This window comes from Pollicipes pollicipes, unplaced genomic scaffold (genome assembly GCF_011947565.3).
Source record: "Pollicipes pollicipes isolate AB1234 unplaced genomic scaffold, Ppol_2.1 Scaffold_2555;HRSCAF=2994_pilon_pilon_pilon, whole genome shotgun sequence".
Taxonomy (NCBI): Eukaryota; Metazoa; Arthropoda; class Thecostraca; order Pollicipedomorpha; family Pollicipedidae; genus Pollicipes; species Pollicipes pollicipes.
This window is the reverse complement of record NW_023596136.1, coordinates 40937851-41007850: the sequence shown is the minus strand read 5'-3', so window position 1 is coordinate 41007850 and position 70000 is coordinate 40937851. Positions and strand designations below refer to the sequence as shown.

At 51.0% G+C, this 70000-nt stretch overlaps 3 protein-coding genes across 4 annotated transcripts in view; all 3 read left to right on the top strand.

The window, feature by feature from the left end:
• The window catches only part of LOC119101281 (thioredoxin domain-containing protein 16-like), a 16236-nt gene extending 2093 nt beyond the window's left edge, over positions 1 to 14143 (top strand). Inside the window, exons 3-14 of the mRNA XM_037224579.1 lie at positions 3336 to 3487; positions 4896 to 5062; positions 5649 to 5739; positions 6044 to 6191; positions 8076 to 8216; positions 9105 to 9318; positions 9605 to 9805; positions 10114 to 10225; positions 11816 to 11979; positions 12545 to 12717; positions 13142 to 13267; positions 13849 to 14143. Coding sequence (XP_037080474.1) covers positions 3336 to 3487; positions 4896 to 5062; positions 5649 to 5739; positions 6044 to 6191; positions 8076 to 8216; positions 9105 to 9318; positions 9605 to 9805; positions 10114 to 10225; positions 11816 to 11979; positions 12545 to 12717; positions 13142 to 13267; positions 13849 to 13877 — 1718 coding nt within the window. The 3' untranslated portion in view covers positions 13878 to 14143. The remainder of the gene's footprint in view (positions 1 to 3335; positions 3488 to 4895; positions 5063 to 5648; positions 5740 to 6043; positions 6192 to 8075; positions 8217 to 9104; positions 9319 to 9604; positions 9806 to 10113; positions 10226 to 11815; positions 11980 to 12544; positions 12718 to 13141; positions 13268 to 13848) is intronic.
• Positions 14144 to 24926: 10783 nt separating this feature from the next.
• On the top strand, positions 24927 to 48878 carry LOC119101271 (brain tumor protein). Its single transcript, XM_037224573.1, has 5 exons — positions 24927 to 25029; positions 31038 to 31184; positions 41805 to 42158; positions 42390 to 42503; positions 48870 to 48878. The coding sequence occupies exons 2-5, from the start codon at positions 31095 to 31097 to the stop codon at positions 48876 to 48878; spliced, it is 567 nt and encodes a 188-aa protein (XP_037080468.1). The 5' UTR covers positions 24927 to 25029; positions 31038 to 31094.
• A 3292-nt stretch (positions 48879 to 52170) lies between these two features.
• Positions 52171 to 59876, top strand: LOC119109504 (zinc finger C2HC domain-containing protein 1C). Of its 2 annotated transcripts, none has more exons than XM_037233149.1 (4): positions 52171 to 52194; positions 52830 to 52991; positions 55952 to 56179; positions 58397 to 59876. In XM_037233149.1, exons 1-4 carry the CDS (start codon positions 52180 to 52182, stop codon positions 58685 to 58687), a joined length of 696 nt encoding a protein of 231 aa, XP_037089044.1. In that variant the 5' UTR covers positions 52171 to 52179; the 3' UTR covers positions 58688 to 59876. The 2 variants fall into 2 exon arrangements, with proteins under 2 accessions (XP_037089044.1, XP_037089036.1); XM_037233141.1 differs by having other exon boundaries at positions 55952 to 56197.
• The last annotated feature ends 10124 nt before the right edge of the window (positions 59877 to 70000 follow it).

Genomic DNA, 70000 nt, shown 5'->3' with positions numbered 1-70000 from the left:
TTGAATATACTGAACCAAGTATCGGATATGATGAAATAAGCCCACTATGGGTACGACTTTATGCTTTTGACTAATAAAGACAGCTTTAAACAATAAAAGTTCTCCATTTAGTACAAATGCTTTTTAATACGTCATTGTGGACGAATCGACAGTTGTATTTTTCTTGGCTTTGATCGCCGCATGGCCAATGAAATGACTGTATTTGAATGACGTTATTATAGCGTCATGGATGCCGGGGTGCCCTGAAAATAGTCTGCACGAATTAGTCTGCACATCTTTGCGGGTGTGTAGCTCGGAAGCTTTTACCTCTGTATGGGGTTTTACAGCGAGAGACGGCCATAGTGTAATACACTGTGACATGTCTTGGGATGTAGGTCCCAAAACCCTCCACTCCCTGAGCCTGATTGCAACTGAGTTGCTTTATTTCGTTTGAGACAGCGTCCAGTGCGACAGCAATAGCAATCTTGATGCACAAGGATGTCATAACATCACTTAGAGCTAGAGCGGCACTTTGAGTGAATTGAAAGGTAGAAAACAAAACGTGATAAAGTTTGACCTTGCATACACAATTTGATGTCACCCACGCCAGAGTCGAATACAGTCGCGTATTACTTAAGAATGTAGAGACGTGGCGTTGTATTGCAAAATAATGGGGCTAAATCTTCTCCTAGCTTTCCTTTCCAATGTTCGCGTTTTCTCACAAGAAATAGCCGAATCATTGTCAGTACAGTCGTGTTGTTTTGTAACGTGTTGTGCGCTGCTGCTAGGAGCTACGTTGCAACATTTTCACGTTACTCAGACTTAAGAATGCTAGTCCCTGGGTGAAATCCCCGAAGACCGTTTAAACGCAGTTCACTTTACCCGCAAACACCTCCAATTCTAGTTCAACATTTTTACTTGGCAGTTCTGCAGCACGGGGCTTTTTAAATCACCGAGCTTATGAGTATGCTATTCCGACGATTTTCATTCCATTTCCTGGAAAACTATAGCTTTATCTGCAGTACAAAGAGTACATGGAGTTTCAATTTGAGCTTAAAAGCACATCTACATCAATAGAATTGAAACTGTTCCGCTTTTATCGACATTGACACCAACAGCGGCACGGGAAGGTCTAAAAACATCACTTATTTTTATCAGCTAAAGCCGATGGATGGAAGACGGTAGCCCCACGCAGCGAGATGGTGCGATTTTTATATTTCTTTTTTTCGTCTGCCATGCTTTTTTATGAAGTATGAGGTCAACAGTTATGGCGTGGCAAATGAGGGTGTTTGCAGTTTGCACAACACATTTCCTTACCGCGCCATTATCCCGTTGTCTAAAGCCTGTTGGTCGGAGTTGTTCGAGCGGGCACCTTGACATGCTGTCCAAAACGCAGCCTGCAGGGGCATGCCACACTGGTACGCCACAGCTGGTATGCCACACTGGTACGCCACAGCTGGTATGTCACACTGGTACGTCACAGCTGGCATGCCACACTGGTACGCCACAGCTGGCATGCCACACTGGTATGTCACACTGGTACGCCACAGCTGGTATGCCACACTGGTAGGCCACAGCTATAGGCACGGTCTACCGTAACTATCGCATCGTTTTGTATCGTATACCGTATATCGTATATCGCATATCGTATATCGTATCGCATTACATGGACAAAGCCGTGAAAAATGTCTGTCTTGCTTTTTTGCCTGCATAGCACACGCTTCCCGTTCCATGTATACTTCATGCCATGAGACACAAGGAAAACGGCAAGGCCTGCTGTCTCGCGCAATCTTACCAGTCGTTATTTTGCCGATAGTGCTATCGATGTTTTATCGATCAGCGGCGGATAATCCCTCGATTGGAATCCGACATATTTGAGGAAATGTTCGAGGGGAATGAGGAAAAAAGGGAAAGAAAGGAAAACGGACAGGAAAAAAGGAAAGGGAATGTTTGAGTCATCTGAAGGTATCGAAGCAAGCATCAGATATGATGAAATCAGCTTAAAAGACTGCTCTAGACAAACAAAAATTATCTAGTAAACATGCTCCTCAATACGTTATTTTATTGCGTTATGGAACACTTGTTGCTGTTAAACTGGCCGTGCGAAATCTCACCCTAGCACGCACTTTCATCACTTCAATCTTCCGAGAGGTGGCCGTGGCGACGCTGGAGGTGTTTGCTGAACCAAAATATTCGTGTGCTCGTGTTTTGAACGCCCTTTCTAGTGGCGTTCTTGCATTTTTATCTGTGAGTCTGAGGTGTTTACCTGCATTCATACGCTCGGTTGGGGCGCAGTTCTTAAATAATTCGACGGTATGTTTATTTCCATAATATCTAGCTTCCATGTCCAACTTCTCGTATTCTGTGACACAAAACGTGATCCCTGATATGATCCGACACTCTGATCCTCATTCTTGCTTTGTCCTGAATCCTCGCGAGTCCCCGTTTGTCCGGAGCAGACCGCGTGGTCCGGCCACGAGAGGGCTGAGAGGCCCCCGGGAAGGGGGCCCCGACCGGGCGCCCAGCGCACACTTCGAGGGGCCCCTGCGCGGACTGAGTCTCGGTGGTTAAACCCCCAGGCGCATGTAGTCCTACCCCACCGCTATCCATCCTCCTTCATCCCATAGCCCTGAAATGATCATTTCCGGCCGAAAGGCCTCTAATCCAAGCAACCAAACAACTAAATCGTGTTTAAATCTGGCAGTGCTCGCCCAACGTTGATCAAGAGCCAATTGAATTGCATATTACTTGTAAGCCGCGCTCACGAACGCCAGGCATGAGCGACTCGACGATTAAATCATTGTTGGCCTTGAATGCCGCATGACCAATGTGCTGACAGGAATCGAATGACCTTTCTATGGCGTCATGCATGCCTGATGTACCTTGAAATAATCTGCACATCTTCGCGGGCGTGTGGCTCAGAAAGTAGACGGTTTTAGGTCGTGAGGTCGGCAGGGCTGTGAACTGTTCCGAATGGTCTTCAAGTTAGCTATTTCAGTTCAAACCCCAATAAAAATGTGGAACATCCCCTTTAAATGGCATCAATGCCTGAAATGACTGAATGTCATGCGTCACGAGTTCGCAATGTGCCGCGTGGCACCGGGGTCGGGGCCCAGCCCCAGTTAAGCAGCCCTAGTCCAGAGAAAACGAGACATTAGATCGGGCCATGAACTTAGCGCATAGAGACGTACTGATTCCTAGATTTAACTGCCGACATTGACAACCGCAAATGGAAGGCCGAGCCGGCGTCAGCGCCATCTAGCTTCCACCGCGCGGCCCCGGATCTGTATCCCATCCGGCTGCTGACGGGCGGTGGCAGGTGCCGACAGATGGTGACCCCTGACCTCTGCGTGCAGATCAGACGGAGCTGGTGCAGCCTCGACTTTGGATGCTTCTGTGCCTGGAGACGGAGCCGCCGGCCGAGCAGTGCCGCCGAGCCAGCTTCCACGAGGAGATGGAGGCGGTGGAGCTGCGTCGCTTTCTGGCGGCGCAGACCCGGCCTGGATGGGTGAGCAGGTGTTTGGACCTGGCCTGGAGGGACGAGAGTGGGGTTCAGGCCGAGCCTGGAGCCAGTCCCATAAAGCAAAACAGCACTTGATTCACTTGCAATCGCAGGTTGTGGATATCCGTATCGCCATACTCATCAATGACTCATACAACCTTACGGAAGTGATGCTCTTCCCCTGCCGTTGTTTTGTGAATGTTTATTCTTACGTCGGAGGTCCCGCACCCGCTTAAGAAAGGGGCGCGCACTCGTGATACCTCCTTCCCTAGTTTTGCTACTTATCCGCCGTCAGTTTTTGTAAATTATCCGGGGGGGGGGGGGCAAACCAAAGGCCCGACAGCCTACCCCTTCCCCACCCCCATTTCTTCTCACAGGACTTAGCCCACTTTATTTTTATCAAAAGTAATATTCTTTTGCAAGGGCAGGGCCCTCACAAAAGAATAGAAATCGACACCCGTGTGCGTTTTTCCGTTGAGTAGCAGGAGGCTGAGCAACAGCTGGTCGCAGTAAGGAATTGCAACGCATTTTCAGCGAAAGAATCATGAAGGCACGGTTATAGGACAATCACTATTAAAAACGCAAGTGGATCGAGAACTAGCGTAATGTGTACGAGCAAAAATTAGAGTTTTGTCCTCATCTGCCTCAAAATGAGTGGCCAGCTGAACCCTTATTGCTTACCACACCAGTCAAAACATAACAGCGAGAACCCAGATCGCAGACAAGAACGTTATTATGAGAACCCTGTAGCAGCTGATCCATGAGAGTATTTTATCAGTGTCGGCCTCGAGATCGGCCTCTCTCCCTCCAACCGTTGTGCGTACAGGCCTGTAAGGGGTGCCTAGGAGCCCATGACACAAGCACCTCAAAGATTTCCAAATGCTTAAGCACATTTCATGTAATATGCATGCCCTAAGACTACGCTTGTAATATTATGAAATGCAATCGGTTTTATGCTTAATACATTTGACACACTTTGTAATAAGCCATAGTTTTGGCTGCGAAGTCGTACTATTTTCGTCCTTACCTATCCTTAAGATACGACAGTTGGAAAATTTGACCGCGTTTTTCGCGAAAAAGTTTCATCGCATCCACAATGCTACTGTATCCCCCAGTCGCCCCCAGTGGCGCTACAAGCGCGTTCCCAGCGTCCCTAGTTCTCCTGGTCGCTCCAGGTGGTGAACCCACCGTGTTCCCCGCGTCCCTGTATTCTCCAGTCACCCAGAGATACTGTAAGTGTATTTCCGGTGTCCCCGTCTACCCTAGTCGCACGCAGTGGTGCTGCAAGCGTGCTCCCAGCGTCCCTGTTTCCCCTAGTCGCCCCAATGACGCCCCTTGAAGCGTGCTCCCAGCGTCCCTGTTCTCTCTAGTCGCCCCCAGTGACGCCCCTTGAAGCGTGTCCCGTGTGCCGCAGACGATTGCGCCGCCGCACCCCTCCGCCATCGAGGTGCCGTTCGACCTGTGGGAGACGCACGTGACGCTGCTGCTGACTGGGTCGGCCGACCTGGCTCGGGTCACGGCCATCGCGCCCACCCTCGCTCAGCTCTTCCGCGGTTCGGTCGGCTTCGTTGTCGTCAATCTGTGAGTCATTGTGCTGCATGCGGGATAGCCTCACATAGGTGCGTTTCGAAGCGCCCCGGGACATCACGCACGCGAAATATCGCCTGGCTTGATTGATGATTCTTCGAAATATTTATAGAAAAAGGAACACCGCGGCCTCACGCCATATATCTACCAACAGCAAGGGCTGCTACCGCATGATGCAGCAGTCAATACTTTACGCCACGAGCGCTCATAGGTCAAGTTATCGTGGCAGTCAAGGAATAGGTTACCGAACTCGTTTGCCCTTTGATTTCGAGTTGGCTAGCCTCCATTCATTTTTCAACAGGACATTCGTCATATGGATCATCAAATACGATCATCGGCAGCTGTTATTTTGGTCCGAGACGAGTACGCCGTGTCTGTAGAGCTATTTTTGTATGATGCTCACGAACTATTTGGCGCGGCATGGAATAGCCTCAGACACAATCAGAAAGGCCCTTGCGCCGCAGCGCACCAATTGTGTGCTGGTCAATTGCTTCCAACTTAGATTATCGTCGACTGATTTATCTGCCTTTTACGTGCCCTGATAACTGGCCACTTCACTGAGTGAAGCTTTGGATTGCAGGGCCGTCGTACCCCATGCATCATTGAACCAGTTTGGGTTGGATGTGAATCGACTGTACCTGCCATCTCTTGCGTTCATCACCAAAGGCACGGTAAGCCGGCTCTCTTAAATCACCACATTTTGGGTCGGACAGTGATGCTAATGCCTGGTTCAGCGCTTGGTCGGTACGCACTGCCAATTAGGAGCCGGGCAAACATCTGCGTTATTACCGCCGCGTCGCGAAATTCGCAGCATTGAATTACAACGCTCTATGTAGCATGCCAGTTCATTTCAGTTCCGGTCCGCGCAAATGGAGCCTTCCATTGTGGCTGTGTGTCAAGTCATCTGGGTATGTTGGTGGTGACGTTTGCGAAGTGTCGACTATCGCATACACCTCATGGTGCTTCCACTTCCAGACGACAGTCTCGGCGCTGCTTAACCAGTATGATGATGTCGTCGGCTTTATCAACGATCAGCTGATTAAGTATATGAAGGCGATGGAGAGGCACCAGAGAGAAGAGGTGGACTGGGAGGATCTCGAGGTGGAGATGGACAGTGTTCCCGGTTAGTAGGCTCTTGACTGTTTGAGCGATATTGGTACACTCCAGTGTTTTGCCGCAACTCATACCAAGTGTTATTCCGGACAAACGGTTTTCGCTGAATTCGCGAGCGTCGTTAGAAAAACAACGTTCATCATTCCCGCTACATATTTCCACTATTTCCTATGGTATGTAGCATTACCATTTTTATCGCCGACATATTTTGCAGACCTTGTTCTCCCCGTGTGTTGTTGCGATTCTGGTGTGTGTCAACACGTAATCGGAAGGGTACGGGCCAATTTGATCCCCTCCCCCAAAGGTTTATATTTCAGAAAGGCGTGGCGTGCGCCAAACTAAACGAAGAGCTGAAGGTAGTTAAAAAGTGAATATTTTGGTGTAAAAATTAGATGTACGGGGTAAGGTCGCTAACCCATGGCAGGTCAGTTAGGCCGTCGCTGTCAGCGAAGGGTATTTCTGGGAAATCGTCCAATCTGATGCAAAAAAATAGAATGTTAGACGAAGCAACACATCTGGGATATTTTCACAGGCGACAAAATAATTGAATTTAGGATTAACACAATTGCAGCAGCCTTGGAAAAGGTATCAAGGCTAGGCTGAGGTCAAAACCACCTGCTTTTTTACTTGATAATTTGCCTGTAGGTCAGAATTGGTTATTGACCTAACATGATCATGTCAACATTTCCTTTTTAGGAACAAACCGCCCAGCGGAGCCCTTCTTGACGCTTATTCAAATACAAAACACAAAGCAGCTTCGTAATAGTTTGGTCACCATGACATCATTAAGGACAATTAGGGTCGCTGACCTCGAATGACATCCCTTTTTCTTATATTTTTCCTTAGAGCAGGTATCTAGGTTCAAGGCAGTTGCATGGCTTGGTCTGGGTGCGCTTGGGACACCGATCTGGAGATACAGCTTTTTATCTGTCTGACTTCAAGTTGATTGCACCTATGTGCCTCAGATTTTAACACAGATGAGTTCACATATAGTTTGGCCCATTCTGTAAATTTGGTGTTTCTAAAGTTATTGGTTTTTGAGATATCAGAGGATCAACCTAACTCTATCCCCACCTGAGCAAAGGGCACTCAGCTGGTCACCTGGGCGCGTGTTAATACAGCTTTGCGTGACCCATGAACAGGTTCAGGGGCGCTCCCACAGCCATGTGTTCACGGGTGGTAACGTACCCCATGCGTCACTGGAGGGATATTACTTACTCATATCCCTTTCTCCAGTGACTTATGGTTTGACTTCTGGGAGAATTGCACCAGCATCCGGAAGCTTTCAGTAACCGTAAATGAGTGTCAGGACTGTTGTGGGCCAAAATAGGGTTGATCATGCCATGTAGGTTATGCGGAAATAACGTCAAAGTCAGTATCGAAGATACCAGATTTAAAGTCTAATTGCCCTGCAGGCATTGTTTTGCACGCGACCAATTCCTCATTACGCTGGATTTGTTTACGCGTTAAACGACCATTAGAGATCAAGTGGGGCAGACATGATCTGCTGGGCTATCATCAATTGATATATTGTTTCAGCGGCTTCAGAATGTTTCGCTGTAGTGCCATGAAAAATATGCTTGATGCAACGGGAAAACGACGTTTATGGTTTCTGAGGAATAGTAGCGAAGTTCATGAATGACCATCCTCAAAGCCCACGCAAAGATAATTAAATGTCAGGCCAACAAAGCTTAGCTTCATTAGTAGGCATAGGTTTGCTTGATATCAGAGATCGAGGGCGGAAGAAGATGAAGGATGCGTACACTGCAGAAGTCTTGGGTGGAGGATTAGCCCAGCCGCCACCGGTCTGAAAAGGACCTCCGCTTTGACCGGCACATCTTCCAGTGTCAGCCGACTGGCAGCTTGTGAAGTGAGATGTATTGTAACGTTTCAGATGTTCTGAAGCAAGACGATGAGCTGGAACTATCACTACCCGAGGGAGACAACTTCGAATCCATTCAGGATTTATCTGCTGACGATTACACATCATCTACCAAGTCTCGGGACTTCTTCGCTGTGATTGCCTATCTACCTTGTGAGTCACTGTTCCCTGAAGCGTACACGTAATCACGAGCACTTCAAACATTTCTGATCGCCGCTCTTTCCTGTAAGCTGAGTATTTATTGTACTTAGTGATGTACCTAGTGTACTTCTTTCCTGAGTACTAAGTGTCCTGCTATGTGCTTCACGGGGTCGTTTCACATCTCTTTCACCGCATTCTACTCCATAGCCCGATGACCCGGGGCTCCCGGCGCATCCCATCTGACTAATGGTCCCGACAACGTCATCTCATCCGACTTGAAAAGTCGTCCCATCCGACTTGTGATGCTGTCAAAGTTATTCCGTCCCAATAATGGTCCTGACGACGTCACCCCGTCCGACCAATTGCCCTTACCACATTTGGTACATTGCGGTTGGCTTTTGAAAGTTCAAAAACCGATTGACTGCGCACATCAAACACCGAACGTCAAATCGTACGCCAAGAAGATAAGGGTCGTTCTGGCCGCCGGTGGTGAAGCATTCCATAATGCATCTACCTTTCCCCCCCCCCCCCCGCCCCCTCCCTGTGATCTTGCTAAATGAAACGCGCATGGAAACAGGTGCGTGTCAGTTGTAAATTAAATTCAGACCAGAGCCGCAGAGATGCTTCGTTGAAATTGTTGTTCCAATCGAAGACACCAAATCCTGGAAGATTATTACAGCAATTATATTTCATCGGGAAGTGATGTCTGCACAACGCGAATCGCGATGATACAATTTCTTCAATTTCCAGTCCTCCTACACTAAATCTTTAAATCACAATGAGTGGTTATTGACAACGCAAAAGCAGTGGGCTCTTCGCTGCCTGTACTTCGCATACGCGGCGAACAAAGCTGCCGCCGCGGATGGCCTCGCAGTGAGCCGCGACGGGCCTGTTCTGCAGGGGACCCGGCCAGTCGTGCGCTTCTGTGGGAGCTGGTGACGCTGCCGTCGCCCCTGCGCCGCCACCTCGGGCGGCTCAACTGCCTGGACTGGACGGACCTGTGCGACGAGCTGGGCGTACGGTCGCACCCGCAGCTCATCACCACCGCCGCCGGCCACGCCCGCCTCCACAGCACCAGTCCGACCCGGGCCCGCCTGCGGGAGCTGCTGTCCGTGTGAGCTTAGACGCTCGGCGGCGGCTGGTCGCGCGGCCTGTGCGCACGCCAGCCGCTGGCCGTCTCGGCGCTGGCTGGAGCTGCTGCACGCCGCGAGAGCACACAGCCAAAGCAGGTCACGCTCGATGTGCTGAGAGTCGTTGGCAGGAGGGAGTTTTGGCATGGCGGCCGCGGTCGGTGGTCGGCGGTCTTTTATTAAATCGACGAACGTATACCGAGAACGCGTGGGTTTGGAGAGTTTTGGCATCCGCGACATTTTCTTTATCACTCGCTGTTTTCACTGCAGAGGCCCGGCACCAGTGCCTTTGGTCGTGGAGGACACTCAGATCGAACTCTGGACGACCGGGCAAGTAACCGGATCACCACTAGATGGCACCAGCAGAGCTCTGGTGCTTCCCACCAGCTTGCGGCTACCACCCAACGCCTTGACTCGCCTGAGAGGCACGATTCTGGTTGCCTCGCTGGAAGACAGCCACGTTTTCTCAAGGTGGGAAGCAACTCACTTTTCCGTCCTCCACTGCGTCATATACGTGATTCGCTGAACGTAGTCTATCAATGAGCCAACAGTAATTTACTGCGTCTGTCGGACCAAACGCGTGCCCATCCCGTATTGCGACGCAATGTGATCTTGGCATTCTAAGACCTATCGCCACGCCTCACATTGCACATAACAGCGTATTCGACCGTTTTTAGGGCTACGTGGCTCGCTGAAAACGTCATTTGACGTCAAATCTGTTCAGAGATTGACTTACGACATCAACGGAGCTTTGAAGTTTGGTCTCGTCTCGCTTCCAGGTTTGGCAAGAACGCTGCACACTGTCTGAAGAGAAACGACCCTTTTCAACCGGCATTCGAAGTCGACTTGATCAAACTGGAGGAGTCGATAAGCCGATGCGAACCAGTACTGGTGAGCGGTTCATGTCCCATTCGCATCACATCCACAAACACCATCAGCATTCGGTCACAAAGTCCTCTCTTTGGGAAATAGCACTAGTACGGAGTTTTTCGGCGTGGTATAAACGAGACGTTCACAGACGTGACATTTGCCAGGTGTCATCATGTGGATAATGCACAAAACTGAGCTAGTGCGGCCATACACCTTTGGTAGAGGACATCAATGGGTTTCATCAGTGTGTTATTTTTCAGGAGTAGATCAATCGACTCACGCAGCATTCGCGCATCCACTCACAACTAACGTTGCTTCAAAATTTACAAGATATGGGACCAGTCAACCTTGACAATTTCCTTAACACCAAATCGGTGGCGAGACAATTCATAGCTTGTCAATGTAATCCAAATCATCGTAAAAAACGCAAATATTTGGGGTGGACGCTGGTCACGGCACAACCATTCCCAGTTTAGGATATAGTGTCTTGTATTCGAGATGGGTTTCAAGGAAGGTAAAACCAGCTGCTCTCCGGTCCAATGTTGCCACACCTAAAAGCCGCGCCGTTTTGAGTTACGACGGGTCGCGCAGCCGAGTTACCGGTCGTCGAGAATCGGACCCAACTTCGGTCGGTGGTCCTCAGCTTTTCTGCAATTTGAAAATGTTTTCTGTTCCGTGTGTTTCGTGTATGTGTTTCCAGGCGTATTTGGATGCTAGTTGAGTGGGAAATGCTTAATTGTGGTGGCATTAAAGTTTTGCAGGAAACGCCGCTCTTGTCAACAAGTGCGCACGCAGAGAAGCAGGGCAAAATGTTGCGCCTGCAGAACGTGACATGCAGCGTATGCGCGCTTAAAATTCTCGCCAAATGAAGAGTTACACAGATCTGATATGGTGCGAAAAGATTAAACACCCCCGAACCTAATCCCGAAAAAAGACTTAAAGGGGGTGACGGACAGAGTCAGACAGATACCGTGCTGTGTTTGGAAAATGAAAAGGACGTCACTCCATCCTCCTGCAAAGGGCACACGATACATTCGATTCCCTTCACGTACAATTTTGGGTGACATACAGATAAGTTTTGATTGCAAGGGCTGCAAGTTTCCTTAACTAGCTGTGTTCAAAATTTGCGAGTTGTAACAGCCACTTAAATAGGTATGTCTAGTATTACGGCTTGCCGGTTTTATTTCCAAGAGAGGAGTTGATAAGCTGTGTACGGAGACCGATTTTCAATGCGCAAGTTCTGGTCTCGTGGGGTGATCTCGGTGTCATTAATGACATGAGTAGTGAAAGATAAGTTTCTAAAGTCTCACGGCATCGACGCTACCATTTCATATGTCGTAAGCAAACATGGTCATACATTGTAAGAGACATGTCCCCCTGCAGCCGTTCCTGTCAGTGATTTGCCAGCGGCAGCACCGCGCGCTATCAGATCAGCGCCGACGTTAGTGTGATCAGCGCCGACGTTAGTGTGATCAGCGCCGACGTTAGTGTGATCAGCGCAGAACTTTCACAGAGAGCCCATCGGCAGGGACTCGCTTGGGCAGTTCAGCTTTTCTAGTACATCCGCAGAGCCTCTTCTGGCTGCGTCGTTCAGGCGCGCCGCGCTTTCAGTCCCAACTGACGGAGGAAAACTTCGATCGTCTCCGACCGACGCAGTGGACATTCGTTCTGTTCTGTACGCCCCCGGCCTGTCCGCGACCGGACGTCACGGAGGCGCTGGTGCAAGCGGCCGGGCACGTGGCGCTCTCAGAATCCGACTTCTACTGGATGAACAGGTGGGAGGATGAACAGGTGCTCATGACTCAAGTCACGAGCTGCGCATCTCTGGCGGGCTGGTTTGGTGGGCATTTCCAGCTGTCCGTGCGTTGTGTAATGTGTTCCACGCCCTGTTGTATGGCGCCATCAATGTGATGTATATGTTCTACGCGTCTGAGTCGCCGCATCTGTCAAAGTGCCCATGCTGGTGAAATGCCTTCGCTTTTCCCGCCCAATATTGGATGAATCACAATGACCTTAAGGTGGTGCTATCGGGTACTGCTTCGAATCTAACAGCCTTTTTCACGTCCCGCTGCGCTCTGCATAGGTCGCGGTGACGTCTTGTCAGATGGCTCGCTTTGTGCTCGGCTGCGCAGCATCATCAACGTAGCGCGAACAGGCGTACTTAATACCTTCTTCTGGAAACGATTTGAAGAAGTCAGTGATGACCAGGGAAGACCATACAAACGGAAAAGCACACCTCCGAAGCTGCACGCGAGCCATTTCGCCTGTTGTATCCTTCATCCTATCCCACACGGCGACAAGTCTCTACAATCAGTTTAGCGGCTGTCTTTTTGGCTGCAGCTCCAACCCGGTGGCCCGGCTGGCGCGGCAGCAGTACGAGGTCACCGCCGCGGTCGCCCTGGTGGCCGTCAACATGACCTCGGGTGAGGTGGTGCAGTTTTCGGGGCGGCCACAGCTGGACGAGCTGCAGCAGTGGGTGACCGCCGTCCGCGCCGGCCTCATCACCGGGAAAGGTCAGGACTGAGCCTCTCTCGGGTCAGCGAGAGCGCTGCACCGGGAGAGGAGAGGGCGTAACTTTACGGTACGAAACGGCCGCTGGTGGTGAGTAGTTTCAGATATCAATTTACGGCAAGAACTGCTCTTCACGTCACAGGCTACCGCGACAAATGTCCTCCTGCACAGATGTTGCAAGAGCCCACGCAAAAACCATACGCATGAAAGGTCAACTCTGATATTAAAAATGACTTAATCATGCTCTTTTGTTTCCTTGGTTTTGACACTTTCATGAATCCGCGAGCTCATCAGGTGTTGGTGGGTACCACTTAAACGTCAGTTACCCTGTCAGAAAACAATGACGTCCAAGTAGACACCGGAGCTGATGGCACATTGTCATGTGATGTCCTGTGTTTCAAGTCCCGTCTGTTCTCCGGCTTTCAGTGCTTCTGAAGCCAGAGCAGTGGCATCCGGTGCTGCCACCTATCGACTTTGGTTTTCCGGCAGCGACTCTGGCTCCAGGGGGCGACACTGCCGAGACGCTCGCTGGCTTTCAGGGTGCTTCCGATGGTGAGTGCCGCAGAACCTGCTGGCCGCGGAAGTCATGGCAGGCGTTGGTGTCGGTGGTGAGTGCTGCAGAACCTGGCAGGCGTTGGTGTTGGTGATGAGTGCTGCAGAACCTGGCAGGCGTTGGTGTTGGTGGTGAGTGTTGCAGAACCTGGCAGGCGTTGGTGTCGGTGGTGAGTGCTGCAGAGCCTGGCAGGAGTTGGTGTTGGTGGTGAGTGCTGCTGAGCCTGACAGGCGTTGGTGTCGGTGGTGAGTGCTTCAGAACCTGCAGGTCGCTGCAGTCATGGCAGGTGTTAGTGTCGACAGTGATGCGAAAATATGATTGAGCAATCTTTGCGGTACAATAATCAGACATGACAAACCAAACCACCTATGCATGCACATGCTGGGTGCAGGGAAGGAACAGCAAATGTAGGATGGCGCGCATGAAGAACGTGAAGTACACCACCATACAAGAATGATGATATGACTGAGGCACAGGACGACCAACTGATGTGTTCTGCGCTTGCTTTGTTTCATTAGCTGAACATAAGAACAGGCTGTGGTTGAGGACACATGTTCTAAACGCATGCCATCTTTCTCAGGCTCTCACGGCCGCCGGGGGGAGCTGTAGCGACGGCACATGTCCTCCGCGGCGTCGTGGTGCAGCAGCCTGCCGCTCCGGTCAGAGATCAGAACAGAACAGAGATCCGTGTACAGAGGTCTCCAGCATCCGAGTGTGGCTTTCATGTGGCCGACAGTTTCCTTGGCAATGTGGATCTCCTTGGATTATAATTAGACAGACAAGTATGTGCATTGCGATGTGCTCTTATGTGAAGATGTTTTCTTCGCAGGTTTGCGTCAATACATGAACGCACATACGTCTGCTAAATACTTATGTCCAATATATGCAGTCTGCCGGCTTTAGCTTGTCATTTCCACAGAAGAACCAAGTCTATCTCCGAATCCACCCGTTGATTGACTTCTATTCTAAACGTGTTCGTGCGACTCTTGATCAGTGTATTTTTAAGCATCTGGAAAAGACTCCGCTCGTACCTCTGGAATACTCGCCAGTCGGGGTTGCTTACCACGTTTGTCACGCTGGGGAATGTGGTAAATGTAGGTTTGCGTGTGGCTTAGTGTCGAATCGAATTCACATAACCATTGCAAATATCGTACTCACTTACGTGACCCTCAGAACTAGAGGACCTCACGGGATGGGCAAAGCCATGGGTACCCATGTGGGCGGGTAGCGGGTACATCGGTAGATCGCTATACGACACATGGATAGATTTTGGGTACATTGCGGACACGGGTATGGTACTGGTAAAACGTTTACAAAATATCAGATAGATACTTCAGGAAATACTGCACAATATTACTGGTTACGCTTCTTTTAGTCACGGATAGGTCCGACCCTCAGGGGCGAGGCAAGAATTTTTAGTGTGGGGAGGCGGAACTGGATGAGAACGCATCACGCTGATTTTGAACTGTTATTTTCTGCTAGCTGCTATTTAACCGCTATTTTATGATTATTTAACTCTTATTTTCCCACTGGGGCTATTTATGGCGAAAAAAGAAAATGCAGGCCTAGGGGTGACGCCTCCCACGCCTTCCACCTGCCCACCTCCCCCTTTGACTGCGGCCTGTGTGCCACACCATGTTTGCAATCATTAGTGCAAGAGGATGAGTTTGGATGTAAAACTTTCTGGCAGCATTTTTTAATTCAGAGCTGAAGACCTCGGAGAATGCAAATGGGTGGGTCATGGGCAAACTTCACTGATTTGGAATGAGTGCGGGTGGATATGGGAACCGCGTCATGGGCAGTGGATCGACTGGGTAAAGGAAATAGAAGAAAGCAAAGGAAATTGAAGGAAGCGTAGAAAGTGGAAGGAAGCAACGGAAGACCTCTAAGGCCTCAAATCCAAGCCATCATAAGTTGAGAGTTCTCACACTGACGGTGAGCAAACAAAGCTACGGCTTGGTGAAATGGCCTGAAAGCTAGTTGAAAATAGCATGCCCAGCGAATAAACTTTGCCAAGTGAGATATCTAAAATGGGTTGCAATCTAAAAATGCATATTAAGTCCAAAAGTCCAAATTTAGTTATCATTCCGAAAAGTCCAGCAATCGCCCTCAAACCATTATCTTAGGCCAAAAACACAAATATAATGTATCATGACGAGCACAACTGTAGTTTCCGAAGACGCACATTGAAAAACATAGCGTACGTTGCTGCATCCTTTGCATCCATGAGCACTTCAATGAGATTTATCTGCTGCTACATTAATAACGCCGTCTTGCTTCTGTTTGGCATGACATACAAGCATATAAATTCACTTTATGTGTTGGCGTCGAAAGAGACATCTATGACAGAGAGAGGCATTAATGCTGGTATCTATGGCAGCGTTAATTTTGTTCTCATTCCGCACATCGATGATCATAGCAAAGGTTTTTGGACATTTCTGGTTTCGAATTGCTGAAAGTTAGTGAAAGGAACCGATCCTACGGTACGGTCCTATCCTACTATCCTACTACTATCCTACGACAAAATTGTATGCATTGAATCGAGGATCCCACTCTTCAGTACCTCCTCCGAAATCTGAAATCAAGCGCGGGCTGGTTGTCCTAGCGTTGCGTTTGCTGCACATATCGCTCACGTTCTTCAAACACGCATCACAGATTATTACGTGCAGGGGTACAACGCGAACGAACCTGGTCCTTCCAAACTGTGACGTAAGCGGCTCACGCCATCCCGATTGGTTGAAGTCCAAGTTCATTGCCCTGAAGGCAGTATTTGTTTGAAGTGTTTAAGCCGTGCAGATTGACGCCGAAAGTGCAAAGTGGTTGTAGAACAGTCCATGGGTTTATTTCCCAGCCTGGCACTGAGCTGCATCTTTCCCGCGCTGCAACATGTAGTGTAACATTGCGTTCACCCTTGGTTCGCATGCGACCTTGCCGTTGATGCCCTACTTAATCTGCAGTCATTAATCTGTGTTAGGTACCAGCCGTGCAAGCAAATGCAGCGCACATAGTCTTGATTCTAATGACACCTGTCTTTTGTTTTTCGCATCGTTAATATCAGCAGCCATAACTAAAAAATATTGATCACGCTGGCTAATGGCGAGCAAATCACCTTCTGAACGTCGTGACCAAGATTGTGCTGCTTGAACGGCCCGGCCAGACCAGTAACCCCTTTTTCAGGCCAGCAGCGTGCTGTACTGTGTTTGTTACTTGCATCACTCGTCCCATCCCGCATCGCTGTCATTAACCCAGCCGTTCAGCCGCGCTTGGTGCCTTGTGCCCTGTGGCTGCCGGCTCCTCAACCAGCAGCCTCTCACTACCCGCGAGCCCAGTCCTGCCTTCTTTGCCTGCGTTTCTTCCGCATGCTTATCCTAAATAACCCGCCTCCATGCCACGCATTGAATTATTACGACGGGCCGGTCGTCGCCTTGCGTGCTGGCTTGAACGCATGAATTGTAAACGTAAGGTTAGTATCTCCATCCAAATGATCACATATTGGCGGAGAGAGCTTTTATGTCTCCTTGATACACTTTGATCGTGGTATGAATACATTTTCCAAGGTATGGCTGTACCTAGATAGTTTGCATGCTCTGGATCCGGTCTTATGGATCCAACCGCGAGAAAGCCTCCAACTTGATCATCCCGGTTGAGCCGTCACCTGTTTCAAGAGTTCGCCTGTTGCAGCCACATAATCATAACTTTCTATAACAAGCCACTCAATGCTTAAAGGGAATGTGTCACAGTTGCATATATTGAGGCAAGCATCAGATATGATGAAACAAGGTCACTTATAGCTATTGGTATACTTTGCAAGTAGAAAAGACTGCTCTAGGCAGCACAATTATTCGTTTTCATCGTACCTTGCGCAACATTGGTTGAGAGCCAATTGACGGCCGTTATGACTAGAAATCGTGCTCACAAACGTCAGATGTGAACGCCTCGGCAATTTCATTTTTCTTGGCCTTGATCGCCACATGCCTTATGGAACGGCAGGATTTGAATGACGCAATTATGATGTCATGAATGCCAAGTTGACTTAAAATGCTCCTTCCGAAATACACTTCCCATTTTCTTGGGCGTGTAGCTTAGAAACTAGAGGGCTTAGGTCTTAAGAAAGGCTGGGTTGTGAACAGCACCGCAAGGTTTTCAAGATGGCCATTTTATCTCAAAATCCCAATAACGTGATACGCTCCTTTTGAACATTAGACTGCAATGCGTTCGCATACGGACTTTTCAAAGCGTGACTTTTCTGGAGTATTGCAATGTTAACCAAATCCACCTTGAGAACATCTTAAGTAAAATCGCTTTATAGCCAAATAACGAAATTATCAGCACGATACACGGGAACCTGTTCGCTACTAACAAGTCGTATAACACGGATCTAAACCTGTGCCTGATCTCGAAAGCCCTGCATCGCAGCGACCTGAAAGCAGCACGGCTCGAAGAGAAGACAGCGGCCAATGATGCCGGCTAGGTGCGGGATGGTGTGTCCAGCCAGCCAGGCGCACTCGACATCACGCCATTGATGGGGCTTTTAACGTATTTAAATGAATGCCAGATTTTGACAACTGGAGCAAACATGTGAACCCAACTGAGCAGTGTAGGCAACTGTGCTGCATAGGGCTGTTGGACTCATGAACCCTCCATTGATCATGCTGGGAGCGGCCACCATCACGCTTTCGAAACCTCCAGCGTGTCTGGAAGCTTTTTACTCACCCGGCGCTGACCGGTTGGTGACCACCGGAGGCATATTTCGAGATTTTGGAGAAGGTTGGCTGAATCACCCACCCAAGAATTCATGAGACGATAGAATATAAACCTTTCTACTGGGTCATTTCGCAACAACACAACAACACACCGGCGCTGAGGCACCCCCCAGATCGACATCGTTTGTTGGAAGGTCAGCGTCATGATCCGAGGTCACCAGAAAACTTGGGCTCATCCGTCCGTCCGAGGGGGGCATGAAGCTGACCACGACATGCCGAGGGTCGGACCGGACGTCACGGACGAGGTTTTGGTCCGTTGCAACATGCTCATCAGCCACGAATGTTGAAATCCTTCGTCTTCGCCTTCAGATGGGAGAGTTTAACAAAGAAAGGAAGCAAAGGACAACCAGCCATGAATGGTTGGAGGGAAAGCCACAATCAATGCAAGCACATCTAAGTAGCACCTCAACTCGTCCAATGATATATACAGTATGCCTCCCCTCAGCCTCCTCTAAGAGGCATACTTTGGTGACAGGGCGCAGGGAAGTGCCTCCTCCCGCAGACCTCAACTCCACAGAACGAGCGACGCCGTCCGTACCCGGAAAAACTCTCACGACTCGAGCCAATGGCCAAAATCCTCGCGGGCATCTGATTCATCATCAGTACAACGTCCCCCACTCGAAGGTGTCTGATGTCATGGAGCGACTTCTGACGATGCATCAATGTAGGCACATATTCTCGTCTCCACCTCTTCCAAAAGTGGTTTGCCAGGACTTGGGCTTGACGCCAGCGGCGTCTGCTGTTGATCTCCTTGGGCTGGAAAACTCCTGGAGACTTGTTGACGCCGGCACATCCGAGCAGGAGGTGACCCAGCGTCAGCGACTCAGTATCAGTGGCGTCAGAGCTGACGCATGTGAGGGGTCGTCCGTTCGCCACGGACTGCACTTTTCTGTATGCTGTTGCTTTCTGTGGTTGGCGCAGCAGGCTCTTTTCCAGGGATCGAAGTCGGCTGATTGCCACTGAATTGTTGTTCGACAAGGTGACGCCGTCACTCTTTGATGAAAGTCTCGTCTCGTGTCTATTGTCCAGCCTTCACGAGGTGCTTTCTATGATTTGTACTGCTCTGATGTCGTCTTGTGATCTGAAGTCTTCATCATCGAACTCACTCCCAAATGCTTCAATGCTCCACCATTCTTGGAGCATTGCTGACATCTCATTATCAGCTGCCATCTTGTTGGAGAACATCATTTGGTGCGTTCTCTCTGGTACGAAGTCCTTTACAAAACCAATTATGGTCCATCCAAAAGCGGTTCTGAAGCCCACTGGTTGACCGGCTTTGCCCTTTCTTACCTCAAACTGAAGAACAGCTTCAATCACGTTGGCACCGAGCAGAAGCTGCACTTTCTTCCCTGCACAGTCTAGGAGATCAAGCTTCTGAAGGTGCTTCCATTCGGGTTTCTTTTTCTGGAGTCGGGGGACTGTGACATTAATATCGTTCACCGAGAAGACCTCGGGAACATCATTTAACATCACACTATCACAATGGAACATCACACTATGGTCAAACAAATCCTGGTACCATCGTCTCCTGATGAAATCCTGGCACCATCGTCTCCTGATGTCGCAATCTCCAGCTTCAGTTTCGTCGAGCTCTGTCCAAAACCATGTCCTTCAACAGTTTGCAGACGCAGTGTTTGCCGTTCTCCACGAAGATCAAGTTGTGTCATCACATCCTCTGACATCAGGGATGTTTGAGAACCAGGGTCACGTAAAGCACAGACTTTCATGGACTTGCCGTGACTGCCGATGATGGTGACCTGTACAACCTGCAGAAGAGTTGTTACAGCATCGCTTTTCAGTGAGGCTGCAGCCACCACGCGACTGTCTTCAGGTTTTGGACACAAAACCTTACGGTGGGTCCGAATGGTCACCCTTGTGTTTCAATGCAGCACATGGTGGTGCCTCATCTTGCAGTCATCGATACTACATAGCTTTTTGAAGTGGCAATTTCGAACACCATGTCCATTTTTCAGGCAAAAAAAGCAGCAGCCAGAGCTGGCAATGAATCATCATCCACCGTCATCTGCACGACGGCAGGACACACGCTTACTCCATGCTACCCGTTGCAGCTTGCACAGATCCTGCCAGCGGCCATGGCCTCCGTGACCAGAGCAGTTCGCTCGACTGCCTTCTTCCCACTCTGGCACCGCCGCATGTGTCTCATTGGCTTCCTCTCAGCTCAGCATTAAGCTCTTCCAACTTTTCTAAAGCGTGATCAAGTTCAGAACTGATGGAAATTACCTGCGGTCTACTACCTCTACTGTCGATCAGCACGGAAGCTCTTCTACGAGCTCTTGTCAGGACACTGAGCAGCCTACCACGTTTCTGTTTCAGCTCCGTAACCGACATTGTGGCCAGAAGACAAACAATAAGTAGAGTGCAGAAACAATGGAAGTAACGTAACAGTAATTCACTTCACCATCAAACTTCAACGTCCGAATTGCGTGCTTCAGGAACGTTTTGTTCAACACGGAAGCATGGAGACTAACTGAACCGCACTGCTGCACTGTGAACCCCTACCAAGGTCCTGTGACGGACTGTTGCTAGCAGGCTTACAAAACTGAAACAATCCAGCGAATCGAAAACCCTGAGAAACCGATTTGCACGACAGCATTGGCGGAAGCGACAATATCATGCGACCTGTGCCACAGAAACATAGAAAGCAGTGAAACAGCAGACTATGATCAAAAACCCTCACACTCGAGTCTTACACTCTCTCACATGCGGGTCTTAACCGTTTCGTTAATTTTGAACATGCATGTTTGCACTTTATGAGCTTTCATCATACCTTGGGTACATGTGTTGCATTGAATGTGAAAGGAAATGGCAAATTAACATGGTCCATGGGAGATAGTTATTGAGGGCAGAAATACAGGTGGACACAGGTAGCAAGTTTGAAACTGTCATCGACGGCGGAAAAAAAGACATAAAGACATTTGTCTTTTCTCTTAAATACTTCTTTTTCTTTTTGTTTCTGAAACAAACACAACATTGTCATCCAATGAAGTAAGCACGCTGGCATACGGAGCCAGAACACAGTAGATCTAGAAGTGACAGCAAAGTTATCGTTCCATATCACTTGTAAACACATCGAATACTAAATTATGACAATGTATCTTGACCTAAGTAAATGCACACATAAGATGATACATTAACTAAATACAGCTCTCTTACCAAAGCTGTTCCTACTATCGTCGTTACCGAAACAGGCGGCTTCCAGCGACGCATCTCAAACCTCGCGCTACTCGCCACGTCATCTGACCCCGGAGCAAAAGGGTTCGCTTAACTACACTAACGGCCGCGCAGCGAGGCAGCGCCACCTGCCGGTAGTCCTCGTCGCTGCACCATCTATCGTCCCTGCTCGGATGTCATCTACGGAGCACGCAGACGCAACCCTTGTGCACGCAACAAACAGGGTGATAACTCCGCAACCATAGCACATGTGTCAATAAGAAACGGCACTAAGTAGGCAATGCAATGATGCTCTACGTGGGACATGAAAAGGAAAGTTGAATTAAAGGTACATTCATTGAATAACTATGATGATGTCTAGGATATTTGATTTGTTCGACCGCAGCAACGTAATTCGTTCCTAAGTTGACGTCTCTTTCGAACCATCAGAACCTGCAATGTTCCAAATCAACCTTCAATTCTACACCGAACACCACCAAAAGAAAGCGGAACTTTCTATAATTAATGAGGCATATAAAATAATACATCACAATACATAAATTAATAATGTATTTTATGATATTTGATATATAATAAGTAATATATAATAATAATATAAATTAGTAATATAAAATATATAAACTAATTGATATATATCAAATATAAAATAAAACACGCACAGGGCGGACGTGATTACACTCGGACGGGCCGGCGGGGCGCGGCGCCCTCGGCCGGCCGAACAGCGATCTAACCTGCCCCCTGTATGCCGGCTGGCTCAGCTCACGCTACCAGTACCAGTGCACGCTAACACGCTACCACCTTCTTGCTACCAGTAATTGTCTGCCCCTCCCGCGCTGGTCCAGAGAGGTGATTCCAGCATCTGGTGTGATTGAAAGATGATGGTGTCGCGGCTATCAGCTTGCTCTCTCACATTCAATGGCGTCGGTCGTCCCAACTGTGGTTCAGTTCGAGGCATGAGCTTTGTCCGGATGGACGGTCTAACGTAAACAGCGATTATGAAGTGCTCGTACAATTTAAAAGACGGGGTTTGTGTTGAGCCGTTTTACCTGGAGCACAAAGCGCCAATTAGGGAATGAAACCTGTGACTACTGTGTCCGATGTTGACCACCGTTCGCGTCTGGGACCTATATTAATTCGCTCCAGAAGCATACAACGGCAAACAATGATCCTTCTTGCTCAAGTAAAGTGCGCACCCTGTGTGCACCATTGCGCACCCTCCTGGCGACAGGCTACAGCCCGTGTTTGGTCGATTTAATCCTCGGACTAAACGGGTTAACACAAACGATGCCTGTTTCTAAAATCTGTACTATCCAGGCGAAGCCCACTCCGCTCACTGAACCGCAGCTGAGACGACTCATCGGGTACGAGGGAGACGGCTGATGACAGCGACGCAGTCATCTCTCGAACAATGACTGCTGCCGTCTGAGTCGTCTTTCTAGACTAGCACGGGAAAGGGGCCGACTGCTGCCGGTTCCATCAGTGCGGGAAGGGCTGACCGGCAGGTGGCCGGGTACCGCGCGAGGCCCGCCGGCCGGGAGCGCCGCACCGCACCGTCCGGCTGTAGTCGCAGTCGCGCTGCGCACGTGAATAGCGGGTCCTCATTTTTCTGTTCATTTTTTCCGATGTTTAATGAGATGGCAATTTCAAAAGTCTAGGGCTCTAGCGAATCGAAAATGTCATTAAAATTGGAAATTGAATTGTTTGTGGCGGAAAATCCTTCTTATCCAATGATCGTGCTACTAATCTAACATTCTAGTCTCGCCACCCAGAGCGTGGTAATATCTAAAAAATGTCGTTTTTATTGAAAAATATGCTATGGCTGCTGAGCTATCATCACTTTAATATGCCATTTCCGTCATCACCTCATTTTCTGATGCCACCAATGAGGGTCAACGTTTAGGCGCAAAAGTACTGAAAGCTTCAGAATCATGATGAAATGCGTTATAATCATAAAATCACGATCAAAACCAAGTTTCGTTTAGTTCTAAGATCGAATACGTAAAATTACACGTTAGAGGTTGAGTTGACGTGTAATGACCCTATTCCTTCACTTCGTTTTTAAGGGAGACCTCTAGAACCCTTCACGGGTTAGATAAGCTCAAGTGCGCGCACTATGCATATATGATAGCTAATGACCTTGATCACCTGCATAAGTTTTGTGGCATGTATATCGAACCGAAAGTCTCATGTGTTTCTTAGAATTGGAACCCCCAAAAATGATGAACTAAAGGGATAATGGGAGGGTAGCTTTCATTCGCAATGGGCACTTGTCGGGCGCACCTAGGACCCCCACGGGTGCTGGTGGGATGGGTGAAGAGGATTCCACTCCTGCAGGCACCAGGGACCACTGGGCTCTTACCAACACAACGTGGCTTCCATGGAACTTGCCCACACGACACCCAGCGCAGCAGCAATATTAATTCATTCCCGGGGCGTAAGGCCTGACTCCGTTGCTATTTCATTTGCCGATGGGTGCTACGGTGTGCGCAGACGCTGCCCTGCGCTGACGTGCTCGGAGTCTATCATCGCGCCGGTCACGAGCTCTTTGAAGGTGACCGCGGGGGTCGATGCGGTGTGCAGTGCGAATGCGCCTTCATTTTCTCATTACCGTTCGTCAGGGTTACTGACTTAGATACATTCATTGCGGCCTTGGCCACTATTGAAGGCCAACTGTGCTGGTAGCTGTAATGTGTTAATCTGTGGTCACAGGCTGGCTTCAGGATTTTGAATATCTAACTCATTGGTAAATAAACTGTTCCAAATGAAACTGAAAGTAAAACCAAGCATCTTATCGGGCTAACATTATATTTAACTTCGAGGACCGATGGCTGGCGGATATTATGGCGTAAGCCGCTGGACAGCCATGGCAATGGACCCGCATATGGGATTCCGCTACGTGCGATCGCACAGTCGCGCGGGACGCATGACTCGTTCGCACACTTTGGGCGGCTCGTGGCTGGTACTACCCGTCCACCGATACAGCAGGATGGACACTCCGTTTTAGAGAATGCTTCACCTTCGGGCTGTGGGGCGAAGGAAGCAGCACGGCTCAACATATTATCGCGGAAACGGTTGGCATTTGTGTTTTGGATTGCCGCAAAAATGGAATTCAACAAACGAATCCAAGATTTTTGCGCTGTAAGCACAAAAAGGACAAACGGCGCACGGCGTCATCCAAGTGTAACACACGACCGCGCCGCGCGGCTGGTAAGACTGTGCACCAGCCCATCTTAGAGCTAGCTATCCGTCAGACAAACCCTCATTGTTCAATGGTAAATACAATAGCTGATTTTGGCATGTGGAATGTGAATCCCTCTTTAAGGCGACATGGCCATGTCGCTCTACCGCACCAGACGCCCAACAATTCCGCGCCTTACTGGTGTGGCCGACAGGGAGCTTCGGTAAGCCTGGTGCGAGAATTGGGTGCCCTTGTGTATAAACTTCACAGCTATGCTGTCCCCCCCCCCCCCCCTTCTTCTATCACCCCAATCGGCAGGCGCACCGGAGTCACGACCTCTCTACCCCTATTCCCCGGGCCAACCCCCCGGACTGCGACGGCGTCATCAGGCGGCGTGACGTCACGATCACGTGACGGCGGCCAGACCGACGCCACCTGTCCGTTCTCCTTCCCAGGAGCGGTGCTGACGGGAGGCGTCGCCGACGCCGGGTGTCCGCGATCAGTCGGCCCTGCGTCTGCCTGAAGTCAGCACACAGCGACCCGCCGACGCAGGTGTGGGTCGATTTGGGCGCCGAAATCGCAGGTTACGCCGCGCCGCGCGGTTGTCGTCGTTACGACCCCACTGCAGGTACGACAGTGTGCCGTGCTGGTGACGTCACGGGCGGTAACGATCGGCGTGCCGCGAGGAATGTTGTGAAAACAGGTCAGCGCCCACCGCTTTGTTACAGGCGGCCGCCGGCGCAATGGGCCGCGGCTTATCAGTGGACTTGTAGGTTGTTTTCGACGAGGACACTGTCCCGCTATGGGCGTACTGCAGGCTCGATGGCGTTGAAACGGCATTCGTTAAACTGTGAAACGTGTTTCCCAGGAGAGTCTCCTCGCGTGTTTTGGAAGGTTTCAAGTGCCCGCTGCAGTGAAATTAGAGCGGAAACTAAATGTTTCAATAGTGGCACATTACAACAGGGGGCCACATTTCTGGAGCAATAGGCCTTTCATGCATGCGATGGCTACGGTTACAGATCATGTTGCCTTGCGTTGGCATACAAAGGCCCCTTGGCTGAATTTGGAAGCGTCCTTCGTAAATCGGAAGCATCCTGCTTTGGATTAGGAGGACCCTCTATGCATCGGGAGACCCCTTTTTGGAACAGGGGCCCTGTTTTAGGATAGCGAAGCCCTTTCTGCATAATCAGAAAGCGCCATTCTGGATCTTTTAACCAATATTTATTTACGTGGATGTTAGGCATGCAGCAGTTTGATGAGGGGACACATGCCGTCGGTTGCCCCCCCCCCTCTCCCTCCCCTCTTAAAAACAGCACTGTGCAGGAGCATCTCCCCTGCAATGAGGCTCCCACGACCCCCCCCCCCCCAAGCTCGCAATCCGTGGCGCCGTCCCTGGACAGGTAGATCCACGCAGCAGACCAGTCGGCTGGTCAATGAGCAAGGCGTCCGGAGTATACTCAGAGAATGTACGAAAGAGAACGTTCCATATTTGAAGATATTGAGCCCATTTATACCACCTTGGAGATATTGAGCTCACCTAGAATCATTGACATAGTTATAAGTGGAGTGAACTGCTCTAGACAACAAAATTTCCTATTCACTTTTTGCTTTTGCTAATACAAATTTTCGTATTCTATTTCTCTAAATAAATTCGGTTAATTTCCAATTAGGAGATATATTTCAAGGGTCAAGGTGGTGCACATGTCTGAACCAGCGCAACCCTGCATCATTTGCATTATTCTAAAACAATGCAGCAGTATCCCCGGGGGTTTAGAATTTGGGCTCTTTTTATGCACATCTCACGAGGTTTCCACTTCAATTTCACGTGTCTGGTGTTTTCCGAGCGTCTGCAAAGCCGTGCTATTGCCATGGAGAGGACTAATTGCGCATATCAAGCACAGGTTTCCTTAAGTATGACCACCTAAAAATACACCAGGCACGTAGGCATTAAGTCACCAGCAGGTTCCATCGGTCAATCAGATCCGTTAAATCATTGCCGGCTCTTCAGCTGGGAAATGATCGAGCACAGGGGCGCAGTTTTGCGAAATGAGTTGGGAACAGGTACTGAACAGCGAAAAACTACTCAAGCTATCACGAACAGAAACACCACAAGTGGGTTCCTGTCCGCGTATGGGCCTCTCTCTTCTCGATGTTGTGGGAGCTGGAGCCCAACTTGGGATGGTAGGAGTGGGTCTGAATAGGGTCTTGTGAGATAACTTCTCCGAAGGTCTGTCAGACCAAGTTCGTATCGTTAAAAGATTAGGCTGGAGCATATCTTTTTCCTTGCATTTTCCAGATTATCCTCTGCACAGATTAACGGCTACAGCACTACAACACGGAAAATATAGATTTTACCGTTACTCCTCCAGTTCCATCATCGGATTCCAGCACCGCCTCGCGGTGCCGTAATGATGGCGTAATGCCGTAATGCCGTAAATTATTATCAATCTTAGAACCGTACAGGTACAGCTCGAGGTACAGGTACAGACGAAAAGTACGATCGGACCTCCGTCTAAATGCATGAACTGATGTCCTAAAGGGCTTAAAGACACTTATTTCAGATGCGTCATCATTGTCGTTCGCCCATGGCCACCGCTGCTAGCCGCGGGGTCGGGGCGGGACTGACTGACGCCGCGCGGCCTATGAGGGCTGCAGCGCCGGGTGTGGGGCGTCTTCGTTGCTAAGGTTTGCAAGCGCGCATGTTAATTTTTATCAAGTGTCGATTCTGACTGAACGTTGAATATTTTCAAACGAGCATGGAGATTGGCCATGCTACTTCCAATTGTTGGGGTCTGGAAACTCCCCGGGGGGCATTCGTCAGCCATTTACCCCCCCCCCCCCCCCCGCCCCTTCAACAGGCGTTAAACCTCTGACTGCGTCCTTGCAGTATATGTAAACAGAGCATTTATCTGAGGTAGAACGTCACATTGTCAACTGCCCCAAAAGCTTGAGAAGAGCAAGGCACAGATCTGGAGAGGACCCTGTTTGTTGATGGCTTCGGGATAGGTTGGGCGATTTTACGCTGTTCAGTACTTCCTCCCAACTCATTTCGCAAAGCTACACCCATGCGCTCGGTCATTTCCCAGTTTAAGAGCCGCTGATGATTTTACGGATATTTTTGGTCGATCGGAAGTGTCGATGACTTCGTGCCCGTACGTAGTCCGCAATCTACCCGTAGGCAGCAGCTTTAGCTTGTTTGCACGACGCCCGTGGTGTATTTTCAGGTAGCCATGCTTATCAAAACCAACGCTTCAGCACGCACGGCCGAATATTGCGTCCATGTGTTCCGTCGTATTTCGTCATGCGAATGCCCCTGCCCAATGGCCTCCAGCCAGTCGATAGTCAGTTGGCCTCCTGATCCAATCATGACACGCTCACTGGAACGGCGCTCGGACAGTGCTCGTGTGCTCCAAGGATAGCTCTACGAAACTTATGGAGCTGAAAGGGGCTAAGGAGCTGCAACCATGGGGTTCAGATAGCGCAGTGTTCCACATTTGTATGGGGTTTTGAACTGAAATGGCCAGCTTGAAGATCATTGGCTGCAGTTCACAGCCCTGGCCTTGGCAAGACCTAAACCCTCCTAATTTCTGAGCTATACGTCCGCGAAGATGTGCAGACTTTTTCGGGTAGACTTTTTCAAGGTTACACAGACATCCATGGTGTAATAATGACGCCATTCAAATCCTCCTATTCCAATAGCGGTTATGGGACGGTTAATGCTAAGAAAAGTATAATTGCCTTGTCGTTCATATCTGGCGCCAGTGAGAACGATTTCAGATAAAGCTGCCGTCAGTTTGCTCTAAATCAATGTTGTGAAGGTACGATGACACAATCAATAGCGTATTGAGGAGCGTATTTACTCAAGAGAAGTTGTATTGTCGAGGTCAGTTTTTTCTACTTGAAAGTATGCCAATAGTCACGGTTGACCTTATTTTGTCACATCTCATACCTGCCACAATATCTTCAAATGTCCCTTTTTCCATTTCCTTTAACCCTCGCCCTGATTCACCGTTTTTCATAACGCGAACTGTTGAGGGTGGGCTTTGATGGCACCCCTTCCCCCTGTTCCTTCCGTATTAATTAAGATTATTTGAAGAATGACTTCTCTGAAGTCATCAATCATGCATAGTCACAAATATACTTCAAATACGTTGAGATTTGAAGAAATAATGCGATAATCTGATATCAGGTAGTATGTCAGCTGGAAAAACTATTTGGCTGTGGTTGTTACGAATTTGAGACGCTTGCCATGGTTTGCTAACTATGAAAATGGGGTAATCAGCTTGCTCGGCCAGTTGGTTTCTAATATATTTACGGGGAAGGGTTCCGCCCTCAGTCTATGAAAGCTGACGAACATGTTAATAAATGTCGGATTAAAACGAAATAGTCGAATCGGATATTTGGGTTTTCTTTGGATAGCATCAATCCCATAATGACCCTATGTAATCGCACCGTGCTCGTGTCTCCGGCTGTAGATCATGTCACATTGGTTGCACATCATACGTCCACGAATTTCTGCTGCCAAATTTTTCCGCGGGTTCAGAAATAATGTGAAACCACAACATATCCCGGACATGTCGGACGAATGCCCGGTCGAGCTCTCCCGCCAGCTTCTCTGTCTTAGGATACATCCTTCGAAATTATGAGTGTAGTCATGATTATCACAATCATCGTAGTGACACTGAGCGCGCCAGCCGCGATAACAGCCTTCCAGTCACACCTCCCGTGTGCTTCGCGTCAGCTGTAAATGGCATCCAGCTTAAAAGAAGTTCAGTTTGAACGCTCATGCTGCCTTCCAACATAGCCGTTTGCATTTGCTGCACCTCGTAATAGCAGTTCAAGCCGTTCGTAGTTAAAATCCCTCGTGTTGATAAGCTGACGTCAATGCTGATAACCTATTGGTGCGACTGCCATTGCACTAACCCAGCGGGCGCTAGCTCAACATGACGCCAATACTGACAGTCAAAAGGATGAAAATCTCCCCCCCCCCCCTGTTTACCCACGGTTAACCAGACTTTATTCACATCGCATATCTATTGGCCGGGCGTCTTTCAAGACAACTGCGTTGATCTCCATGCTGCTGAACCACAGACCACGCATAGCGCCTGCCATCGTACCACTATCCGGCACGCAGGCACGCCAAGCCCCCTCCATCATTTGGTAACCTCTGCTTTGGTCAATGCATACCTGGACGCCGTCCGCCGGCAGCGCTGCTTTGTTGGCGTGACCGTAACCCATTATGCAAGTTTGAGCTGTACCCGGGAAAACAACTCGAACGCCCGCTGGCGCATTGCCAACAAGGAGGGACGCATATACCCGCAGGGAGCAAACAAAGCGGGCCGCATATGCCCGCAGCGAACAAACAAAGAGGGACGCATATGCCCGCAGCAAACGGACAGCGTTGACGTCAGCTGCATCAGGTTTGCCCACCCGCAGGTATGGCCAATTTGGTTATGGAGAAGCATTCGACGCGTTGCTCGTTTGGGACAATTATGCGTAATAAGTGATCGCCATTACCCGCATTGCGATTGTCATTGGAAAACAGTCGTTTGATTGAAGTTTTCGGGGCTTGTTTCAAAGCCTGTTGAGCGTTTTGAAAGCGGCAGATGGTTATATGTGTACATTTCCTCTACAGCTGCAACACAATTCAGGTAGTGGCCGGCAACCTTAGCGGGCCCGAGGTTCTCAAAGCTCTTGATTTGATAACAACATATTAATTGTATTTGTATGATATTTCTGCTTTAATTCGCACAGTGCGCTCGCGTGAAAGCAGCTAATATTCCTAACGCGCTCGTTCTGCGTGTTCAGCACACAAGAGTCTTACTCTCTGCAACAAAGCCAACAAAATATGAAACTTTGCACACTCCATCGCGTGAATACAGCGATTCGCGGCAGCTGGCGGTGCTGCACTGATGCGCCTGCTCCAGCCGCCGGCATGAGAGCCGACACGCCGGCTCTTTGTTGGTGGAGCGGTCGGTAACCCCCGTGCCGTGACTGTCTGCACGGGTGGCGCTTCCGCCCGTCTGCCTGCACGCGGCCGGTGAGCCATGTTCCGTTCGGCCGGCAAGCCTGGCGGGGGACGCGCCCCACCCCGCCCTCGCCCGGTATTGGTTATCGATAGAGCGCCTGGCGTACACTGGTACTGACAGCGGTCGCCCGGTCATTAGCCAGTTTTCAGTGGGCATTTACCCCAAACAAAAGCAGGGTCAGTGCTTTACTGGGCTTGACCATGTCCAGCGATTAATCAAATTCCCGATTTTTGGAGTGAAATTAGTCTGTCGAATTTGTCCGGGGCACCGAAATAACGAACCCCGGTCCCACACATTTCACAAGACATTGCTGCAGTGACACAGCAGCGGGAATTTGGTCTCCTCGTGCATGGTTTTGTGGTGGATAAAGGTCGTGACAGGTCTGCGGGGCCGAAACGCCGTCCAACCGTCAGTAACGTAGGTGACCTGTCGGGTGTGCTCCATTACGACGTTAGGACGAGCTGGGGACGCCGGCGTTCCCCCGGCCGCGGGACGTCAATGCCTCCCACAACCCCTACCGCAGTTTGAGCGATAGTGACAGAAAGTGCCTTTCGTGGCAGCCTCCAACATTTCTCGACACCAATTGCAATCGGTCGCTGTTCCCCAGGTCCACTCAAGATAAATCCGGCACTGAGAAGCACCACGCGCGTGCTGCGACGTTGTCATGGCGACGACGTCTCGGAGGGCCAGCGGCATTCCTCAGCCGATCACCCCAGCCGGCTCCCGAACTCCCAGCCGACTCGGCGCCATGCAGGTCAGTGACGCCCATTGCAGCAGCCCAACGCCATGCAGGTTAGTGACGTCTACTGGCGACCTTCCCTGCGTCCCGGACTCACCAAGCAGACCGAGCGCCATACAGGACAGTGACGCCTACTGGCGACCTTCCTTAAGCCCCAGACTCACCAAGCAGACCGAACGTCATTCAGGTTGGTCACGTTCGCTGGGTCCCGGGTTTGCTCAGCGGACTGGATGCTGGGTAGAATAGTGACGCCACCCGAGACCACTTCTGCAGAAGAGATCACTTTCAGGACTCAATGGTGCTGAACTACCGCACATGCCAGCGGCGTCACCTGGTGCATTGCATGCTGGGTGTGGGAATCCTTAAGCAGGCTGGGCGCCACGTGCAGTTGGTGATGCCTGGCGAGCTGAACTGAATCCCAGACTCACCCGGCTAGCTGGACGCCGTGCAGATCGTTGACGCCTCCTGGCGTCATTTGCTGACACTCACCGCAGACTGGTCACTTAACAGGCTGGTGACGTTCACTGCGTGAATATGTGGTGGTGGGGGGGGGGGGTCAACTGCCCGCGGGACGCGGTGCAGGCGCTTGATATTAGCGGATGCGAGATGCTGTTGAACTGCACCAGTCGGCTAGAGCAGGGGAACAGCCAAGACAGACCGAGTGGTTCGTTTTTCATCATGGACGGCTCTCAACAGAAAGTTAAAAATTGACGTGAGGCATGCTCTCTTAGATCCATCCTCCCCCTCCCCCTAAGAAAATCTTGGCTACACCCTTGAGCAGAAGCGTTGCAACGGCTGCACTGGCACGACGGCACAACGGCAACGGCAACCAGCATGCTGACGGCTGTGGCAGCTTTCTATCTACAAACATTTTTGTGGCTGGCTTTCGTGGCCGGCACATTCTTATTTTTATATTTGTTTATATTTTATATATTTAAAAAAATATTTTAAGGGGCTGTCATCTGATACCTGATGCCCTCAGATAAAGATAGAAGGTCCTCTTCTCTACCAGAGAGCCATTATACCAGAGAGAGCCATCATACCAGAGAGCCTTCGAGAGCCATTCAGAACTTATGGAATACTATACCAAAGGAACCTTTTGGTGTCGGTTGTCGAAGGCTTCTGGCTTCACTGGCTTAGCTTTTGCCATCAACAACATAACCCGAAAATTTTCACATCCCGTATCGCCTCTATGTCACACGCCGTGCAAGGTATATGTTGGTAAATGTTAGCATAGAATCGCTAAGAACAAACACAGACAGCTAGTTATGGATTACTAGCCAAGAAGTGTCTATTAAAAACGCATAAACACAAAAAGTCAGCATCCATGGCCCGCTTGCATTGGTCCCTATACTGACCGTACATCGCAGGCAAATACGATAAGTAGACGGCTCTAGCATCGACCCAAATCTGGACCACCATTGCTAGCGGGTCTGTTAGGCCACAGGCGCTCCGGGCAGACACTGATCCGCCTGTGTGCTTGATCGGTCCTACGCGTAATTTCCCCAGTTGGGGGGCCCGCTGCCCGGTTATCACGCAATGGACGATGGCGTGCATTGGCGCACGCGTACCCACGCGCCGGTCATGCGCGTAATGGCTTGGTAGCGGCGAAAGCGTCACGCACTTCTTGACATTATTTCCAGGCCGACCGTGTGCAGCTGCCATTTGGCACGTAAGGAACAGGTTGCCGAGGTATTGTGTATGTATTATCCGTCTGCTTATCTTGAAACATGACCTGCTGATCAGGACGCTGGCCCGAGATATAGACCTTATGGCTACGAACCGAAATACCTGATCTTATAAAAATTGGGAGAGAGAGGGGAGAGAGAGAGAGAGAGAGAGCAAGAGAGAGAGGGGGGGAGAGAGAGGGAGAGAGAGAGAGAGAAAGAGAGAGAGAGAGAGAGGGAGAGAGAGGGAGAGAGAGGGGGGGAGAAAGAGCAATAGAGACTTCCTGCTACCAAGTAGATGCTACCTGCAAAGGTGGTTAAGTCGAAAGTACATCGGAAGTGGGCAATGACTATGCAAGTTTTTTCTCATCTCAGAACAACTACACCTAATATTGTGTGAAATATTCTGGGCTATGAATACCGTTTGACAGAGCAAGAGCACACGCCATGTCATTTGTAAACGTCACTGTGTGGGCGTTGGATTCAAGAACTGTTCGTGTCCAAGTTATGCGATTCGTGTGACCCAGGCTAAGATACGGTTCATGTAACGCAAACTAGTATCGAAGTCAGAATGACCCGTTTCTGATATGCGTGCATGCGGGGCGCAATTCACAAGGAAATTGGTTTACGTTCGTGTTCTTGAGCTTGGCTGTTGTGTATTTACATACACGAACAAGTTAATGCTGTCGACGCACTAAAGTTTTAGCGGTGCCTTCATCCTTGCTACACCACGGAAGTTTAAACGCTCTAAAAAGCTGTGGCTCTGCCTGGATCATTTTGGCTCAATCGGAAGTGCTTTGGCCCACTATATTCGCCCGAGTAATCACCTTCAGCGGACTGAGGGAGGGGAGGGGGGGGGGGGCACTACCAATGAAAACTCTACCATTGATCGGCCTAGCGCTGGCAGCCCCAGTGCGCGCACACAAACACCGTGCTCGAGCGGAAACGCGGCCAGGCTAGGGCCGCGGGCTTCCTTAACCTGGGTCGGGTTGTGTCTAACACGCTCATTGACTTACGGGTGTAAATGTTGCAATTTCGATCAGATGCATGCTGCAATCTTGCACTTGAAGTCCCAATGTTATAACTGTTGGTATGCCTTTAAATGGAAAAGACTCCTCTGACTAACACAGTTTGTTTGTAAAGTAAGTATGCTCCTCAATGCGTCATTATTTCATTGTGTCATCGTACCTTGCACAATACTGAGCCAACTGACGGCCGTTGTATCTGGAAATTATGCTCACGAACGCCAGATATGAACGGCTTGAAGATGACATTTTTCTTGGCATTTATCTTCGCACGGTCAACGAAATGACAGAATTTTTATGACGTTATCATGGCGTCATTAGTCACTGGTTGACCTTGAAACAGACTGTACGAAATAGTGTGCAAATATTTGCCGGCGTTTAGGTCAGCGACTGGAGGGCTTTGGGTCTTAAGAAGGGAATGACTGCGAACTGCAATGTATAATGTTCAAGATGGCTATTTCAGGTCAAACCCCATACAAATGTGGAACACTCCCTCTCACGCGGTAAATGCAAGGCTCCATCAGGAACGCCGTTTTGTGACGCATAATGCAGGCGTTTGCGTGGTTCAACTTGTGACGGACATCACGCTGGTATCAAACAACTTGAGAATAACGGCGTAAACGAGAATATGAATGTACGCAAAACACATGCCATCACGACCAAATATACAAGAACACAACAAGAAATGGTCAAAACACGCACAAATAACGTTGGTCAACTTGTTCACACGCATAAATGAACGAGTCACCCTGCGGCAAGTATAAGTACCACAGCGGGCCAGGTCGCTCGCTACATCGGCAATATTAACGCGGCCAGCTTGGCAGCCACTCTGATGTGAACGCTTCAGAGCTTTGTTAAATGATAACGCACAGAGCAGAACATTTACTAAATAGTAAAGTTGTGTTATTTGGAGCGATCTTTTGCACCCAAAAGCATAAAAATAGTTACAAGTGAGCTTTTCCATCATATCTGATGCTTGCATCAATATCTTCAAATGCGAAACATTCCCTGTAAAAAATTAAGTCTCTGTATCCTTTTGGATTCCCTGTGGCATAGACGCTCACGTTTCGGAACGCACCGGCCTGCTTCTAGGCAAAGCATGAGCTACGGCTATGGCTGATATTTTGGTAATGTCAATGAAAGCGCAAAACAAAAAAATCCCAGTGTCATGGTTAAACGCTTTGAAAACATCATCCGTAGCCTCATCAATGGACTTTTGGAAGTCCATTTATAAGGTTGCGGATGACATTTCCAAAGCGTTCAACCACGCACTGGAATCAAAACACGTTTAGGCAGATCGAACTCGGGGCTAATTACGCCCAATTTATCTGCGATAGGCGCCATTCCTTGGCAAAAGAGCGGAGGACAGCTCGCTCGAGACCGGTGGCAGTGGTGTTCCAGCACCAGCAGCTGGCAGCGTACGAGGTGTTGCGGCGGGACGTGGCAACGGTCACCAGGTGGCTGCCTGACTCGGTCGCACAAGCAAAGGTCAGCGCAGCACCCAGCTCATGTCTCCGGGGTCCGTGCGATGTTTTGCAAAACGCCGGTAGCGCTACAACAACAGTCATTCGAAGCGAGCGTCATACCTTCCCCGCACAACACCAGGGCGCCTGTGCGAACCCCAAATGCCCCTTCGCATCCCTGAACGCCCTCTCCCGCTGCACCCCTGTCGGAGGGGGCCCGGTGCGCCCCTGACCCGCTTCGGGCGTCGGTGGCGCCCGGGTCGACGCATCGATTCCGACGCGGGTTGGCCGTCGCCGCGCCGACGGCGACGCGGGCCGGCCGGCAGTCACCGGCGGGCGCGGACGGCCGCGGCCGTGGGAACGACGGTCGGCGCCGCGAACGCCGGGGCAGCGGGGCTAACGAGCGACAGGTGAGTCAGCTGGTGTGGTGATCACCCTGTGAAGATCAGCCGGACGGGAGACGGGGGACAGGTGAGTCAGCTGGTATGATGATCACCCTGTGGCGATCAACCCGAACGAGAGACGGGGGACAGGTGAGTCAGCTGGTATGATGATCACCCTGTGGCAGTCAGCCGGACGAGAGACGGGGGACAGGTGAGTCTGCTGGTATGATGATCACCCTGTGACAGTCAGCCGGACGAGAGACGGGGACAGGTGAGTCAGCTGGTATGATGATCGCCCTGTGGCGATCAACCCGGGCGAGAGACGGGGGACGGGTGAGTCAGATGGTGTGATGATCACCCCGTGGCAGTCAGCCCGGACGGGAGGCGGGGGACAGGTGAGTCAGCTGGTGTGGTGATGACCCATGAGTGCTCACGCATGACATACTGATGGCCCTTTGACGACCGGCCCGGACGGGAGACGGGGCACAGATGAGAGCGACTGCCAACCGATGAAAGCAGCTGAGGCAAATCAGATCCGCTGATCACCGTCCAGATCGACCGATGGCAGAGGAGCGAGCGACCTTGTGAGATCAAAGACTGGCCATTTGCGTGCTTTGAGAAATGAGACAGTACGATGCTCTCGTGTCAATCGCCACGGAAGGGGGTCAAGGATTCACTAATGGAGAATGGGTAGCGGGGTGCGGTGATTATGGATATAGAAGAAAAAACCGACGAATTGCTGGAAGAGGAGACAGTAGCCATGTCAAACGATCAGTGTAGAGAACGATGTGTAATGACGTATCAGTGAAAAGCGAGACTGACAAGCGATGGCATCCTTTGATGGGGACAATGAAAGAAAGCGGGGGGCAGAGAAGCAGTCTGTCGTACGGGAAGGGCTGAGTGACAGTCCGATATAACCGAGGGACCGAGTGGTAGTCTGGTGTAAGTGAGGGACCGAGTGGCAGTCTGATGTAAGTGAGGGACTGAGTGACAGTCCGGTGCAACCGAGGGACCGAGTGGCAGTCCAGTGTAATCGAGGGACCGAGTGACAGTCCGGTATAACCGAGGGACCGAGTGGCAGTCCGGTGTAACCGAGGGACCGAGTGGCAGTCCAGTATAACCGAGGGACCGAGTGGCAGTCCGGTGTAACCGAGGGACCGAGTGGCAGTCCGGTGTAACCGAGGGACCGAGTGGCAGTCCAGTATAACCGAGGGACCAAGTGCCAGTCCGGTATAATCGAGGGACCAAGTGGCAGTCCGTTATAATCGAGGGACCGAGTGGCAGTCCGGTATAACCGAGGGACCGAGTAGCAGTCCGGTGTAATCGAGGGACCGAGTGACAGTCCGGTATAACCGAGGGACCGAGTGGCAGTCCGGTGTAACCGAGGGACCGAGTGGCAGTCCAGTATAACCGAGGGACCGAGTGGCAGTCCAGTGTAATCGAGGGACCGAGTGGCAGTCCGGTATAACCGAGGGACCGAGTGGCAGTCCGGTGTAACCGAGGGACCAAGTGGCAGTCCGGTATAATCGAGGGACCAAGTGGCAGTCCGGTTTAACCGAGGGACCGAGTAGCAGTCCGGTATAATCGAGGGACCAAGTGGCAGTCCGGTATAACCGAGAGGCCGAGTGGCAGTCCAGTATAACCGAGGGACCGAGTGGCAGTCTGGTGTAAGTGAGGAACTGGGTGGCAGTCTGGTGTAACCGAGGAACCAAGTGGCACTCCGGTATAACCGAGGGACCAAGTGGCAGTCCGGTATTATCGAGGGACCGAGTGACAGTCCGGTATAACCGAGGGACCGAGTGGCAGTCCGCTGTAACCGAGGGACCAAGTGGCAGTCCGGTATTATCGAGGGACCGAGTGACAGTCCGGTATAACCGAGGGACCGAGTGGCAGTCCGCTGTAACCGAGGGACCAAGTGGCAGTCCGGTATAACCGAGGGACCGAGTGGCAGTCTGGTGTAAGTGAGGAACTGGGTGGCAGTCTGGTGTAACCGAGGGACCAAGTGGCTGTCCGGTATAACCGAGGGACCGAGTGACAGCCCGGTACAACCGAGGGACCAAGTGGCAGTCCAGTATAACCAAGGGACCAAGTGGCAGTCCGGTATAACCGAGGGACCGAGTGGCAGTCCGCTGTAACCGAGGGACCAAGTGGCAGTCCGGTTTAACGGAGGGACCGAGTGGCAGTCTGGTGTAAGCGAGGGGCCGAGTGACAGTCCGCTGTAACCGAGGGATCAAGCGGCAGTCTGGTGTAAGCGAGGGGCCGAGTGACAGTCTGGTGTCAGTGAGGGACCGAGTGGCAGTCCGGTGTAACCGAGGGATCAAGCGGCAGTCTGGTGTAAGCGAGGGGCCGAGTGACAGTCCGCTGTAACCGAGGGATCAAGCGGCAGTCTGGTGTAAGCGAGGGGCCGAGTGGCAGTCTGGCGTAAGTGAGGGACTGGGTGGCAGTCTGGTGTAAGTGAGGGACTGAGTGGTAGTCTGGTGTAAGTGAGGGACTGGGTGGCAGTCTGGTGTAAGTAAGGGACTGAGTGGTAGTCTGGTGTAAGCGCGGGATGAGTGGCAGTCTGCCGTAAGTGAGGGCCTGAGTGACAGTCTGGTGTAAGCGAGTGACCGAGTGGCAGTCTGGTGTAAGTGAGAGGCTGAGTGGTAGCCTGGTGTAAGCGAGTGACCGAGTGGCAGTCTGGTGTAAGTAAGGGACTGAGTGGCAGTCCGATGTAAGCAAGCGACTGAGTGGCAGTCTGGTGTAAGCTAGCGACCGAGTGGCAGTCTGGTGTAAGCGAGTGACCGAGTGGCAGTCTGGTGTAAGTGAGGTACTGAGTGGCGGTCTGGTGTAAGCAAGCGACCGAGTGGCAGTCTGGTGTAAGCGTGATTCAGGAGTACGAGATCAGAAGGCTAGGGTGTCGCCAGGCCCCAAACGACGTTAATGATACGGAAGTGGCTCTGTGGTAGGTCGAGAGATGCATAAACAGAAAATCAGTGACTGCTGGAATGCGGTCAGGGTCTATGGTCCTCTCGTGTCACGGTAACTCTCGGAACATACCGCTTTTTGACTTCATGAGGTGAAACATGCCGAAAGAGGGGCATTTCAGCGGGTCGCTCAAGGTGAGTGAGAGAGGAAACTCCGAAACGGCAGGATAACCACGTGAGGAGGATGAGGAGATATAGTGCATGATTACTGTCATTTGGGGTGTCAGGGCGTATAGCCGATGCTGGTATTAGTGAAGAGAGGCCGAACCAGTGGAACGCCATTCGCCAGTATCAGAGGCTGGGTCTGGAGACGCATCATAGCAGGCTGGGGGTCACACGGGTGATCGTGAATTATTGACGTTAGGTAGGGAGCTGGAACGCAACGGTATTCGTCCATAGAAGTGCACTCGGGCTTCGAATGTGCTGGAGATTTGTTGTACTATTTTAGTCGTCTCCTATGTTGTACGGGGAACAAAAAAGGGAGATATATTGCTTTTAAAGCCGTTTTGATACTAAATTTTGGTGATTGCTCGGCATGTTTTCTTTAACCAGTATCGTCTGGTGTATTGAAGGAAATTTATTTGCAACGAAGTAATTCCAAAGTACGTCACAATAGGAGCATAGCATTTACTTGCGAATAGAAGATGGAGATTACATTATTTTTTGTTATTCAGGAGCAGTTCTGGGCTGTGTAGTGCGTGGGTTGTTCCAGTTGTTTGTAATGTTTTCGGTTTTAAAAGCGTTCTTCCTACTTTTTAACTCAGCATTCTGACAGAACGCTGGCAAGGGCGCAGAGGTCATGGCATGTACCGAAGCCTAGTAGCCACAGGTCTCCCTAACCCAAGCACAGTGTTGCGCCTTAAATGGACAATGGCAGCCGGCAATGTTTATTGTTTAGTTTTGTTTGTTTTATTATTATTATTTGAATATTTGTTTTATTGTTATTATTTGAATAGGTCACATAAAAGGCTGCTGGTAATGTTAGGTAGGAACGTCTCGTAAAGTAAAAGGGCCAAACCTGCCTTTGAAGTAGATTCATGCCATATATTTTTATAGGTTTTATTACTAGCTTTCAGCAAAAACGAACTAGCCACTGGCCCCCTCCCCTCCTCGGTTACATTAATTTGCCCATAAAAGCTTGTGGTGAGACGATTGGTTTGGCGTTAGTCTGCTGAAATACAGGCACACAGAAATGTTTAATGATGACAAAGAGCATCATTTGCCGCACATGACAGAAGCATGACCAACTTACGTAGGACTTTAAAATGATCGTGCTGGGTAAATCACTGGATTGTCATCGCCAAACTTGGTAACGGTAGGAGTAAGTTAAGAACAATTAACGCCATTTATGCACCATTGCCTTCACAATGAACTCGACCGATGAGATGCATGAAACGAATAAGTATGACCGCTGCCTTTGCATGGGGAATGTTGGTCTTTGTTCATCCCTGGCTCTAAGCACACAACTTCGTAGTTCGGATGCATGTTTGTCCACAGGCGCATAGACTCAGCTTCCCTCAGGGGATTCAAATTGTCAAGTTGTCAAATTGTCTCCAAAATTCCGCGAATTTGGACCATTTTAGCAAAATACTTGCAATTGGTGCAGATTTCTTCGGTGAGGGAGGGGGGGGGGCATGTCCCCATGGCGCCATTCTATCTGGCTATGTTCCTGATCCTCTAAGCATATTGTGTAGTGTATTCTAAATATTGAAAAGCCGAGTAACGTGTTCGTCTGTCTCGGGTGGCTGCTTTCTCCCACGGAAGTAGCAGCATTGACATTTTAACTGCATGGCAGTTTCAGGTAACTCATTCCATGCACAGCGTTTTAACAAGCTTGCTTCTGAAGTCCGATTACGCACCGTAAATTTGTTCACTCTTTCCTTGTTTTGGCACGCGAGAAGTCTGAGTGTTCAGCGTAGGCAGCTCGTCGACTTATTGGTTTCTTGGTTGTCATAACATGAACTGATTAAGCAGTTGGCGATACAGGGTCTGACTCGCCGCTCGAAATTCATGCAACGGGCATTTGACATCAGTTACCCAAAGCTTCGTTACGGTGCCCTGTGGCACGTAAGAAATCGACTTCGCAAAGCTGCTGTGACAGAATTCTGAGGCTGAAACAGAAAACGGGCTTTTAAACCTGGACGATTAGCACGCAAACAAGCTTGGTGGTGTTTTGCATAAATAACACACTGGTAGGGTACAGTAGTACTACAATCGGCTTAAACGCTGGCAGCAGGGAAAAACAGCGGCAAGTATCAAATGCAAGTGCATGAACCTTTCTTCTTCTTCTAAAGCACCCCACCTAGCCGAGCTCAGGACGCTCAGGGCAAAGGCAATGGTGCGTGGATGGTTCGGATATTCTGATGGCATTGCCTTCATCGAGGCTGGTAATCATAACCGTTTGTTCATCAAGCTTATTCTAAAACTCGGTGTGCCTTGCCCGGGTTCTAATCACGTGCAATAGATGAGGCTACCTGTCACCTCTCAAAAGGTGTCGGGTGCTGGTTATTGTCTAGCAGACCTGGTCCGGTGGTTGGTCTCCCCTATGAACTATTGCTAGGGCACAAGGGAGGAGAGTGGTATGGGCCATATAGTATTTGATTTTTTGTAAGCTTTTAACATCAACGTTGCGGTGGCGCATAGCACGAGTATTAATCGCCTCTAAAAAAAAATGGGTCAGGTCCTTCACTTTTTGGGACGTTCCTACATCACTTAATAACGGCTTAATCTTGAGGTCTTCAAGATGCAATCAAGAAACGAAAGCGCATGCCACCATCGTCCACGTTGGCAAATGTCATATGAGCACACCCATTGGAAGAGGGTGAATGGATTGCACTAATAATCCGTTATAATAGCGGTTTTTGCAATGCGTACCGCTGCTGTTTTAAGCGTTGCCTTGCTTTTCTACACAGTGCGACATGCGCGAAGGTTGACAAGCTAGACGCTGAGTTTGTGTCATAAAAGTAGCTTCCAAGCACCTTAAGGCCATGACCTAATGGGAGCAGACGATCTTACACGTCATGGTCGTTGCACTGTCTTTCACTGTTAAGCCACTCGACTGATTTACGCTGGAAAGCTGTGTTGTATTTGGGCTTGAAATGTCTGTAATCATCAAACGTCTCTCTCTCCTGCAGGCGCAGTACCAGCAGAGATTGACATCTGAGCGTCAAAACAAGCACTCCACGCTTTCTCTGGGTCGCCACGACGCCCCAGAATCGCCCCAGCCCCCCGCGTCGACCGGCCGCACCTCTGATTACCCAAGTCCCCGCCGGGCGGCGCCAGCATCGCCTGGCTCCAGCAGCACCGGTAGCGCGGGGTCGGTGATGAGCAGCTTGTCAGCGTCGCTCAGCATGAACAGTTCGCTGGGACCGGGCAAGGTGCGCGCCATGTTCCAGGCGCGCCGGCAGGGCGGCAACTCCGCGCAGGGCTCTCCCGTCGGCTGGGACAAGAGTTACCCGCTGGAGCCCATCCAGAAGGGCACGCCGCCAGCCAGGAGCGGCAGGGGCGGCGCACGCCGCTCGCCGCCGCAGCCGACGGTAAGTAGAGGCCGCAAGCCGCCGGCCCGCAGCGGCGGCGGCGGCGGTGGCGGTGGACCCAGCATGCGCAAGGCTAAAAGTCACAACAATCTGGCGGCGGCTGCCGAGCCGAAGCGCGGCGCAAGAGCGGCGCGCAGTAGCTCGTTTGACGGCCGCGCCAGGCGCAAGCCGCCCCACAGGCAGGAGGAGCGCAACCGCATCAACGACGAGATGCGGCGGCGCGAGGGCGAGCTGCTTAACAAGATTAAGGGTAGCACGAAGGAGCCGGCGGGACTGCAGGCGCGCGCGCCGCGCAGGGTGAGTGCGCGGCCGGCGGGTGTGCGACCGACGGTGACGTCACAGCGATGCCGTGGGCTTGTCACCTGGCATCGCGTGCCAGCATGGCGTGCCGTGCCGACTGATCCTCGCTTTCAGCACAGGCTTTTGTGGAAGGGTCTCAGCTTCTGGATGTCGCACACATCGGAGACACCGGCTATGATGGATATCGATTTTTACTTTGAAGGACTGGGCCCGTCAAAATGTTACATTTGAGTTGCATATAGACTTAACGGACGGAACTCAGAAGCTCCTAAAGCTTTGTTACTTGAAGTGTGAACAGCTAAAGGTCTGTGCTGAAAAGTGCACATAAGACGTGAGTGCAGCTTCAAACTCGTTTTCACCTGGTGTGAAAAGTTGAAAATTCTGTCGTTAGACTTCATGAGGGATGACCTCTTTGTCAAGATCATTTTGGTCGCACTTCACGATGAGCCACCCAGAAACGTCAGTTTGTCAAGAATGTGTTTCTGACAGGACTTGCATTTATTTTGACATGCTACATGATGGTGCGTGAGATTCCATAAAATGCAGTGTGCTTAGTTTACCTAACGTTAAGCTCAATCAGTTACGTCAAGGATAGAAATTTACGAGGGTTGTTTTTTACGTCGCGGGATTTTATTTTTTGCTGGAAATATCGATGCTCGTGTGAAGCTGTTTTCATTCCAACTTTCAGTAACCAGAATGGCGCGGCTGCTTTGCAGCTTGGCAATACTTTTTGCCAGATAGAAAGGACCCAAATTGTCCGCAATATCTGGGGAGCAATGCCGTCATGCTGCAAAGCCGTCAGACCCTTCGGTCTTATCAAATCTGGAGCAGTTATATAGCATTGGTTTCAAAAATAACTGATTGGTTACTTTTCATGCCTCATCTATACGTGTGCCATTTGCAATTTATCAGACCCCTGTCATCCCTTCAGCGGCCCATTGACCGCTTATTTAACTGAAGTCAACAATTCTTGTCCAATCAGAGGACTCCTACGTACCTCGTGGTGCAGCTTTCAAACCAACATCACGGAAAACCAATGACGTCACGGGACCACATGGCTGAGCGGTCAAGTCGCTGAATAACCGGGCCTGGCATACGTACCCTGATATTTAGGCCAATTGAGGTCGCATTAAGAGGTAATTCATGCCACTTGACAGGTGCTTTGCAGCGCCGTCGGTCTTTTCGTCGTGCCATACATTCTCTTGGAAAAATGGCATGGATATTGCGCAATCAAGATCGAGGAAATTACGCAATCGAGTGCTGATTTGAGTGACATCATCCGATGCGCCACGGGTTACACTTGCCGCTGATTTGTTTTTATCCTGTAACTAAATGTGCCAAGGTGCATACACTAAAGCTTTCTTGTACAGCTATAATGCACAATTCTGAAGATTGGAAGAGGCCTGCAATCACCATTTTTATTTCTCTGATCAGACCTGACCTATCAAGGGTCACCCGTAGCGATGGAAATGAGCATTTATAGGATGCAGCTTTACGCGAGCTGTTGGGTGCGGCTTTCCACTTGGCCTGGTTTTTGTGACTGTTTTGTTTTGTTCATGAGACTCTGTGAAGCTCCTTTAGTGGTTGGTATTAATTGTTGATCAAGCAAGGACTTGGCAGAAGCGTATGCACGATGAGCTGAAGCAACCAAAAATGACAGTAGATTCGTTGTTGTGTATCTCTTGGGGTTGAAGAACCGGGTTAAGACCCCGGTTTTCGTCGGGTTTAGAAAAAATAGTGGAGAACTATTTTGTCATGTACGCTGTTTTGGCTTCCAGGGCGCCATTTCAAACGGACTTGTCTCAATAGGTCACTAGACAGGAAAGACGCTGCTGGATCACATCCAGCTTGATGCATTATTTATGCCATTTAGTCGTGGTATTTCAAGAATACATGAAGGTAGGGCCCTCGGTGAGACGCATTCGCCATATTGTTAGAACAAAGCCAAAGATCTGGAATGACAACTATTCTTGCAACCGAAAAGCAAAAAAACTGTGAGATATGTCACCTGTCCCATCTTAGCATCTGCAATGGCTTTTGCAGCCTGAAAGTATGATCATTTTATGTTTTTAATTACTATTATTAACGTTGCTTTTACGTACCTTTTAAGTTATTTTATTTCTTAACTTTATGGTCATTTACTTCTGTTAACGATAAGTTTTTGGACCTCGACCATCTGGAGGTTCACGAACATTACCCAAAGTTTCTTAAATGCTTACAGACTTATCCCAGTTGGTCTAAAGGAGTTTAAGCGCTTATTAGGCGCAAACTCGACATGTGTTGGAACAAAACAATGTTTTGATGCCACATTAACCTCTGAAGTTGCAATACAGTCCGTGGTTATTTGTTTCTATAAATTCGGCATTGTGCAATTCTCTATCAGTTTTATAATTATTCTGTTGTAATTAGTTTAACAGGCTGACTGCGGAGGATGTAGAGGGTTGTCAGCGGCCACGAAAAGGTTAATATGAATTTACATTATAATTATCGAGCCAAAGCGATCTGTGCCGCACACTTGCGTTGATAAGCTGTCCAAGCTGATGCATTTTGGAGCTCAGCGATTACCGAACGAGTCATGTGAATCGGTAGAGCAGAACCATCGTTGCCAATGGGATTATCTGAATTTTGACCTGACTTGACCTTGACTTAAACTAGCCTTGATCTTTTACCTTCGGCCCATGGCTCGCTTCTGACGAGGTACAAAAGGTTCTGCTGTTCAGCGCCAATTTACGCAGCGTTGCGACCCTTATTAGTGAGCGGTCCGACCTGAGGTCCCCAGAAAACTCGAGCGATTCCAAGATGTGTCGCGCCACAAGCCATGCTTCAAGGGTACCGTGACCTTCTCTGTTTTTGGTTCGCCAGCACAATGAATTACATTTTGAACGTTTTAATCCAACGGCCAGATTCTGAGGGTAATCCACTCGAATTTGAGTCAGGTTATGCTCAATTGCCAGTGCTAGTCGTGTGGCTTTCAAGTGGCACACAGTGTCTTTCTTTCCGGCATTTGCGCGCTCCTCCCTATTGTTGATGAACGCTTCCCTTGTGTTGAAACTTGCTCACCGTCTGACGTGGGCTCTGAGTCTGGGACCGCCAGGGGATTTAAAGTCACCGCTCCTGTTTGTTGGAACAACTTCTGAGTCGTTCAAGGCAGATCAGCCGGATGTGTTGCATATGATATGGAATTCAGTCGTATTCTTTTTTAAGGGAAAACCGGCTTCACGGCCGGTCTCGTCGCCGGTTATTATGCCATCAGTGAAGTTTTTACGCTGTTTGTGCTTCCGAAACCTACCAGTTACTGGTGGAGTTATGGATTGATTCGATGTAACTCATCAGTTAGCTTGGCTGTGTGCCAGTCAGCTTCATACATGGTACAGCGGAACACTGAATGTCCTATGAAGTCAACTTATTTCTGTTGAAATAAGAGGTCGTGTGCTGTCCGTGTTTGGTTAGTGTTCGGTGCTGGTAAATAGTTTTGGACGAATGGCTGACATAGGCCATATGAGCCGGAGGAACACAAGAAAAAATTTTCAATTCTGACTTGACCACGACTCGACTTGATCCTGATTAGCCCTGGCCTGGTGCTTTGACCTTTTCTCAATATCGTGGTATGATTCAAATGCGTAAAGACGTTTTTTTTCGTTTTTTGACGCTTACAAATGTATCTGTCCATCAGTAATGATCATTGACCATTATTTCAGGGACTGAAGGATCTTAAATTTTTGCAGTCGGGGATTAATTCTAAGTATTTTTGCTAAGTTATGGCACAATCAGTCGCTTCGGAAATGTTAACGTATTAATTCCTGAGTGAGATTGACTAGAAGTATTGATTACTGTTCAAATTTTCCCGGTACTATGATCGCCCGTAGAATAGCAGAGAGCAGAGTAAAAAAAGGTTAAAAAATGAATAAAATAATTTTGCTCCCCCCCCCCCCCCGCTTGGACGCCAAAAGACATCTAAGGGTGCCTGGACAATCCCTCGTGCTCGTGCAGCGAAGAAAATGTTGCATCAAAAGTCCTGCTGGAGTATCATTACCATCTAGCAGCATTTGATTGCATTATGCAATGGTTGGACTACGGTACGGGGTGCACGAGTGTCACTCACAGCGGCCTGGAAGCTCAACAGCAGGTGTGGATTCCGTTCACACATGAGGCGCCGCATTTCGAAAGTACTTGATTTTATAGCTCTTAGCCGGAAGCATTGCTAAACGCGCGCTCGGGTGGGAGGTCAAATTACCCCTCCCCCGAAGATTTCTCCAGAATGGTTTTCGAGCGTCGTAGGCGCGCTAAATATGGCATAGCTGTCGATACTTGAACAGTGGATCGTCTGACTTTAAAAATTCAGACGTACGTTGTAAGGTCGCTGATCTTTGGCAGGCCAAATTCGGGCCATGGTTTCAGCCAATGCAATTTGTAGGGAATCGTTCAATCTGATCCAACAGTGGCGTGTAAGACGAAGCCATACACCTCTGAGATGCTTTCTCAGGTAGCACAACAATTGAATGAACAAACTACATTGACCTAAGGTCAGTTATAAAGGTCAGACCACCGTCAAAATCAACCTGCTTTATTACCCTAGGGCTTGCTGCATGGGGTAGTTTTAGTTGCTCATTTCGAATTTATTGATAACAGGAACCGTATTATACACCTTCCATAGACTTCCTAAAGGTCAGAATAGTTCACTGACCAAGAATGACCCAGGCCATTATTTTGTTTTGAGCTGCTTAATGCCTGGCGTAATCTATGTTTCTTATCCAAATGCAAAACCCAAAGCGGTCTTGTGTGATTTTAGTCACCATGACATTCAAAAGGTCAAACAAGGTATCTGACCTTAGATGAGCATGCGATATTATGCTTAGAGCAGTTATGTAGGTTCCAGGGGCCCTTCGGGGACCAACCTGGAGTTTGATCAACCTGGGGACCAACCTGGGAGGGGGGGGACAAATTGACCTCCCACTCGAGCGAAGGGTATCCAACCCGGGCGCATGTTAAGTCGCGAGAGTGGTTTATGCCGTCACCGGTCAGCTGGATTCAATATTTCATATTCAGTAGGTGGAAAAGACGAACTTGTGATCTCTCGAGGTGTGCTTACAAAAGCCAGTTTGAATGTCAATAGTATGTGGGTGCTGACCGACGTTCGCACTGCCCGATCTTGAACGGGCAATCCTCACGCGTACCAAGCTTGCTGTGAACTTACACTCTGTCACTTGTCGTTTTAAACGGACTTCTAAAAGCCGTTTATTTCTTCGCAAGGCGGATGCATCGCAGACTGTTCACATGAACTTAATGGCGTGCGGGGGGTCAGCTTTTGCTACCACGTCACGGTCCACCAACAGCCATCTGTACAGTTTTCAGTTCTGTGCCGGCGTGACTGTGGGAACAGAAATGAATGCCGTGATCTGATTAACAACGCCCCGCGACGCGTCATGAATGCTTCACCGTGCAGATGTCCGCGGTCCAACGCGAAAGTGCTGGAACGTTCATTCCCACGTCGTTTCGAGTCCGATAACCGCCCTTGTCGCTTGGTTACCATCGACGAGGTCATCAGGGGTCAACCGCTCACGTGGCGATTTTGCCCAGCCGCCTGGGTCGTGTGGTTACCACCAACAAGCCCTTTGGCGTGGTGCGCTGAACAGTGATAGCGTCGCCTAGGTAACGCTCCTGTTTACCACCGCTAATGTCACCAACGCCCTGAAGCAACTGCGGATAGCGGTCGTCGGGGTTCAATGTGGCGGTTGTTGACGACATCAGGGTCAGGATGTGTACGCGTGCTCACAGACACGGCCATCAGGGTCATGGTCATGGTGGTCGCTATTTACGTCAGCAAAGGTCATATTTGTCTTCCCCGAGTACATGCGCATTGGGTCTCAGTTTGTTTTCCCGTCATGAGATGTGGCCACGGTTTTATTTGTATTTCTCGGAAGTAATGTTCGGGTTTTCGGCGATTGCCCTTAAGCCAGCTTTCAGAACTATCACCGATTGTAAAGTGGTCATTTAGAGTAAACACTTTAAGATTTGTTTTAATGATTATGTTGTTTGTAATGTAATGCATATAACCTGAGGATTATATACAACATATAATGTCTCTAAAATTGCATCGTATTATCAATGAACGCGCCAGCCTTGGTTTGGTTCTATCTGTGCCTCTACGACAGCATGTAATCGTGAAGCGCAAACACGCTGCTCTCACTTGTTTTGCTGCTGCTCTCCATCGTTTCCGGCCTGCAGCCAGAAACAATGGAGCGGCGAGCCTTAGTTTCCTTTCCCTTCACGCTTTCTTGGCGCGTGCCTGCCGACCTCGAACCCAGCCGATAATGGACCTGAGCCCTCAAAAGACCCAGCCGGCACGGCTGTCTGGGTCGTCAGGACCCCTGAGGCTCAGACTTACGACCCCGCGGGCTGTCTGGGGCGTGACGCACTGAAGCAGCAGGCGCGCCGTCAAGGTGCCCGGATGATACGAAGAGCGGACCGACGGCGGTGATCAGTCATGCCGCCGCGTCGTCATCAGTTCCGCCGCGATAAACCGCAGCAAAGAAGGAACGCCTTACGGTGGCAACAAACAGCGTTGTGGCGGTGCCCGGCGCTGTGTGTGGTGCCTGGGGCACGCGCCGTGGTTCCGCGTAGGGCTCGGACCATCGCCGGACCGCCAGCTCGATGCAAACACGGCCGCCTGAAGTCAGCTGTGATGTCTGCAGAGCCGACCTCGGATACCAGGGCCACCGCTGAGGCAAGTTTAGGCGAAATTCACCAAATTTACCCACGATTAAGGCCCACCAAAAAGGGGGAATCAAACAGAGGAGGAAAAGTCTGGTCTTCCAACGTCGTTAGCAGTGCGCGGCATTTACCAGTCCACAGTGTACCGCACGTAGGTTTGTTGGAAACAGAGTTTACTTAGGAAAAGCAGCGAACTCGATTCATTGTCAACAAAACCTCCATACATGGCGGTATAAATCGGTAGCCTGGTATATCTGGACTGTATGGCCGTCAGACAAAGATAAGCTTTATAGCCAGGTTTCCGTGGCCATGTACAGGTTTGTGACTACCATTTGTGGTTATCATTGAGAACAAGCCGCCGCTGTTTCACGTCGAGCAGTGTGACTCTGCGCTACCGTGCAGTCACAAAAATTCCTAACGCGGAAAAATGCAAAAACTTCATTGTTTATACGTGGTATTTGTACGCGCATGTGATTGAGTACAAAGCAAAGCAGGTACAAAAGCAGAGTGTTCACATCATTGCAAGCAAAGCCCTCATACATAACGTCATAGTTCAGTAATCTAGCATAACTTCTGACCAACTTAAGTTTGCTAACATGTGTAGTGAACGCGCCGTCAGTTATGCCCAATTTTACAGCGCCGTCTGTCATCGTGTTTCCGCCCGGTCCCATAACTGGTGCCAGGGTGTGGCATCTAACCACTCCCTCGCCCGGCGACAGGGTAGGGTGTGGCATCTAACCACTCCTTCGCCCGGCGACAGGCTAGGGTGCGGCATCTAACCACTCCTTCGCCCGGCGACAGGCTAGGGTGTGGCATCCAAACACTCCCTCGCCCGGCGACAGGCTAGGGTGTGGCATCTAACCACTCCTTCGCCCGGCGACAGGCTAGGGTGCGGCATCCAACCACTCCTTCGCCCGGCGACAGGCTAGGGTGTGGCATCCAACCACTCCTTCGCCCGGCGACAGGCTAGGGTGCGGCATCTAACCACTCCTTCGCCCGGCGACAGGGTAGGGTGTGGCATCTAACCACTCCTTCGCCCGGCGACAGGCTAGGGTGTGGCATCCAACCACTCCTTCGCCCGGCGACAGGCTAGGGTGCGGCATCTAACCACTCCTTCGCCCGGCGACAGGGTAGGGTGTGGCATCTAACCACTCCTTCGCCCGGCGACAGGCTAGGGTGCGGCATCCAACCAGTCCTTCGCCCGGCGACAGGCTAGGGTGCGGCATCCAACCAGTCCTTCGCCCGGCGACAGGCTAGGGTGTGGCATCCAACCACTCCTTCGCCCGGCGACAGGCCAGGGTGCGGCATCTAACCACTCCTTCGCCCGGCGACAGGCTAGGGTGTGGCATCTAACCACTCCTTCACCAGGCGACAGGCTAGAATAAACTCATTCCTGACGGGAAGGACAGAATTCTGGTAACTCAGCCATGGATGTTGAGTTATTTAGTTGAGAAAGTAGATCAATTTAAGGGTACGTAACTTCGCTCACATATGCTTCAATTACCGTTTTGCTTGAAGTCTTTTTCAGCTATTATGGATTGATTCGGATTATTCCGTTTCATGACTGTGCTCAGCTTAATTTGATATGCTTGCATTTTTTAGTTATGTAGGAGGATGAAGTTTTGCAGGTTCTGTAGTCCAACATGTAACGCCTTTACAGAAATAATAAAAAGATAGAGAATAGTGAAATTAATGATTTCGGCAATGACGATAACTCGCATCCATCCTTTTGTGCAACTGTATCGCAATGAACGGCTTCTCGATGGCTTCGACGTGTAGGTCCCTCGGCTGCGGCTGCTCTACTGATGGTTATAGGAAATCAAAGAGCTGACCTTCAGCCGGCAGCCAAATCACGGCCCAGCTGTCGCTGCGGCAATCGACTGCGAGGCACCTGGTGATTGGAATCCACGGCGACCCTGCAATCAGTGACGTCAGCACCACTTGATAATTTATGTAAATGTTCGTAACTAACCAGAAAATTGGACTCCTCGTGCGATTTCGGGTCTGGTGATGGTCAAATATGGGACATTCATTCATCGCCATTTGTTGCATTGCCAGCCAGTTAAACACTGCATTCACAGGCCTTGGTGCTACGCAGTTGAATTATGGTGTTTTTTTGCGAAAACCGGCACTTCATGGTAAGTGTCACACACCTTCGAAACTGAGCCGTTAGGACATCCGCCGAACTGCTGAGCTTGAGCGGCATGCGAGTGTCCGTGCAGCCAAGGCGACCGTGGGTCATTAAATAGGCACCGCCTGGTCCGCGTACTCGCCCACCGCCCATTGATCCACATAGGCTCTTCCAGGGATCGGCTGATGTGGTCTGCAAGAATTCGCAGAAAGCACCCGGGTGGAGGTTTTACTGCAAGGCAGTTGGAGAAGGTATACAGCAAGTTTACATAATGCTAGAAGGTCGATGGAGTAGTGAGAAACGCGGAAGCTCGATGGGGTTGTCGCAGTTGATGTCGTCCGACCATGTAGCAGCCCCGTTTGTCATAAATAGCTGGCTCCATTACAAGCGCACCCGTGTCCATTCAACTGCCAGGTTTTTAGATTTCCAGCAACTCCAGCCTCACCCACTTCACTTTCGCCGAGTCCAAATTCCCAAAATCCCTAAAACGGCAAAAGCGATAAAATCCTTCCATCGCGCGAGCACCCATCATCACACTGGGCGAATGTGATGAAACTCGGCTTCTAGTCTCAAACGCTCACCCGCTCCTGCCTCCCACATTCGGTGCGTCGCCCACCCTCATCGATTGCCTGCAGGGTGCGCGCGTCAGCTGCGTGCGTGTCCCGGCACACGTGCCCCGAGGCTGCGCCACAATCGGCCGCTCAGCGCTCGTGCTCAATGCGCGCCTTCTGTTTGGCCTGGTCACCATAGCGGCTGCGCGACGGCCCCGGCGCCGGGCCAGGTGTGACGCAGCGCGGCCTATACTGGCAGCCGGCGCGCGCGGCCATCAACATGGGCTCCGGCTCGGTGCGTGACCCCGCGACCGTTTGACCTCGCACGTGACCTTCGGTGACCTGTGACGCTGTGCTGGCAGAAGCGTGGTGTGGGCTTGCGTGCGTTTGGCTCATGATCTTTGCAGGCCTAGTTGCCGTGTGTGGTTTGACGTGGATGAGCCGCTGGCTCTGTTTGCTATTGGAGTGTTAAGTTGTTTGCAGCTGTGTGACCGCTGACCGGTACCACGTGTTTTTGAGCCGTTTTGTACAATGTCAAACACGCCTGCGCCGGGAATACGTGATTGTGCTTCGGTCCCGACGTGCCCCGACATTTACTAAATTGGTCATAGCTTGTCTGATACGACCATTTTTAAAATCGTTTCCAGGCATTAAGTTGTCGTTGTGTTAAAGCTCTTATCATGACTATGGGCGCTATTAATTGCTTACGCCATCTTCATTCTGCACTACTTGTGGAGCAAGGAAGTAGAAAGGTGCGCTGTTCTTTGACCTGATCGTATTTCTCCCCACATTGGTCCTCAACCAGACGGCCTTCCCCGTTTCCCTGCTGCCCGTACCGAACTATCGAGGGTAAACCCCTGCCGTTCGCGCCCCACCGTCATACACCCGCCCCGGTGCGCAGTCTGAGCAGGTCTCGTTGACGGTCCACAGAGTAAGTCCCGGTCCCGGTCGCCGGCGCCGCCGCCGCCGGCGCCCTCCAAGGCGCGCTTGCAGCAGGCACCTCCGTCCAAGAAGGGCGGCGGGTCCCGGCGACCCTCCTTCAACGGGGCCGGCTCCAGGAGACAGTCCTTCAACCCGCTCAAGGAGAACAAGGTACGGATCCTTGGGGGGGGGGGGGGGCAGGGAAGAGACGGTTTTTCAACCCGCTCAAGGAGAACAGGGTACGAACCCGTGGAGGGGTGGGGGGGAGGCAGGGAGGAAACAGTCCAGCAACCCGCTCAAGGAGAACAAGGTACGGACCTGTGGGGGGTGGGGGGAGCAGGGAGGAGACAGTCATTCCACCCACTGAAGGAGAACAAGGCACGGATCCGCGGAGGGGGTAGGGAGGAGACAGTCCTTCAACCCGCTCAAGGAAAATAAGGTACAGCGGGGAGGGGGGGGGGGGGCAGGAAGGAGACAGTCCTTCAACCCACTGAACGAGAACAAGGTACGAACCCGGGAGGGGGGGGGGGGGGGCAGGGAGGAGGCAGTCCTTCAACTTTACTCAAGGAGAACGAGGTGCGGACCCGTGGGGGGGGGGGGGGCAGGGAGAGACAGTCCTTGAACCCACTGAAGCACGAGGTACGAGCTCGTGCGAGAGGGGGGCAGGGAAAAGTCTTTTGAGAGAAGCAGTTGTCCGTCGAGAGTCGCCGTGATGAACAGTTGGTGACTGGCGCCTGGTGTGGAACTGCGGCTGACAAGACACGGAATCTCAAAACGATGAACACGTTGGTCTTGAACGCTTAAAGAATATAAAAGTTGATGGTCTTGCCTTATCAGCCTGCCTCACATTGCTTGCACAATATGAACAGAAATAAACAGTCAGGAATGGTTTCATGACCTTTGCAAGTTTTCTCCTCAAATTCAGTTTTGTTCGGCTTGAGTCCCCTGAGCAGTCCCGATCAATGCGAGAAAGAAGCTCGCGTGCTGTCGTGTGATGTTTCAGTAGACCAACGCCACTCATCACCCGGCAGCTTTAGACTTAAGGGCGGGAATATCAAAGCGAAGTTCGCAATATTCGATGGCGTTGACGTGCTGATCTACGTAGGAATCCCTTTGAAAAGAGATTCGCGAAGAATTCTAGCAACTATGTATGCAGAGAATGTGTGTATGCATGGCATTGAATGGAATTTAAACGCTACGCTAAAATCACGATGCGGAATAAGTCTTCCCAATTTGAGTGTTATTTTGAGGTTGCATGACATTAGATGTGGTATCGACTAAAATGGTGAATCACTGAGTGAATAATCTATGTCCACAAACAGGCGTTTCAGATAAAGTTCGGGCAGTTGTTTTTTTGCAATTTTCACATAACCGAAATTGTTGGGTGTTAGGGACAACTAAAAGCTGCCGTTAGTCGTATCAAACGCTAGATCGAATTGGAATGAAATCTCAGCTTGCAGAATGCTGGTAGGTATGTCCGGTAATTCATAGGTGTTCCGCTTCAGAAATATATTGTTCGCCGCGAAACGAAACGGCCGAGTGGTCAGGGTGGTTGGCAGCCATGCGAGCGATCCGTGTTCGAATCACGGTTGTATCGCGTTGCCTGGATGTTTTCAGGACCCCCATAGTGACTTGCACTCTATAAAGGTTTAGTGAATATGTGTGTCGCGTATTTTTCGATTCCTTCGCACAGTACGGATCGTTACTTCTCCGTACTTTGAGTAGTCAATACGGCTGCTATGCATACAGAAATGTCCGCAGGTGTGCATACATGCATACTCAAATTTCCGTCTGTAAACCATACTATTTGCAGGAATTTAGCAAATGGCCATCACGAACTGTCAAAGTAATCACACAGCTTGGTCTAATCACCACCGACGTCATATATCTAAAAGTTTCCATATTTGCTGGTGATTACACTCATACTTGCTGCCTTCTGTAGCTAGAGGTAACTTTCGCAGCTAATCATATTTTTGTACCGCGAAAACATGCGTGCTGGAAGTATTCAAAGTGCTAAGATGCAGAGAATCCCCCCTCCCCCCTCCGATGTCCAATCTCTTTTAACGCCACATCAATCTCTTTCACTAAGGGAGACGCGTTCCTCCATGCCAATGTCTCTCTACCTGCCCAGGTGTCGATTGGATGACCCCAAGCAAGATCCCTTATCCGTATCCCTTATCCCTTATCGTGTCGCAGCAGCTTGGAACCACCTGCACCCGACCACCACTATATCTCTATCTTTGAGTGATTAAAACTCATGAAAATGCAAACGTTAGATCATGCACCTCGGTTTTAAGCCTGTACTGGGGCTTATATGACTGTACGCCATATATATGTACCCGCTTGAGCTTTGCGTGTCAATGTGGATTCCATGTACTTAAAGCTTGTTTTCATCCATCTTTGTATGTGTGCTCTGGGTTTCGTACATTCTGTTCCTATCAGTTTGGGACGTTTATGAAATTCATTGGTTGACATCGTACGCATTTTAAAGTGTTGTATTTTATAGCATCATATTTTATAGCATCGTATTTTGCACTATCGTATCTTGTAGTACAAAGGATGTTTCGTAGCATCGTATTTTATCCTATTTTTTTGCAATGTGTTGTAACGAATGGGTGAGGGTTATAACAAACCGAGCCTAGTGAACGTTGTACCAAGCCGAACACCCGAAAAGCCACATCATGGATGGATTTCGACCAAACAAATACAACGTAACGTGAATGTTTTTATCCCAGGGAAGGTCCCTGGGGAGGACCGCATGGTAGGCGTTATGGTTGGGTCCAACTCGCCTGCCTGGGTGTAACCGCGCCTCCGAGATTGGTGGGAGGGTTTATCAGGATTGCGGATGTTATACTAGAATACTAGACATTAGAACTAGAACACTAGACACTCCACATTGACACAACTAGCAGACTAATAGCATTTTGAATGGTAAAAAAGGCATGAAAACGTGCATTCTACAAACATTCCACTGCAGGGGCCTCAAACTTATTATGGAAAAATTGAATGGGTATATCCTCAGCTCAGTCCCCTCCCCCCCCCCCCCCCCAGTGGTTATACCCCTGCCTGCCTGAGCATTCCGGTTCCGCTCCTGACCCCACAGACAGCTGACACGGCGGTGTCTTTCTCAGCCGCCTGCGACGCCTACGCCGCGACCGCCGCCGTCAGACCCCAACCTGGCGCAGTGTCCCATCTGCACGCGCGCCTTCGCCAAGGACCGGCTGGAGAAGCACAAGACCATCTGCGAGAAGAGCAACAAGAAGAAGCGCAAGGTGTTTGACCCGATTAAGATGCGGGTCAAGGGCACGGAGTCTGAGCAGTACATCAAGAAGATCAAGAGTGGTGCGAACGATGATAAGGTGGGACGCGGCCAAAAGGTGAAAAACAATGTCTACTTTACGGAGCCGAGAGCACAGTCGCGGACTTGGGTGATCATTGTCTTTACTTGGTCACTTAACCTCCAGTTTCGAGGTGCAGTGAACGAGCTTAACAGCCCACCAGGCGATTTTAATCACCAAAGACCAGGACAGCCTGCTACCCGATCCGATTCATTATTAAGACCGTTGGAGACCTTTTGTCAGTCGGCATCACACAATGGATCGCTCACAGCACTTGGCACCGTTTTAACTCAGCGCATCCCCACGAACATGCCTGCCACTCACAACACTGCCTAGTGACGAAGCACAATTGCCCCAGGCGGATGTCGTTGCTTCCAGATTCCTTGTGGCCCCTGTTTTTTCTTCTCCCTCTAAGCACGATTGCCTCAGACGGATGTCGTTGCTTCCAGATTGCTTGTGGCCCATGTTTTTCTTGTCTCTCGAAGCACAATTGCCTCAGACGGATGTCGTTGCTTCCAGATTGCCTGCGGCCTATGTTTTTTGTCTTGTTTCTCGAAGCACAATTGCCTCAGACAGATGTCGGTGTTTCCAGACTGCTTGCGGCCTATGTTTTGTCTTGTCTCTGGCGCTTTCAGTGGCAGAAGAGGTGATTCTTGCGTTTACGGTGGACTCTGCGTCTGGGTTGTGTGATCATACATGATTTGCTCTGCAGCTGAATCCGCAAGTTGTTACGGTATATGACAAACTGTCTTCGCAGTATGTCATTCTGAAACCAAGGGTGTGCCTTGCAATCCATTATCTTTGCAACTGCGTACGCATGAGCGAAAAAAAATCATTGGTATATTTACAACAAAGCGTGTTGCAAAGGGATTTTGTTAGCGATCATTCATGACCATTCTGTTGACTGCTAAGAAAACATTTTCTGGACCAATTAACATGGTGCAGTGTTCTTGGCGGCATCGACCTGCTTCAACCTCCCGATGTGGGAGCAATGCATCAAACTTGTATTTTAATGACGGAGCCTTACGCAGGACCCAGTAAGACTAAACCAAATACATAAATATTTCTGCCAGGGGCTGATACTTTTGTGATGAAAACAAAACGCGGGGATATGTGCGAAAAACTGCGGCTGTTGCTGCGCTGGCCAGGGTGGCCGGCTGGTTGACAGAACCCCTGTCGCTGCCACCGATGGACAGTTTTTTTTTTCTTTAGTGGCGTTCGGTTTCACTGGCACCCTACCCGCTGGTATGCTGATGATCCCTGCATATGCAATCATTCACCTTCACTATTCCAGCCTTAACTTGGCATAGGCAGGAAGAACCTTGAACCCCTGGCTTCTCACTATAAAATTAACGCTATAAGTCCTTAGTCTTATAATGCTGAGAGAGTCCTCAAGCTTGCAGTTATCGACCTTCCGTACTCAAGAGATACTGTTTAAACGACGCTGTCAAGCAAACGTTATGGCGTCAACGTTGCAAGTTGTGCTTTGATTGTGACTTATTATAGCCACTTGGAATAATAAGTAAAATTTGCAATATCGCGTACCGAGAATGTAACTAACGTGTGCTTGATAACGCCTTTTAACTGGTGCTTCCTGGTATACTGAGGGCTGGTAGCTCGTAACGACTCTGAGCCCAACCAGAGCTGGTTTATTTTGTTGCCTTTCAACTAGTGATTCCTGGTATAGTGGGGGCTGGTAACTCGTCATCGTAACAACTCTGAGCCCATCCAGAGCTAGTCTACTTTGTTTAAACCTGGATTGGGGACCGCTTGATTTCTAAGCACCCACGTTGGGTCAAATGCGGATCTCATTAGAATTGCACCGGGGAAGCTATCCTGCACATTTTGGCAAATGCCCAGCCTATACATGCTCGTGGTGCATACTAACAGCCGCTCCGAGTCGCCATTAACGATGAGATGCCACTTCCGATGAATTACCACGACGCGCATTTGACAGCCCGTTTGGCAGCCCATTTGGCGGACTTAACCCCGTTCGCATCCTTCGACTGGACAGTGACCTGGCCTCCGTACGACCGATATGACCTCCACCACGGTATGACTGGCCGGACGGTGACCTCGCATCCGCCCAGCGCTGCATGACAGGCCGGACAGTGGCCTCCTCAACCGACCCTACCCCCGCCCCCCCCCCCCCCCCAAACACCACGACCACGATGCTTGACGAGGTGGTGACAGTCTCCTCTTCTCACAGGACCCTAACCTGTGCCCACTCACCCGCAGTCTCCGAAGAAGGCCGACTGGCGCAAGCAGCACGAAGAGTTCGTGGCCAACATCCGGGCCGCCAAGCAGGCGCAGGCGCACCTGGACGCGGGCGGCAAGCTGGAGGACCTGCCGCCGCCGCCGCCGTCCGACACGTCTGACTACGTCGAGTGTCCGCACTGCGGCCGGCGCTTCAACGAGGCCGCCGCCGACCGTCACATCCCCAAGTGCTCGTCCATCTCGAGCAACAAGGCGCCCGGCCAGCCGCCGCCGAAGCAGGGCGGCCGCGGTGGCGGCAGGAAGCGCCGGTAGAGCGCGGAGAGGGCGGGTAGAGCGGCGGGAGGGCCGGAGGAGCACTGAGATGACAGGCTGAGAGCGAGGAGCGCGCGCAGAGAGCAGTGGGGGTAGGTATCTCAGGTACCTGCAGCGAGCAGAGGGGTATCTCAGGTACCTGCAGCGAGCAGAAGGCAGTGGAGGCAGGTATCTCAGGTACCTGCGGCAAGCAGAGGGCGGTGGGGTAGGTATCTCCGGTACCTGCAGCGAGAACAGGGCGTTGGGGCAGGTATCTCTGGTGCCTACCGCAGGCAGAGGGCGGTACGGGAGGCATCTCCGGTACCTGCAGCGGGAAGAGGGCGGTGAGGGGGCAAGTACCTCAGATGCCTGCAGCGCCAGACGGCAGGAATGTCGCTGGTGGTGGCGGCTTGTGTTGCGGGAGGAGGCGCCGGGTTTGAGCGCTGGCAGGCGCGTGGTCCCCCGCGAGGCGGGACAGTTGTGGCCACTGAGGGCATGGCGTGTCGGCAAAGTGCTGCTGTTCGTCGCGCGGCGGGAGGTTGCTGAAATCGTCTCATGATTGAGTCAGTGATTGATTGGGGAAATTGGGGCGTGATTGAGTCAGTCCTGCCCAAATCGATGCGCTGGTGTCTTATGTCTTGTACCCGTCTTGTGTGCGGGCACACCGCCGCCGGACGGGTTAGGAACATGTCTTTGCGGCTACAGGCCACAGTAGAAACGAATCGCACTCCGCTGGCCTATGACGGATGCAAACTGTTAAAGCAAAGGCAGCGCAGTTAGCGGGGTGGAAAACATTTGGACGCTCGGACCACGGTAAAATGCTTTACGAGCACACCATTAAGCGGGCGAAGTTGTGCAAGTTGTTGAACGATGTGCCTGATAAGTTTTTTGATTAAATGTTGGTTAGTACTGGTGATGCCGGCTTATTTTCGCACACCAACACGCTTTGCATTACTGTAGAATGAACCCAGCAATACTATAGTTTTTGTTAAGACCAATAATGGCCCGGCTGTCGTTGCCAGCTTCCGGAGGTCGTACTGATAATCTAACACCGTGCCTATACCGTTCCGCTTTTCTGTGATAACATATATGCTACGTCGACAAGACGATCAGTAATATGCCGCGCACGTTTGCGGCTGTTGCACGGGTGAGGAGCCCTGTGCGAAGTGTAAATGCGCCACTGGGTCACTGCAGTAGCTGGAGAAATATATATAGTTCTTGATCCACGGTTTCTGGAGGAAATTCTGCCATGCAGTGCGGCATGGTGGCAAAAGGTGCTGGTTAGCGGAAGGCTGGGACTACAACGTGTTCGATAACAGGTATGTATTTACCGTGAACGACTGTTGTTTGCTATGGTGGTGCGTGTGTATAGAAAGCCCTGCATGCCTTTAAATACACCCAGACACATTTAACGAAACGTAAAGGATGGTTAGCATTCTGCATCAATTCCAATTCGGTGGGAAACAAAGTCACGGAAGTCTTGAACGAGCCTCAAAATTGTGAGTTGACGAACTTCACCGATAGAGGTGGTCAGGTAGGTACACTAAAAATAGATATTGGCCGTAACACATTTCAAGGCAACACGCATTGCGCTAATTGGAGTTTGAATGAGGACGATATTTCATCAGAATTGAGTGCACAAGCGGTTTGCAGTTGAGAAAGCGGGACATAGGACATAGCCAGGACATAGCCAGCCCGTGTAGGTGCTCCCCCAGAAAGCATTTTGATGGATTTGAGACAGGTGCATTTCGTGCCTAACATATTACTGGGAGCTGCTCCACGAAATGAAATAATCGGTGAAAATTACATTTCTCTTCATAATTTGATCCGATACCAACCACAAACAAATAGCTCTAAAACCGTCAAAGCATCCATCACGGTCCTCTGGTTCACTGAGTCTTGCCTGGCACGTCCTCCCTCTGCGCCGTGTTCCTCACGCACAAACACACACACATGCAACGATCCAACATATTTATTTCGTAATCACCTTCATTTAACCGGGACAACGACTTCACATAAAAACAGTGTCACCCACGCACTCGGCAGCCTCTGGCATGGCGTCGCGCATGCAACGGACTACCTGGCTAAGACAAAGCATCCTCCACGAAGAACGTTTGTACAGTGATGTTCAGCACCGAAGCACTCTGATCGATGACGTCACAGGTCGGCGAGAGCGTCAGGTCACGTGGACAACGGCAGACCCCAGTGAGCCGATACAGGGTCGCACCAAGGCGTTGCCACATGGCGTTGGGCCGGCACCCGGGCCGGGTCGGCCGGCGCTCCGATGGTTCTCGCTACGCGGCTCCCCCGATCCGTTTAAACACACGTTGCGTGCGAAAACACGCGGCTATGCGTCACAGACCACGCAGTATTCCGGGGGTGCAAGATGTCATACACGATGGGTCAGGCGCGGGGCCTCATACCTAGCCCCGCAGCATTCCGAAACGGGTCATGATTTCCGCCATGCTCGAGCGTACAGAACGAACAACGGCAAGCCTGTCTCGAATTAACGGAGTCGGAACCTCGCTAGCTCTCTCCCTGGGGCATCCCCAAATCCAAATCCAAATCCCCCTGGGGCATCTGAACTCTCGGGACCGTGTCTGACGCCGCAACACGCGGGTAAAGGTGTGGGTTCCCCGGTCTCATCGGTTTCTTTCCCAGCCGACGCTCCAGCGTCTCCTCCAGCATGCTCCACACGCCGCTTACCTTCTTCACGGTTACGCGCCACCAGCAGACGTTCCCGTTCGGGGAGCCGCAACCCTCGCGCACGCCTCCAGCCCTGCACACGCCGCGAACATCCCTTCCATCTCACCAACCGCGCCCGCACCTGCACATCCTCCCTACCCTCCCCCTCCCCAGTTTCCCTCTTTTCTTGCCCCCTCCCCCCCCCCCCCCCCCAGCTACCCGTCCAGCTCGCACTTGCCCGTCTGGCGGTATGGCTTGGCGGCGGCGAGCGGCACCGCCTGGCGGATGCTGGGCGGCAGGCAGCCGCGCAGGCGGTCGTGCCGCTCGGCCGGCATGTTGAACGCGGCCAGGCACTTCTTGAGCCAGCAGGCGCGGCAGCGCGTGTCGGCCGCGTGCCGCGGCGCCAACACCGGGATGTGGCAGCGGCCCAGGCCCAGCAGGCACTGGATCGGCTGCGCGGGCTGCACGCGGCCGGCGAACTGGCGGCACGCGTCGCACGCGTACGAGCCGTGCAGCCGGCAGCGCGCCGTGTGCGTGTAATACTTGGTGCCCCCGCACACGCCGCATGTGACGAAGCCCGGCGACGGCGGCTCCGAGCTGGCGGCCGGCACGGGCGGCGCGTGTCAGCACGGCGCTGGGTGGCGGGGCGACGGAGGGCACGGCGGCGGCCATGTCGCAGCCAGTGGCGCAAAACGGTACAGTTCACAACGCGTGTACGCGCTTCAGGTCAACACCCACCCATGTCGTTGACCTTTTACGCACCGGGTGGCGAAGGATGAGGCGGTCAGGTCACTTTTCCGTCCCAGCAGGAAAGAAGTTGAGACATACTGTTAGGTTGAATGGATGCGGAAACAATGTTCGGCGCGGATCGCTCTGCCAACGGTTCTACTAATATCGCTGGGGAAGGAGAGGAAGTATTATGAGGAAGGAGTTGTCGGGTCAAGACACAAGATATTACGACAATGAGTCCACCTAATTTCATCTCCTGCATAAGCAACAGCAGCATCTGCACCTGTACGACAAACACAAAACAATAACTAGGACACAACCACATCCCACATTTCCTCAACTCGTAATCTGTTACTGTAAGTGAATAACCATACGCGCCCGCCTGTCTCCCCGTTGCCGCAGCATCTTTCGCGGAAGCGAGATGGTCACTTACGGTGCACGTCCAATGAGTGAATCTCGAGGCCGAATGACCAGCTTGCCTGCACACCACACACGTTCACCGAGAGATCTGATACAGCCCGTCCGACACGACAGCCGTGACCATCGCGGCCGTCTGGATGGGGAATTGTCGGTTGCGGCCGCTTACCAATGGAAGTCATGCCCCCCCCCCGCGCTGATGCACTTAACACCATTACAGGGCTAAATCGAAGCCATAATCAATACAAATAAACTGAATGTATGAACCATGAACAGCCATAAAGAAAATACTCAAACGGAAGATTTCAAACACTATGAACAGAGCATATACGGCTGAACAGCTACTGAAATCGAATAGAAAATGGCGCAAAAACATTCCCGAATTTCCACATCCAAGAAGACTGACAACATAGGAAAAATGCACAAAGCCAGGAAAAACCGATAACATATTAAGCGCGAGCCGCTGCCGCGGTTTCTGCGCCCACGTGGCACATCGCAAACCATCACGGCCCATCCGCAGGCCACCACTGCGGCCGCCTGTACCCTGCGCTCGGTGTGGAGCACCCACCTGGGCGGCGGGGAAGGCGGTCTGCGCGGCGGCAGCGGCTGCTCCAGCCGCTGCTGCTGCTGCTGCTGCGGCCGGGACAGCTTCAGCTTCATCGGCGCCACGGAGCGCACGGCAAACGTGTCGTCGCCGCCGGCGCCGCCGGGAGCGGGCCGCGCTCCGCTGCCCGGCTGGCGCGAGCGCAGGTTTTCCTGCGGCCAGCAGCGCGGAGCGTGAGCCGACCGAGCCGCCGAGTGAAGGGCCACGGCCCAACGCTCACGTGGCATGGACGTGGGGAAGCGGTTTGATGGGACACGGCGCATTCGCACCCTGCGTAATATTTTCGCAAGCGCTGGCGATACAACTTCCAAACCAGTTACATGTTTTTGCAAACATTGGTGATGCAACCTTAAACACGATCATCGCTGCGTTACGTTAGTATTGATAAGTAGAAAGTCCGAAGTTACCGTTTAAGGGTATGGGTGGGAGTGAGTTAATCAACAACGGCGTTATAATTCCAACGCTTGGAAACCTGATCAAAGGCGCTGCGGAAGTAGCACCAGAGACGGTGTGGTCCTCCAGAACGCACGGGAATGCTAGCCGATTACATCGCAGCAATCGTGGGGGAGCAGCCGAGAAACCCATGCATCACCTACCTGGAACTTGTTCCACGCTTTTCTGGCATGCTCTGGGTGAAATTCTTTCAGATGGCTGAGCACGGATTTCGGATCCCGGAATTTGGAATGGCAAACACGACACACGTACGCCTCCTTCTTGCCTGGAACGATACCAAGGACGAGCATAGTTACTTCTCGAGCACGGGCAGTGAGCGCCTTGTTCGTGCGCTTAAAACCATCCTTAAAACTCGGGTTAAACGTCTTCAAAGTCGGGGGGTAGCATTAGGTTTGGTACTGGTCCACGGCACCTGTCCACGTAAACGGCGCACTTCTCGTCCAGTTCCTGGGACCCTGTTCACAATGACGGGTGTAAGTACATCAAACAGGTACAATTCATCCGCGCATCGAGTAACGGGCCAATCGCGCCCCACGGCAACATGGCCATCTGTACAAGACCATGCCAAACCCTGCGTCCGCGTATCGTGCCTGGGCAACGCGCTTCGACGAGCGCACTCCGCAGCGCCCATTAATCGCCTGTTAAACCGTCCCAACAGTCAGCGAGTCTGTGACATCACGCACGACGTAAATCACAACAAAGAGCGGCCTTTGGTAAATTGGTTATCTATTCGAACAACCAAGGCCTGGAATAAAGCTACAGCACCTTTGTCACAGCCGGATTGATCAAATAAAACCGCGTTACCCAAAATGGGCAGGACTGAACTTGACAGACTTTGCTGGTACCTTCGCGCTGGTGCACAATGCTTCTTCACGACCGACCTGCGCCAGGCGCGACCCCAATGGCCACTTGCCAGCTGACCTATTCCCGTCGGTTAGGCTGAACAATGAGCACTTTCTGATACTCGTACCCGGAGCCGCTGAATTACAAGTTCATTATCGCTCTCCATACCGCCGAGGCAGCTGCGGCAGCTGCCGCCAAAAACCAGCGTCATCGCCACCAACGACGCTCAAACGCCGCATGACGCAAGCATCCAGCGAAAACAGCCCCGAAGGCCGGCATTACCAGCACACGGACGTCCGGTGGCGTGATGTACAGGACCAACCAACCGAGATGTACAGGAGGCATGCCTCACCATTGGTCGGCCTCCTAGGTGGCGCTGGCGGCGCTGGCAGCGGCGGCCGCCGCGCCACGGGCCGCGGCAGCGGCGGCGGCGGCAACGGCGGAGACGGGGAACGACCGCGCTCCTCCTCAGAGTCCTCCTCCTCCGAGGAGCTGGTGTCCTCCAGACGCCTTACGCGCGGTGCCTGGCGCGGCGCACGCTGGGTTAGTCCACAAGGCGTGACCGGTGACGCCGCGAGCTCAGGGCTCGGAACGCGCGGCACCCAAAACGTGACGGCACGGGTAACGGTCACAACCGGATCAACTGGCTCCAACGGGTCCCACGCGGCCAAGTGCATCATTTTCAAATGCTAAGTAGGCCACCCCTCCCACACTTCCAGCAGCCCAGCAGCTCACACAGCAGCCCTGAGCGGGCCGCGCAAAGCTGCTTCTGAGCCGGCCCACGCAGCAGCCCCGAGCGGGCCGCGCGGCGCACCCCGCACCTTGGGTGGCCGCACGACGAGCGGCGGCACGCGCGGCCGCGGCCGCTCTCGCTCCTCGCGCTTCTGCTCCTCGCACGGGTGCCTGTCGAGCTGGCGCTGGTTCAGGAACGACTGGCCGCAGCGCGTGCACACCGCCAGCCGTGTGGCGTGCGCCGAGGCGCTGTGCACGCGCAGCGCCATCTGCGAGGAGCAGCCGGCGTGGCAGAGCGCGCAGGTGAACCTGGGGAGGGCGCAAAGGTCAGCTGACGCGGGCGACCGCCGTTTGAGGCCGGGGGGAGTGTGGATGTGTGTGATGATGCGAAAACGTAAAAATTGTTATGTCTTGACGAGCATACGCCATGTGGTGACGGTGCTGCGTTGGGAAGGTCGGTGGTCGGGTACGGGAACGACGTCTGTGGCCAGTTCTCCATTGACCCACCGTCCAAGCTCCGCCCATTGAGGTGGCAAAATGCGACGTCACAGATACGCGCCAATGAAAAACGCCTTTAAATCAAAATATTAAGAACAACAATCAACTGATGTAAGCACATGGAGACATCTAGCGCCCACAAATGGTGCCATTATTGGTACTGCAATATGCTGAATATGCTGCGAATGCTGCACATCATTTGATTTGAAAGCTATTGGCAAGTTCTGCCGCCAAAAACAACATTGAGCATTACACTATCCTCGTGCTATCAAAACCGGCCCATTTGTCCGACATACCAAAGCGTTAAGAGCGCGTTGACCGTTGCTAGAATTGCTATGTAAACAGCAACGACTTATTTGTAAACACACACACTTCTTTCACCTCTCAACTCAGAAGGGAGTGGGTTTGAGTCGTGGCATCATATGTAAGTAATGGGCTTACTCCAAGCTGGGGAATGGGTTCCCAGTTGCCAATGAAGAATGGGACCCAGATGTCACAGAAGCGTGTCAAACTGCAAGTCCCTCGTCATGCGTTTTACTACTCGGAGGTACTCGTTTTGCAATGCTGCAGGAATGATCAGTGTGCAGGTAAAGTAAACACATGCAATACACAACAAAAAACACCTAGCTTGTAAAACCATGCCAGTGTGCACAACACAAGCCGAGCAGGCAAGTATACGCCTGGCAGGAAGTCTGTGAACGAGCCAGGCTGGATACAGTAGCTGACGCCCAGTGCGCCCCCACAGTTGAACAGAACTTGCTCAGCTCTCATGCGGAGCTCTCCCAACACCGCCGGCACTGCCGCTGTGCCGTGCTGAGCATACGGCGCCCGTGCCCCACGCCCCACGTGATCCAGCACACGCCGCAGCCCCGCCTCGACCTGGGCCAGGCCGCCTCGGGGCTGCTTCCCGTACCCCACGCAGCCAGGCGGCCCGCCTCTCGCTGTCCCGCGCCGCCCTCACCTGGGCTTGCCGGCCGGCTCGGCGCCGCTGCCGCCGGCCATGTTGGCCGTCGAGGCGAGCAGGTGGAGGCCGCTGGCCGCCTCGTCGCCGGTGGCGCCACCCTCCGGCTGCGAGCCGAACAGCTGCGACGCATCGCGCGGCTTGTAGAAGTCGGCCAGGTTCACCACCACCACCTACCGCACGCCAGGAAGATCAGATCAGATCAGATCAGATCGGGTCGGGCCAGGTCAGGTCAGGTCAGGTAAGGCGTCGTGAGCGGCGCGGTCGACAGCGAACCGGACCTCGGCACGACACACCCGGGTCCAAATGCTGCACGCAACGTAAATGCTCATGCGCCTCCGGCAAAAAGTACTGCCGTTAATGAAGGCAACCACAATCACCAATAAATAAACGGCTAACCAGCCAGCACACAACACACGAGCAGCCATCCCCGAGCTGGCATCCCACTGGCAAGCCGCGTGAGCCAAGGCCGTCAGATCATCAACCGCGCCTTAAAAAAAAAAGCAAGAGGCTCCCCTCGAGCAGTACACCACAACGACGACAAAACGATCCGCCGGCGGCACACGCCTAGCCCTCGCGTGCGGCCAACAGCCGGAGGTGCGCTCCACCTGCGAGCCGACGTCGATCTCGACGCTCTTGTTGAGGGCGTCGATGCCGATCTTGGGGATCCACTCGTCGATGGGCGCCGGCTCGGGCGTCGAGCCGTCGTTCTCGACGGCCGGCGCGCAGCTGTCCAGCAGGTGGTCCATGTAGCCGGGCCCGTGCTCGGCCGAGAGGCGCTCCAGCTGACGGGCCAGCGGCGCCGACAGGCCCACCGTCACCGTCTCCATGGCGGCTGCAACGGCGCGCGGTGGGGGCTCAGACCGCGTGGGCGGGACTAACGTCACTGTCTCCACTATGGTTGGAGCAGAAAACAGCTGGAGGTCGGAGCAGAACCAATGGTTGGAGGACATGAAAGCCTCTTGGTGTGATGGCTTTTGACTGCTGATGTGAAAGCAATGTTGACATTCATTTGGAGATACTTGGATGCAGCACCAATCTATTGAGCTTTTCATGACTTTCCACAACAATCTCACCTCTTAGAAACATCACCAGCTTCCCTGAAACCCTAAACAGTAAACTGCTCAGGAAACCCTGATACACCATAAAAACAGGTGACCATAATTCTGGCTTAGAAGCAGTTTGATAGCAGTGGTCATTTTGCTGTGGTACCCAGTCTTCATGAATTATTTACTTATTGCAAGGAATGAAATTCCATTGCCCTCAAAGATAATGTCTGTGCATAGGCTAGAGTGACCTATGTAAACAGCGTCTGTGAATTATGCTAGCCACTTCAAAGTTCCATTGAATTTGTCAGACAGTGGAGATTGGTGATAAATTTCATGTTGTGGTACTACCAAATGGGATAAGATGAAATGTTGGTGCAGCAGCCTTCTGGTGAAATGTCTGGTATCTATTTTCCCAGCCTCACCAAATTTTGGTTGCTAAAAGCAAAAGAAGCTGTTTGTGTTTTATCAGCAGGGACTCAACCACAACCTGGTAATAAATTTAAATCAATCCCATTACTGAATAAAACACTAACACCACACTACTGCATTAGCACATCAGATTTAAATGCACTTGCAATACCATGACCATATTCCTCTTGTTTAAAAGTAGACTTAAGATTACAAGAAGAAAAGGCACATCTTATACCTGCAATGCTTAAAGCCAAAAAAACTTGAAAGCAGCCAAAAATAGCAATGACCTGTTGGTCAACAAGCTAAATCAGCATGAGGCAGAGCACCCTGTTAAATCTTACACCCGGCAAAAGGATAAGGCTATGCTTGCCTAACCTTACACTAGTGTTCACACATGAACTTAACAGCTTTGGTCAGGTTGGGTAATGTCATGTCAGGTCATGTTGACAGGAAAATACGCACCCTTATGACTTACCAACCTTAGTAGGTTGATGATTAAATTTGCTGAAGGAATTCCTCTGAACCAGATATGCTCTACCCAAGCTGACATTCTGCTATGCACATAAAAGCAAAAAAACATAGGGTGTGGCACTGCTACAGATACTTCCACCCATATAACATGATCATATTTTTACCCTACCTTTACACACTATTGGTTTTGTGTATTCACCAATCAATTAGCAGGGTCGCTCTCAACATGTGATACATACATCACAGAAAATGCCAGTGCACACACATCTTATGACCATTTATGGCATCACATTGTGAAAGCTGCATAACACCTACCTTTAGAGGCAGGGACATAGTTTCACACATTTGGGGATCTAAACCGTGGGAAACCCACCTCCTAAATTCACTGAGGGTTTCTCCCCAGATTTAGCTCACTTTTCTCTCAAAGTTTGGGGCTGACACTGAACTCGGGGGGAACTGGAGCCCAACATTGGGAGGGGGGAATAAGAGATCCAACCGAACAGGAAACCTCTGCCTCAGAATGCACCGTACAGTACAGCATGCAGCACTTTCTGTTGCCCTGTCCTACCCACCAAGGGATGTGGTTGTCGTAAAATGTTGCTTTCAATACAATGAAAGTTTCCCACACTGGCAATACAGCCTGTCCACAAAGAAAGGAACTTATTGTAAGAAGACGTTATTATCACCTATTTGTGGAACCCTACAACAGCCTGATCGACAGGTCCGGAACAAACTTGCATCACGAACCGATTTGAGCGCCTGCCAGATACGACATGTACGACGAGATGCAGCCAAATATCGAAATGATGTTACAAAATAATCGACTAGCGCTAAAACTTCCTAGCAAATACACACCAAAGGCACGAAACGCGCACAACAACCACTGGGCATACCCGCGCCAAGGCCACCACGCTGTCCACACAGAATCTTGATTCAATGCAAACTCACCAGGAAAATAGATACCAGGTACAACCAAATCCGAACATAAACTTTAGTATCCTACTAGAGAGATACTAGACCTGTAAGTATATGCTAAAACGTTAGTTTCAACTAGATATTTGGCAATTTGTCACTGGAGGCGGCGTTGCGCATGCTACAAGAGTGAATATGCTTCGAATTGAAACGGGTGTTACGAGCACGGATGTCGATTTGTATTAGTCTGAGTGTCCAAGTATCCTTGCCTTAAATCCTATTCAACCCCCCCCCCCCCCCTCCCTCCAGCGGTGAGTTGATGGTCTTGTCCTTCTGGGACTGAAGTACAAGCAGGGCATTCAAAAAGGGGATCAAAATTACAATTTTTTAAGAAGGGGTGTGCTTCATGTTTCATAGGTAAAAGGAATAAACGACTGCAAACTGCAATGCTATGTTCAGTTGAGTGCAGCTGACTAAGCTTATCACTGAAAACTCTTTATTCGCAACGTGTTTACCTGATCTTTTTTGCATCGTGCATGCTTTTCCTATGGCGCTAGGCATTTGTTTGA

Bases quoted from the DNA above. Each gene is read 5' to 3' on its own strand.
- LOC119101271 (XM_037224573.1), top strand. From the start codon at position 31,095: ATGGCGACGACGTCTCGGAGGGCCAGCGGCATTCCTCAGCCGATCACC. The intron at 31,185-41,804 runs GTCAGTGACGCC...TCTCTCCTGCAG, and splicing joins GCCGACTCGGCGCCATGCAG to GCGCAGTACCAGCAGAGATT. The intron at 42,159-42,389 runs GCCAGGAGCGGC...CCCCACAGGCAG, and splicing joins TCCAGAAGGGCACGCCGCCA to GAGGAGCGCAACCGCATCAA.
- LOC119109504 (XM_037233141.1), top strand. The intron at 52,992-55,951 runs GTACGGATCCTT...TGTCTTTCTCAG, and splicing joins ACCCGCTCAAGGAGAACAAG to CCGCCTGCGACGCCTACGCC. The intron at 56,198-58,396 runs GTGAAAAACAAT...ACTCACCCGCAG, and splicing joins AGGTGGGACGCGGCCAAAAG to TCTCCGAAGAAGGCCGACTG.